Source organism: Anarhichas minor, unplaced genomic scaffold, assembly GCF_050575085.1.
Source record: "Anarhichas minor isolate MPS153535 unplaced genomic scaffold, ASM5057508v1 ptg000073l, whole genome shotgun sequence".
NCBI lineage: Eukaryota > Metazoa > Chordata > Actinopteri > Perciformes > Anarhichadidae > Anarhichas > Anarhichas minor.
Genome location: NW_027466519.1, coordinates 8537532 through 8609620, shown reverse-complemented (window position 1 = coordinate 8609620; position 72089 = coordinate 8537532). Strand labels below are relative to the sequence as shown.

The following is a 72089-nucleotide window of genomic DNA, read 5'->3' as shown; positions in this document are numbered from 1 at the left end:
TACCTTGATGACACTCCCAACTGAGACAAATGCGAAAACAATAATGCGGCTGTGGCTCAGGGATAGAGCGGGTCGTCTTCCAATCAGAAGATCGGCGGTTCAATCCTCTAGTCCGCAATTTGAAGTGTCCTTGGGCAAGACATTGAATCCCAAATTGCTCCTGAAGGCTGTGCCATCGGTGTATGAATGTGAAAGAATGTGAAGTGGTTTAGGTCCTGATGGGCAGGTGAAAATGTCTACATTTTTAGGCATTTAGGTGTTTTCCTTACCTTAGAATGGACATTTCGTCATGTTGCGCCACCCTGTTTCTACAGTAGCCTAGAGCAGACAAACCAAATAGTGGCTCGAGGGAGAGCCGGTCACGTTTTTATGTTCCATGAAGGCCACCGTAGTTCGTTAACAGGCTTGGAAAGGGAGGTCTGAGCGCGGGGTCTGCAAGCTCACCACTAGATGCCACTTCCTGCACACTGCTCCTTTAACTTGATATAAGTGTTAGGATCCCTGTCTGCTCCTAGTGTGTGCTCCTCTGTTTCCCCCCCTGTCTGTTTTGTTATTGTGGGCCATGTGCTTATGTTTTGTTTTTTGTGTCAGCCCACTTTCCACCCCCGTGTTCCGCCCACTTCACGCCTCTCTCCTTAGGCTCAGCTGTGGCTCATTCCAGTGATCGCCGCTGGCTGGTTTAAATACCTCGGTGTTTCAGCGGCGCGTCGTCAGTCCGTCCGGTTACCAGTCTGGTCACGTAAGTCTGAACACGATTCAGTGAAGATCGTTATCCGTTTGTTTTTCTGTTCCGCCAGTATTGAGTGCGGTCGAGTTTCCCTCCCGACTCCGGAGGCTATTATCTGTCCCGGCCTCGGTTGAGCTTCCCTCCCGACTCCGGTGGAGAAAGAGGAGTGACTTTAATTTGCTGGACAGTTAGTCTTTGTTTTTTTGTTTGTTCATTCTTTGACTCCTCCTGCACATTTAAATAAAGTCTTGGCTGGAGTAAACCTGCTGTGTGTGCGTGCGTTTGGGTCCACCAACTACACTACCCCTTAACAATAAGAGGTTCTACCCTAAGAATGACAGTAGGAGGAGGAGGTCCCCCCCCCCCCCCCCCCCCTCACTTCCTTGCCTGCCCTGTAGGTGTCACTGTTGGAGCATTTTAATCAGCAATGCAATAATGGATTTTTTTTTCTAAAGAAGAGAAAAAAATATATCATAAATGACCGTGAGATTTGGTAATGTTCTTTAAAGCTACTTTATAAAATTATTTTGATCTCCCTCTTCCCTTTCACAAATAGAGTGAGCACTGCCTCTATGGACCAGCCTCCTCTATATTGTCACAAGGTGTCCTTTTTTTGAGCTTCCCATCAAATCTAGAGAGTGGACCTGGAGTTAGTTATTTGGTCAAATTACGATTTGGTCAAGAATGAACCTCCACGCACATGTATTTCTAGATTTTGACACAGGGCCCCTCTACAAGACAGGGCCCCAGGTAATTGTGCATTAGTTGATATTGTTCTTTAGCTTTGATCAGTCACACACAGCCTTGATGAGAACACACAGAGAAATGCAAATAGGCTATTAAACTTTGTAATTAAAGTTGTGAAATGTAACAGGTTTACTTTTCTTCTACTCTTCTACTGACTATTGTTTGTTGTGACAAATCACCCAGTAGTCTATCTATAATGTATTTGTATATATTCAGATTCTTAATAAGTAAGAGAATAGGGTATGTAGCCTCATAAGAAATATTTGCTTGGTTGCACATTAAGCAATAATGGGCGATATGTAATCGAGCAAATAAATAAGACACTTTCTTTGTTTTCTGTTTACTCAATGTAAACAGTATGGCATCTGTTAGTGTTGTATGAATGCTAAACCTCTCTTATTTAAGCTAGGAATTCCTTTAGTCCTATTTCCCGCTGATTTGCATTTTTTAAAGTTGTTGAAAGTTTATTTTTGGGAATGTTTTTTTAAATTTTATTTCGTTCATGGCTCTACAGTCAGCCTAAGCACTACAGCTCAACAACTCTAATTCAGCTTTCAAACGAGCCTCGGACCACCCAAACCACCATGGACCATCAAACAGTGAGAAACTAACTAAGCGGATTACGATGGCGGCTACCAGTGTCGCTGAGAAGCCGCAGTACTGTCATATCAGTGAAAGATGCGGGACTGTCGCAGCCGGTCCATTGGTGGAGAGGCTACTGACGTCACGGGAGCCGTCCGGCCAGTGTTTCGGAGGAAGAGTCCAAGTACCGTGTGTGGATGAGACGCTGGAGACCGAACACAGCAGCAAATAGTGCGTTCAATGACTTCAGTTTACGGGCTCTCAGGAGGACAACGCTGTTATTTCTTCATTCTTAACTACTGGATATATCACCACCTGCACCAAAGGAGGGATCCATGAGCCAAGACAGGACCCGAGTTCTCTTATAAATAAGGTGAAAGAAAGAGTTATCACTCTTGAGAAGCTAGCCAGTGTATCTGTATGGTCTGACTACGGACGAGAGGTATTGTCTCACTGTGCATGTTTTCATGTCATCAGTGGATGTAAATCCATCATTGTTTTCTTTAGTAAAGATGAGGACCTGCATGACTGAAGTGTGAAAAACGTTGTTTGTTTTGTTTATGCCATCGTGAGAAACTCTGCAGCTTTTGTCAGCAAGAAACAATGTAATGTTCATTCTGTACACATGACATCTATCACACTTCTGTCCATCCTGATAGGATCCTGCTCTGTTGCTCTCCTTAAGGTTTCTTACTTTGTTTCTCCCCGTTAAAGGTTTCTTGTAGGGGAGTTTTCCTGTAACGATGTGAGGGTCCTGGGACAGGATCACTTAACAATATGAAAGCCCTCTGAGGCAAATTTGTGATTTTGGGCTATACAAATAAATTTAATTAAATTCAATTGAATTGAAATAGAGAGAAGATACATTTATTCAAGTCCTAGAAAGGTGTGAAACGTAGCATCATCCATTTCAGAGGCTATAGCTTCATAACTCTACTCCAGATGTGTGCTTATAGTGCTTTTTGACATCGGCTGTCATATTTAAATGTAACATACATTTAACATTAAAATATATTTGATGTGTCATTTTGAAACTATAGTGAAATATTAGATATAACCCTGATACTATATGGGTTATATTAAATTCGTTTTTTAAAATATTATCATTGTTATATTATTACTGTCAAGCAATGAGCAGCTGGATATGAAACTCTTATTCTAATGTTTGTTACTGTGCTGAGCATAGCAGCTCATAGCTTCATAGCTTTTCCATTGTGACTCATTATCCAGTTGACATAGTCATAGTCAGCAGAAAAGCAGCGGGACTTTGTCTTGTAACAGAGTCTTGACAGTTGTACAACTTTTACTCAAGGCAAGAATTGAAGTAGGCTATCATCACCCACCACCGTTCAAATGCAGTATAATGATCTAAATGATCCACACTGCCAGGAATAACTTAATGTGATTGTACTTTGAGGAAAATCACCACGAGAACAAATAGCATAAATGTGCAATTTTACGAAACACAAATTTAAAACAACTTTTTTATTGTAAAGCAAGCTGAAGCTATGATGCGTGGAAAGTGTCAGTAAGTGCAGCAATCTGACAATGTGTACTTAAGCGTACAACAATTAAAGCCAGCTAAGCTAATTCAATAAATAACTGGGCTTACGGGTGCATGCAAAGCTTTTTCTTCCGCAAATTCTCCTTATATGAGCGTTGAGCAGCTGTGCTCGTGAGTAACGTTCATCGTAAGGGTGACCCGGCGTGGTCAACTATGTGAAGTTGTGATCGAAGGGGCCTGATTCGACTGCCAAGCTCACATTCGAGTTGTCTATCGTAAAGCAGCATTCACAACTAACAGCATGGCTTTTTCTAAATCCAAGGGGGCGTGGCTTATCGCCCTGAAAGCCGTTCAACTGTACGCCATCAACCATGGAAAAAATAACCTCTATTTCTGCTTACTACGTGTTGTGGAAGTCCCAGATATCACGGGAAACTAAACGCCGTCATGTCTGGGTTCATAACATAGTATCGAGCTGTATTCACTGTGTCGAGCAAGCCACACGTCGCTGTTTACTACAGCTGTATGAACACAAAATAAACTGATTTGGCTGTGATTTAACGGCAATAAACCGAAAAAAAGAGACACCGAAATAACTACGTAATGATGCCGATTTGTACTTGTCTTCTCAATGGAGCTCGGATCGATCGGTGCTAGGGTAAGCTAACATTGTAGCAGCTCCACCAACACTCATAATAACGTCATCTAGACGTAAATACGGCAGCGTCTATTCATTGTTTGTACCATATAGTTTACACACACACATTTATACACATAGTTTGGTCCGGTCTCTATTGATATGAGGTATCGTAGAGCTCTGGGTGAACACAGACGGCTACAGTATTTATTTCCTGATTCAACAACGGCAGGACGTCAGTGATGACAGGAGAAACATCTCAACGCTGATAGGCTATTGCGCCACAGCGTCACGCCATTTTTTTGGCGAAGTTGAAAAATTTCAACTCACGCGTTTGGGGTGATTTGGCGTTTGACGCGAATTTGCGTCAATCGCGCCACGCCATCGCAAATTCACGTCACTCCAGTCTCATCGCGTCTGTGCATAGACTTTGTATGTAATCTACTTTTGGTGTGAACGCACCCTTCTGTCTATAGCTTGCTACAACATGAAAAGTGAAATTAGGACCGAACGTTGCATTTACAAAAGTAATAATTATAGTATAGGCTACATTGTTACCACAGAAAAATTCAATTTGTTCCTGAAATCACTTCTTTAAGAAAGACTGTCTGCACTGTTATTTGCCAGATTGGATTTGTGTGTCCAGATATCACCAAACTATTTGGTTTCAGTGGAAACGACGTAGGCGGCAGTAACTACATAGCTACGCGGCGTTCCAATGCTGAATGAAGCATTCGCCCTCAAACCAACATTTGAATACATTGCAATTTTGAGGAGAAGCAGCAGTCTGCAGTGGGGTCTGCTGTTCTCCTCCATGTTGTCTTCCATAGAACTCTGCTACTAACAGCAAGGTATCTGCTGAACAGATCCACACTTTGAAATCCAATTTGAGCGGCCAGAGCATCCGGACTGAGACGCATCTGTAGAAATCCGATTGGAACCGCATTTCAAACCACCTCCAAATGTGATTTGGTTCCAATTAGCAAAAATCGCATTTCATGTTTGTTTTGTATTGCTTTCCAGACTTTCTAAAATCAATCTGGATACAACAAAATACAGATTTGGGTTGGCAGTGTAAACAAGGCCATAGATGTTTGCCACAAACAGTGGTGTGAGAATGACCAGTGCATTGATTTAACCCCCGGACATGGTGTTCCTCAGTGATATTTTGTTCTGTCTCAGCAACAAAAAGCAGTTGTAAGCATTACAGTTGTGATGCTAATTTAATCATGTGATCGTAAAAAGCTTAATATCCTCCAAATATTAGCAACTATAATTGATGAAAGAGAGGGGACTCCTTTTTCTGACAGAATGGTCGAAGATACAATTCTTAAGGGTCGTTTACAAGTTCTTCTGAACTAAACGTGACTTATTGAATGAGACACAAACCAACAACTAGACCAGAGCCTACTGCTTTTGCTTTATGCCATCCATTACTGACTGTTAGCTTTCCAGGCTAAATTGGCTACTCTCTTTCACACAGCATTGAAAATGTAGTTACAGTACATGACATGCAGAGCTGCAAACGATTGACAGGGTCAGATAAAAAAGAGAGAATTGTCCGAAATGTAAATGTCAATTACATTTGCAAAACAACCACACCAAAACTGGATATAGATTGCGGTCAGCTACAATAGTAAGTCCAGGGGTTGCTTTTTGTGTTTACGTTTGATTGAACTCAAATATGAGCAATTGAAGTGATTCACGTTACATTTAATTTAACTGTCAAGGCTTCAGGAGCATCACACTAATTGTTTTGTCGAACCCAGTGTTTCCCAAATGTAGATGGCAAGTGCAAAGTTTGCAATAGATGGCCAGAATGGCCACCATGATGAGAAAGGATTTTCCTAAAGATGTTCATTTGTTAGGACCAGAATGTGACATTTTCTGTGGCATTCAGATTGTTACACTTATGAGCATTCTTTTGGATGTCTACTTTATCACTGTGTGTTTTCCATTTTTATAATTTTGAATTTCTGAGAGTTTCTAAGTACATGCCATTGGAGTCCTTTTGCAATCTTGAACCATGGGTTTTTACCGTGCAATACAAAGCTGTATTTTCGATCCTGCGCATGGATCCTGTGTTGTTTCATTGCATTATATACAGCTTTATAAAATGCACCACCTGTTTCTGTTAAGACTTGTGAGAGTCTCGCTGGATAAAGACATAAAGACTGAACCAATATTGACTTTAATGGGTCTATAATTGCCACCTGCCAAAATCACACACACATTGTAACATTTCTAGACCACCAACTCCAAGGTTGTGAAAATGAAAGTGCCTGAAAATGTGAGTGCATGTCAGATGCAACCATGTTAACTTGTTGCAGGATTAGTTGCTAACTTGCTCATGTTTGGTGTCTTCAGTATTGTGTTGAGAACATGCCAGTGTGAATGGGTGTACTATGGCATGAACCAGTGCTCCCAGTAAATTCAGTTACATATGTTTTTACATTGGCCTATATACTGCTAACCTGTAGCTAATCATTAGCTAATCAGTAAGGCTGTAGTCTTATGTTGTTTTCAAAAGTACATGCACTTGCTTCTGCTGACAATTTGTAGTTGAAAAGCTTAAAATGATAAAAGATGTTGCCTTAATGACTCATTGTTTGGAGCTTTTATAATTTGGTTGTGTGTAAGTACTACCTGAAATTGAACCTCTTAAAATAAATAATGCAGATTTGAAGTTTCACCTGATTTGAAGTACTGAAAGAAGCAGATGTGGTCAAAGACGTTGAAGTGGCCGTTAAGGGTTTGATTGCTGAAATAATCGTCACAGTGACGTTGAGTGCTAAATGAAGTTCGAGTGTCACTTGTAAAATATTTAAGCACTGAAAGGACTCAAAGTGTCAGTTAAAGTAAAAATGCAGAAAGGAGCTGACGTGTCATAAAGGGTGAGCATGATTTGTAACTGCTGGAAGGAGTGACAAGTTAGCTTTCAGTAGGTACAGGTAAGTTCGCCAAACCACATACTTGCTCATTAGCGACTGCACTGTGTGAGACGCACTGGGCTTGAGGTTCTTAACGAAATCCTGTTAATTTGAATAGCGGTTGGAAATTAACCCGTGAAAGTGAGTGAGGGAAAGTCCGCTCACACTGCAAGAGATGCACAGCTGACTGTGTGAGATGAAAGCGAAAACACAGCTTGGCCAACAAAATCTCACAACACACACACACACACATACACACATGTAGCAGCTGTGTTTTCGCAGAGGTTTCAGTTAGCCAACCAGAAGTGATGGTTATTTTTTAGTAAAAAAGATATTTCAATATTTCCTGCTACATCTTCCAGTTCAGACTGTTCTCACAAAATGTGTGCTCACTTATAAATGAGTGTTTCCCACATGTTGAGAGTTTTTTTGTGATTGGTAGCTCTACGGACATTGTTTTTCATTCTGCACCACCACTATTCCAATGTGTCTTTTACAATCTCAGTATGTCAATCATTTTGACACGTCATTGGGTCAGCTCAGTCAGAGTCAACTCTATATGCACAGAGTTGTATACTATAATCAGTCTAAGCTGTACTTCGTCAGGCTTGCTCAACATCCATTAGAGTCAGCTGTAGGCCTACCTCATCAGCTTCAGCTGTTGTTTTGTCAGGCACAACCAAAGAGCTGCAGTGGGAGAGTGCTGCGTTTGCCCACTTCTTCGCTGAAGAGCCCTTCAAACAAACGAACGGATAAATGGCACAGTATGCTGAAAGGGACATTTAAATTTTTTTTTACATATCATCAGTATATCATGGGGATATCATCAGTAGGTGGTATGCTGGTATAGAGATGTACAACTCACTGTGTTTTATCAGCTTTTTTGCATCGCTGCCAACGTCATACATAAAAAAACAGAGGATCCAGTGTTGTTATCCTTTTTTTTTTCTTGACTCTAGTGGTTACAACAACTTAAAATATTGTACGGAGAAGGTGCTCATATTGTTAATGATGTTTATGCGTATCTCTAAGACACAAAACACCGGTAATGCAGGTGATGCTCGTTAACCTGACGTTTGTTACACAGAACCATCTGAGAAGCCATCCTTGGAAACTGTTGGAAAAGGACTGACATTTTCAAAAAATACTTGTCAGGTGATTGGATTTGCAAATCAAACTCGATCTTTTCCATCGATAAAAGCCTTCAGTGTCGTTCTTTGCTCCTCTTTGGAAGAACAAATACTCTCCAGTTCTTAAATAACAGATGCTATCGCAGCAGCTATACGCTAACCTCTGTCGGAGCTGCCATAGTTGCTTTGAACAAACAATCGCCTCATTATATCGCGTCACACATCCATAAACCACTCCGAAGCTGCCAGCAGATTCTCACAGGAAGCTGATTGGTCCGAATCTGGGTGGTTTGGACACAAATGCATTAACTAGATGGATTTTCGTGTAATCTCGTCAGCCCTTAAATCTGGTGTGATCTTGCGATATTACAAGAATCCAGCTGACAACACACCTTACTGACAATATGTTCCTGTTTGCATGGGTTTGAATAGCCACTTCATAGCCATATCAGCCCTGTGAGAGGACAAACAACTCTCTGATCATTGGTAGCTGTGAGAAAATTAGTATAAAGCCAGCAATACACACATCTGTTAGTCTCATTTTAGCTACATTTGGATGCTTCCTGTATTTAAGAAAATCTGCCCTAAAAACTGCCTGGGTCTGCAATTAAATATTGGTCCATGACTTGAGTGCAGCCTTTGTCAGGTTCTGGAAGGACTTCAGACAGCAGGTCTTAGTTCCTTGCAGTCCTTTGTGAGTGGACAGAGAGGCTTCGATACTGTGCCGCCTGGAACAGTGTATCAAAGTTTCGCGGCCCAGTCTAATCCGTTCCATTAGGGGTTGTGAGTCCGGAGCCCTTTCACACACACAGCATGGCCCTTGTTTGTGCAGCAGTGCAGTTGTCTTGGGGTGGGGAGGGTTTTAGCATTGGCTGCTGCAGCTGTGCCCTCTCTTTGCTCAGTGAAACCAGAGAGGACTGGGCCCTGTTGACCCATAAACTGCCTGCACAGACACACTGTCAGCAGCCACTGGAGACATCTTGCAGTCTTACTCGATCGACCAAACATTTTCGAAAGGAAGGAGACCCGCCAGAAGACAGAGGGCTAACCTTGTTGGCCTACAGAAGTTCAGCTCGCTCATCAAGCAGCTGGAGTAATAAAGTCACCAGCTGCTTCTGTACCATTAAGGAAGAAGACCAGACATATTTAATGTGGACACGCTGACAAATCCAGAGATCTAAGTGGTACTTTTATACTTGATACTTTGGATTCGATTTTAACACCTTTTTAGTACACAAGTCTTTCTCACATCATGTTAACAGTGCACATGGAGTTTTGTTCTTTTAATGTATAAAGACACATTGAAGACCATAACATTGGTGTACATAACATATAAAGATTTCTAACCAGATGTCCGTCCACCATGGTCTTTGAGATACAGATATTGAAATCATTGATCGCTGATAAAATGTGAGATATTTTTGCTGTGATGCCAGTCTGTCTTTGTCCTATTTGGCTGCTTGGCAACGTAAAGGCACAAATAGATGCTTATCAAAATCCAAGCGGTGGCTGCGTTGACTGGGTTTTTGCTGAACGGCGGCTAACTTGACCTCAGTGTTTTACGGTGCTGTTGCACTGTGCTGCTCTTTCTTTCTGTCTGTGCGCTGTCAAGCTTTGTTTGTAATTATGCGAAACACCGCGATGGGGACTGCACGAGCTACGAGCAGGTACTGAAGTGGACAGGTACAGTTAATGCTCCATGTGGTGTACGTTGCAGTATTCTCTGAAAGGGCAGAGGGCTTACCAACAAAATATTCAGTGATGAAGCAAGAAGTCAATGAGTGGGGAAAAACCCGAGGTGGCGCAAAGTCATTGTTTTGCAAGTCAGAAGTTTGTCTCAAGTCTTTGCACTCAAGTCCCAAGTCAAGTCCCAAGTCCTAAACTTTGAGTTTTGAGTGCTAAACAAGTCATAATGTGCACATTACTTTACTTAACAGAGTAACTGGCGCACATTAACGTAACGTTTGTTCAATCAGGAGAGACAAGTGAATGATTAGTAGTTAACATTTATTATGACAGATGATACGTTAATGAGTTACACAGAAATTCTTTGGCGCTTGAACTCGATGAGGAGGTTTGAGATCGAGTTGTGATTGCCCTGAGCGGCAACAATATAAATCCCCCCGTGGAGTCCAGACACTGGTGGTGATGGTGGCTGATGAGGCTGATGGAATGATGAGTTGATGAAGATGATGAATCTGCGAAGATTGGCGAGGTGGAGGGTTGCGTAACAGCAGCATGAACGTAGAGAGACAATCATATTTAAGAGAGACAGCAGCACAATGATAGGCTAACGATGTCCTTGTGTTGTTGTGCTATTGGATAGAGAGACCAGCTGATCTAAACAGCTGATATCATGATTGACAGCCCCGAACCATAACAGCAATGTTATGCAATTGGCAGATGTATGGGAAATAAACTACGGGCTTAGGCATGCAAGAGTATAGTCTTCCTGTCTGAACTTACGCTATAGAGCTTAATTTCTCCCTCTTAGTTTTAACCTGCAACTTGATTGGATGCTGTCGGATTGGTTCAAACAAAGCAGATCTGGGTAATTAAGTGTGGACTTCCTGGGAACGGCTTGTGGACCCGCCCCACAGGGATAGTATGGCGAACATAAACCTAGCTCTAATGTTCACTTTTTGCACCGCTACGTTATCAGTTATACATTTATTTTTCACTGCATGAGAAAATGGACATGTGGTGTGAGAGCATGTTAAAAGTAACAATTGCATAAGTCTCTGGCAGTTAACACTGGCTAACATTAGCCATCATTATCTTTATGTGGGGCCCTATATGTTTTCTATGATGAATGTGTTTCTATACCTGGTTGAAACCAAATGTCCTCTGGTGGGATAATAAAGTGTGTATTGATCATAAGGTAATACAGACCAAGGTAAAACTGTAACAGCAAATCTTCTGAGAGTGTTGAATTGAACAATTATTGCCTATGAATTCTTCCTATCTGGCAGAGAAGTGGCATGTCTTCTTCCTTATCTTCTTCTACACAAGCCGTGTTTCCATTAAAATAATGTCATGCACATTTTGAATGATCCCATGAAACCGCCTTACCGGATATTCCCATAAAGCGGTGAATACTTGTCTTCGTCTCCGGTTGCATGGGCCATGGCCAATACTTGCTGACATGAAAGAACAATTAAAACTTCTCTCGTACATGGTTAGATGGTTAGATGGTTAGAAGGTGACTTGTTTTGCTTCTGGTTCACAACCTTTAGTTCTTCTACTCTGTGCACTGGTGGATTACAGCCATTCAAAGCCTATAGCACCAACTTCTGACCAAACTACTCTGAAGCCGAGTTTATTCACTCCAAACCAGGAAATGCGCCTCATTTTTCATTTCTTTTCTGTAACCTTTTAAAAGTTTGCTCAAATTTGCTTGACAATTGAATAGAAACACTTCAATAGTCTTGCATTGCAGTGTCCCAGAAAGCCATTACAGTGAGCCAGCAAGCACCATAGCAGGTCACTTTTAGAAAAGAAAAGAAATGACCATTGCAAATCACAAATACCCTTTCTAAAACCTGATGATGAAATTCCTTGTGTGTGAGGTAATCATCACTGCAGTTTTTGGTTAGTTTACTTCTTTCTTCCTGGGCTTATCATCTGTCTCACAGATGAAGTCGTCCTCACAGGTGGTGTGACAGGACTACTGATGTTCAGGATGTTTTGTAAGGCCGTTCACTGGGCAGACAGAGAGATATGCTCTGCTGAATGGCTGTGAGAAACACATGGGGGCTGGGGTGTAGGACACACACAAAGGGAATGGGTTTTCTGTGTCCTCCTGCTCCCTGAATAGACTAGCTCTGAGATGTTGATCACTCACAGTTAGTTCCACTTACAGCAACACTGTCAGTGATTACAGTTTCAGGGTTTTAGTGATTTTAGACATGACATTAAAAAAAGAGATGAGATCTGATTTGCCTTAGTAGTTGGCCCATTCTTGCACACTTTATGGATATGGGCCTCCCTGGGGCCAGTTGTGCTTTTAGAAGGTCCAGGCAAATTAACCATGAAACCAAGTGCACTCAGTTTAACAGCGTGAGAACAATTTGACACAGATAGTTGATAGCACAGGAGCACATATCTTAAAGAATGATGACTGAACTTGGGCTCAAATATTTTGTGAAAACTTGTGAAAACAAAGTGATCGTCTACGTCACAAAAGAACTATAAAATCAATTAAAATCAGCTAATAAAGTAGGATTCAATTTCGAAGTGTGACATGCTGCAGCATGAAAGAGGAGGGTTCATGTGGTAAATAAGAACCAAAGTTCAGGTACACTTACATCCACCTGTAGGCTCTGAGGCAATGTTCCTCTCCTGTACTGTAGGTAGTATCCTCATTCCCTACTCCCTGCTGTGCTGAGATTGGTGTTTCTTTGTGTGTATGACAAGTTCAGAGCCTCGATACCAAATATCACCGGATGGGCACTCGGAGAGCACAGATCTCTGCCGAGGTCAAATGCCCAATCTCGCAATGTTAATGAAAGTGAAAAATAAGGTGTACTCGCCCCGTGATTCGTAACTTTTCTAAATTGAAGTATGTTCTTCCTTGACCCATGCTACACGCTTCCACTAAATGTCTTGATAATCAAGCCATACATTTTTCTGTAATCCTGCTGACAAACAGACAGACAAAGCATCAAACCCAACCATAAACATGTTTTTGGTTGAAATATTTATCTGGGTAAATGTGTATAAAATGATGCAATGTAAACATGTAGAATATTTCCATCTGATGGAATGCAGCTGTACATTTTTATTATAGTTTTTATATTTTAATTAAAAAATATTTTTTTTTGTGAATTCAGCATTGGCATCATGATTCTTGTTTATTTGTTGTTAAAGTAAATTAACACTGAACACTGTTGAAGCTTTGCTCCTCGGACAGAAACTATCTGGGCCTCATACAGGTCTCACATATCATTATAAAAGCTTTGAAATACCTAAATAATAAACATATAATTGACATATTGTAATGTTTTTTATCAAAATTTGACCACTTTGCAGGCATAATATGTTGCATTTGTTGGTTGCAGTTTGTAAACACACAGAATCTTTGCTCCTCGGACAGAAACCGTCTTTACTTCATATAGGCCTTACTTATTATAAGAAGCTTTGAAATACCTAAATAACACCCGAGCACTGGGGAGCCACCAATTGCTTACTGGCAATCTGTCATTGTGGTAAAGGAAAAACCACAGTTGTGTAAAAGAGAACTGATTATCTTCATATTTGTGGTTCCTCAGCCAGTAAAGATGGCGCTGTGTTGAATACTATTGATTACATGACGCAGATTAGTTTTAATCAAACATTTATGTTGCTAGACTAAAGGCACCACTTTGGAAATTTTAGGTTCCCATTGAAATTGTGTGTGACTGATGTGTTTAGTGGTGAACCAACTGCAAATTGCAGGTCTTCTAGAATTCTCATTCGGACCAGACTGTACAAACAAAAGCAAAAGACAAGACTTCAATGATGAAACATAAAATCATCAAAAAATCCCAAAAGATCAAACATTTTCAGCCTCTGTCAAATTCAAACAGCAGATAAGATAAATCCAACATGCACAGTACATGCATACTCCTACAAATATCCTCACACACATACGTCCACACCAGAGGTGTGACGTAAGATTGACAGAATCAAAAAGACTTGCAACTTGATATTAACTTTAATAGTAATAACCGATGACCACTTGGACTTGACTTAGAACTTCATACATGAGTTTACACAGAATCTTGACGAGGAAACATTTGGATTTGTATACTGTGTTTCTCCTCGCTTCAAACCCATATTCTCCTAAACTGTAGGGGACAGTGTGGCGAAAACTAAAGTATAAATTTTAATTACTTTGCTTAACGACCTTAGTTAAAAGTATAATGTGTTGCATTTGTCGTTGCTGTGTGTAAACACACAGCATTCAAATTTGTCCAAATACACGCACCCACATCTCCGCACAACTTTATGAAGGTGGAGCTTTGCCGGATTTTCAATGAATGCAGCTGAAGGACACATTTCCTCCTGCCTGCTCTGCTCGTATGTGTGCCCTGGTAAACAGACACACAGCCAATCGGACTCTACACAGAGCAGAGAAGAGACGACATGAACCTGCACATTGTTATTGGCTGGGGGTTAAAGCCTCATGTGGGGCCTAAGGCTCTTTGCCAATGCCCCGAAAAACCCCGAACACAGCAAAATAAGAAAATGCAGGCAGAGAGTCTCTGTGGTAGTAATAATAATAATAATAATAATAATAATAATAATGATAATACATTTAACTTGTATAGCGCTTTAAAGGGTTCTCAAAGGCACTTTACATGGTAAAAACAGAAACAATGAAAGTAATTACATAAACATATACATAACTAGCATCACAGGTTAAAAGCAGATTTAAATAGATGAGTTTTGATTGCAGTTTTAAATGTGACAGAGAATGTCTGAGGTGCTGGTGGAGAGAATTCCAGAGGGAGGGGGCAGCAATGGAGAAGGCCCTGTCCACTCATGTCTGATGCTTCGACAGAGTAGGGATCTGTAGCGGATCTGAGGTTGCGGGTGGGAGTGTGACGGTGCAGGAGGTCTGAAAGGTATGAAGGGGCGAGATTATGAAGGGCTTTGTATGTGATGAGAAGAATCTTGAACTGGATTCTTTGCTGTATGGGGAGCCAGTGGAGGTTTTGAAGGACTGGGGTGATATGATCTCTGGTGGAGTGGGAGAGCAGACGGGCAGCTGAGTTCTGAATGTATTGTAGTTTGTTAATGATTTTGGTGGATGAGCCATACAGGATGCTGTTGCAGTCGAGAGGTGATGAAGACGTGGATGAGTGTTTCAGCCACTGACGAGGAGAGGGAGGGGTGGAGACGGGCAATGTTTTTGAGATGAAAGAAGGCTGTGTTTGTGATGTGATTGACGTGGCGTTCAAAGGAGAGGGTTTGATCAAAAATTATATAAAGGTTACGGACATGTGTGGAAGCAGGGACAGTGGAGTCATCGATGCAGAGGGAGAAGTTGTGGTGGTATTTGTTTTGTCATTTGGGGCTGATGATGAGGATTTCAGATTTGCTGCTGTTGAGTTTGAGGAAGTTGGCTTGCATCCAGGTCTTTTATGTCTGTGAGGCAGTTGGTGATGGTGGAGTGGGTGGTGGGGGTGATGGATTTGGTGGAGATGTAGAGCTGGGTGTCGTCAGCATAGCAGTGCAAATGGAGACAATGGTGGTGTAAGATGTTGCCAAGGGGGAGCAGGTAGAGGATGAAGAGGAGAGGACCGAGTACCGAACCTTGGGGGACACCGTGAGAGACTGGGGCTGTGACTTGAATTAATTGATACTAATAAACTGTTTACGGTCGGAGAGGTAGGATTTGAACCAGGAGAGGGCTGTGCCAGTAATATGGAGGGAGGACTCAAGACGGGAGAGAAGGATAGAGGGGTTGATGGTGTCAAAGGCTGCACTGAGGTCAAGTAGTATTAGGATGTTGAGGGAGTTGTATTCTTTTTGTATAAGTTCATACATTGTTTTTTGCAGGGAAATGCATGCATATTATACCTTTTAAATTTCTAACATGTGTCTTTTCCTCACCCTTTCCTATCTGAAGGTGCAGCTCTGACTGAGATGGCCATGTCACTGCGCCACCACAGGACAGTCTTATTGGCTGTGGTGGCCTTCTGTTTCCTGCCTTGCATCACTTCCTCTCTCAACCTGGAGGATCCCAATGTCTGCAGCCACTGGGAGAGGTCAGTCACAATGCTGCAATCATTTCTTTAAAAGCTTTTGACCTCAAGGGCGCGGGTGACACACATTGCTGCTTTGCATACTACACCGTCTTCAGGGAGTGGCGTATGAGTTGCAGGGCCACCTTGGTAGACGGATCTGCCTGTGCATAGAATGAGGGTTACAACATAGTTCTAACCAAAGTTCAAAGTTCAAAGTTCAAAGTTAGCTTTATTGTCAGTTCCACAATATGTACCGAACATACCGAGGAGTTGAAAAAAAACGTTTCTCCCAGTCCAACATATAAACATATAAACATGTAAAGTGAATACAGTGCAAATAGATAAAAAATACATTTAGACAACATATAATTTAGCAGCAGTCGTACATAGAGTCTTAAAGAGAGGAGGGAGAGAGTTCAGCTTCCTAACAGCCTGGTGGACGAAGCTGTTTGAGAGTCTGGTGGTGCGAGCACGGAGGCTCCGGTATCTTCTCCCAGAGGGCAGGAGGCTGAAGAGACTGTGCGAGGGGTGGCTGGAGTCGCGCACAATCATGGTCACTTTGCGGGTGAGGCGAGTGTCATATATGTCCTGCAGGGAGGGGAGTGAGGCACCAATGATCCTTCCAGCTGTGTTCACTATGCGCTGCAGGGCTTTCCTGTTGTAGTCAGTGCAGCTTCCGCCCCACACAGTGATACAGTTTGTCAGGATGCTCTCAATGGTGCCTCGGTAAAAAGTGCACATGATGGGTGGTGGTGTTCTTGCCTTCTTTAGTTTGTGGAGAAAGTAGAGGCGCCTCTGGGCTTTCTTTGCCAGTGATGTTGTGTTGGCTGTCCACGAGAGGTCCTCACTGATGTCCACCCCCAGGAATTTGGTGCTGCTCACTCTCTCTATATCAGCACCATTGATGGTCAGTGGTGGGTGTTTGGTGTGGCCTCTCCGGAAGTCAACAATAATCTCCTTGGTCTTGCTGTTATTTAGAAGGAGGTTGTTGTCTCTGCACCACGTGGTCAGAAGGCTGACCTCCTTCCTATAGTGGTGATGAGACCTACCAGAGTTGTGTCGTCTGTGAATTTGACCATGTGATTGGTGCTGTAGGTTGTGGTGCAGTCGTGTGTCAGCAAGGTGAAGAGCAGTGGACTGAGCACACAGCCTTGAGGGGCCCCTGTGCTCAGTGTGATGCTGCTCGAGGTGTTGTTGCCGACACGTACTGCTTGTGGCCTCTCACTGAGGAAGTCCAGCAGCCAGTTACACAGCGAGGTGTTGAGCCCCAGCTGATCAAGTTTGCAGATGAGTTTTTGTGGGATTATGGTGTTGAATGCTGAACTAAAGTCTATGAACAGCATTCTCACATATGAGTCCTTTGTGTCCAGATGGGTCAGGGCTGGGTGGAGAGCAGAGCAGATTGCATCCTCTGTGGACCGTTTGGCACGGTATGCAAACTGGAAAGAGGAGGCAACCTCAGGTTCTGAAATGTGAAGCCATTGCGGAAGTGTCTTAAATTTGCATTATCTTTCCTGGCCAGCAGGGGGCAACTCTGCTGGGTGCATAAAGAAGTCAGATGGAAGTCTATGAGAAAATGACCCTACTTCTCAGTTGATTTATAACCTCTGTAAACACAGAAGCAGGGGGCCCCAGCCAACCCAGGTAGTACGTAACTGAACTGCAGGGGTCAAAAGACAAGCGGTAGACACCCTGCACACCACATTACCCGGGTCATCAAAGAGCACAGGGACATAAAGGTGTATCATGCCCTAAGGGGAGGGGTCAGGTGCAACACAACCAACACACACCCCACCCGTTTCACCAGTGATATATTGTTCCAGCGAGCACAGATGATGAAAAGGAGCCCAACATGTCCAAGAGAGAACCATATGAACGTACAAAGCATCGACCATGATGCTGCCGAACATATGTCGTCGACACTCACATCACAAACAAGCCCGCCACGCTGTATTGTATGCAGACCACAGTGGGAGGGTCTCTTGCTGCCATCCATGGACTTGGGAGATGAACCCTCAAAGCCATGCTGCCAGGCATTTCTTGGATAGGGCTTTACCTGCCACATTTTTCCTGAAGCACACAAACAGAACTGTGCTACTGGCCATGATGGATTGTACTAGCGTGATTGTCGCGGCCCACTGCTTCCACCAGAGGTGGGATTGTTACGGCCAGTGTGTGTTTGAGTCCTTTGACATTGGGCAGCCATGAAACGTCATATTTGGTTCGAGCCGAATTCAATGAGACGCTATGGGGAACCTGGGAGGTGGACAGGGTATTGTGCTCATTGAGAAATGTAAACTGTTTTAATAAATTTTTCAGATTTTCAACAGTACTGACGATCTCCTTCTCACTGTTGCGTTGTTACGTTTTGCCTCAGCTTTCCTCTGAGGGTGAGTAAGCGGTAGATTACATTTTAGCTGAGATTTTCCCTCCTCCAGACATTTAAAGAGTAGAGGGACAGATTAAATCGATACAAAGAGACAATCGGTGATGACGGGGGGTCCGAGGCGATCATTCCAGTTCTTTCTCTGGAGTGATATGAGTCCCAGTCACACATGGGTAGAGCTCACGGTGGCGAGAGACTTCAGACGGCCCACTGCCGTTGATGCTCCCTGAATCAGATTATTAATTTGGGTGGAAGCGACAGGGCTAGGTCCAACACGCCCCGCTGCAGTGGTCATCACTAGCAGGAAGTCCTGGCAAAGAGATGTTGGCGGTGGGCTTCTGTGGGAGGCTGATGTACCAGACACCGATGAGATATTGTCGTCATTGTCATCTGCAGACAAAACCAGTGTCTCACTCAGCAGGGACAACCGAATGATTGGACGCTGTGGCAGAAGGTTGAAGGCTGGGGCGGGGACTTCAATGGCGTTGATCTCGAGCTCCAGCTCACTCTCATCCCAGCAAATCATCACATCGAATGATCCCACTGCTGCTGGCATTGAATCTTGTACAGCACTCGGCAGGTTGGGCAGGCTGGTGGCTGCAGAACACCACTCTCTGCACGGTCCATGCCAAGGCATTTCACGTTGTGAGGATCCGTCCCGGCGATGAGGTTGGGACATGATGTGCACTCACTGACGAGGTTACTGAAGCGCCAACTCCATCCGAGGAGGGAGGCAGACAGTGGGCAAATTGTTATTTGCCTATTATACTGCCCAAACATATTCATGCAACTCCTGAGTATTCCCCATGGAGTCCAGCAGAGGCTTGAGCCTGTGTGAGTTAGAACTATACGTTTCCTGTGAACACTAAGTTTATTTTGTAAAGACACTATGCATTCAACGCAGTGGTGGGCCGTCAGGGCCAGCTAAGCCTTCTCTGCTGGCCTAAACAGAATCACAAAGTTATAGCTATTTTATAATTTAATAATTTTTCACAAATAAACTACATGTATTATAATTTTTTTCCCATTAACTTATTTTCTCATTGCACAGCTCCTGTCTTCCTCTGTTGCTCTGCTTCCAGCACAGCTTGTTTTATGGAGAGCTTTTATCCAATCAGATTCATCCTCTATGTCTCTATGTAAGGAGAGAGGCTCGATGCCGCTAGATCAGGCATGGGCAAACTAAGGCCCGCGGGCCGGATACGGCTATGCACATACCGGTGCATAGCCAAAACAACTGCTGTCTGCTTTCAACAGGCAGCTAAATGTATTATTTGCTGCTAACGCAAAGCGGTCAGCGCTAGTTCTCTTATATGTATTGAGAGGGAACCCGAGTCATGGTCATAACTTCATAACACAACAATTAACAACCCACAACTAACGCTCTTTAACAGAGAAAAACACCACAGCACACAACAGTCTGTGACACATAAACAATTTGTAACACTAATAATTGTACATTTATAAAATTTCACCGCCGAACTGCATGCTGGGTACAGCTCGCGAGCGAGCCTGCTTGCTAGCACAACAGTCTGCTAACAGCTGGGAGAGGCTCGTCGCTCCACTTACGTTACATTAAATAACAGAACAGAGCGATGCAGGATGAACAAAGACAGACCGGAGATGCACCGATAGAGGCAGACACATATACAACGCCGATTACCGTGTAATATATGTGGTATTTGTTATAAATGTACGTTGGTGCAAAGAGGTGATAAGAAGTTGTACAGGGAGGGGCTTAGGACCCAGGGGAATGTAAGTGAAGGAAACGGGAAGACACTCCACACAAACAGCTGTTCACCACTCTTCATGATCCTGTAGACCAGTGATTCTCAACTGGTGGTTCGTCGCGGACCCGTTTTCAGTGGGTCGCGGGCCTTTGCTTTATGCAGCGGAGTTATTCACGCTCCTTTTCAGCATTTACGGCACTTGTTCAGCGGTGCAGGAAAAACACCGACCAATGCATTGTAAATCACGTCACGTGATGCAGTTTAGCCAATAAAATAAGGGTATTCTGATACGTTTACTGACGCCAGTGAGATGTACCCACACCGTGACACAGGGGGGAGAGACAAGGAAAGACATTACAGAGCAGAGCTCGGATAATGTTAGATGTGACAGTCAAGTATTTGTATGATCCATCAAAGAATCAAACTGCTAAAAGGACCACAGGTATTAACCTTTACACTAAAAACACTGTGTCAAAAATGACTACTTAATAAGTAAGTGCATGATAAAATATGCATTAATGTGATAACAAAATAACTTGTAAGATCCCAGCTAACTGATGAACACCTCAGATCTGTTCTGAGAATTGCCACAACCAAACTGACACCAAACGTTGATGCACTGGTTAAAAAGGGTGACCAACAACACTGTTCCCGCTGAAATTAAATGCAAGTTACTTTTCAGGTCATGGCTTTTACTTGTAATTTATATTAGTTCACACAAACACTCCATTCATCTGCTACTGGCCCGGCCCGTCTGTCAAATATTAAAACTCAATGTGGCCCCCGAGCCAAAAAGTTTGCCCACCCCTGCGCTAGAGAGCCTTTGCAGTTTAAGTAAATGGGGACATATTGTTGATTGTCATAGTCTTCAACCAATCAGATCTTTAGTTTGACATGTTGGGCGTATTCTTTGACGTGCCACTGCTACCCAGGTAGCCTGCTAAGTACGTCTGCATTAACGGTGCGCCTGATTGGTCAGTGGGCCAGCGTGACTTTTGTCAAACAGAAAGCTCTGCCAGCTAGCTTTCTGTTTGACAAAGTATAGTAAGAGTTCAGGTTGAAACATATGTAAGAGAAGTTATGACATTTTTAGCGTTTTGCTTGGTGTAGATTATTTTTTTAACCTAGCTTTGTTTTTTAACACTCAATGGCTGAAGGAGGAGGAGAAACGGATTTCTCAAGACCAGAAAAACTGAACATCTATCAAAGGCTCGGTCAACCCCACAGCTAGCATGGAAAAGGATTTGTACTAATGGTATTTCTGGCTGACAGCGGCGGAGAAGCGTTGCACATTTTATGGCTAAGAATGAAACTTTTGGAGAGACCCGAGTGGATTTACAACTCAACGAACACGTTTGCAGGAGGACCTCTGACTGGAACTGAACTGAACTGATGTTCTGTACAACCACGTCATTAAACTCTTTGTTAACACAGAAAGGAGGATGGACTTTGTCTTTAAGTGAACAGCAGTTTTGGTAAGTGAAGTGCTTTTGTGTTTTTACATCTGCAGTAGCCTTACTACTGTTAGATTTTCTATTGTGTCGTTTTTATGATATGGTGAATATTGTTCCCTCTGATGTGAATAATAGTTGAATGGCTCGTGCTCTTCAGTGTGCGGTGGAATACGTGTGTTAGCGCTGCAGTGTTTGGTTCATGTGAGTTTGTTCTTGTTATTGTGTTAATTACATTGATTCTGACTATGCATTGTCTGTTAATGACGAAGCATCCCGTCATCGCGGGGTTTGCCATGGTTGTATTCCCATTAAGCTAGTATTGTGTAGCCTCAGCTGTGTTTTGTTTTGGTTTTTTTAGTACCGGGTTGAGAGGTCACACAGCCCGTTGTCTGTTACGTGAGCGCAGTCCACCGAAAACATTATATTTCCCACAATTTAAGCTTCTGCATTTTCCAAATGCACTGGTATTATTATCAGAGGGATATTTTATTGACTAAATAATTAATCTATTGAGAAAGAAAATGCTACTCTAGCTTTACTGATACAAGTTTTGAATTGTGTTCAGTTGACAGACTCTCTCAAAACCAGAAACCAGAGAAGTAAGTCTCCCACTTGTGATGTCATTAAGTATAAAGTCTGGAGCTGCTCCATAGACAATGAATGGGAGACTGATTTTGTGTTTTCTTTTTTTATACCCAGATGAGTTTTATGCTGTTGTAGTGTCCTCCGTACCATATACTCAGAACATTCCCGTGGGTGCTCTCAGTGTCATCTGTAACATCGTTGCCAATTCATTGTCAGTAGAGCAGTTCTACACTTTATACTTGATGATCACAAATTTGAGTTTTATCACTCTAGCTTTCAGATTTATGAGAGAGTTTTTCATGTTTACTAATATTTTAGGAGAACATTTTAAGAATATCATGTATGAATTTGGAAATGTGGTGTAGTTCCCCTTTAACTGCAGCCATAAGTGATAGTGTGAAAAATGCATGCCTCCAAAGAGCTTGTGGGGAAACCAATAAGGTCACGAGGCAGTCATAAGGTAGCTTTTGTCAACGCCCCAACAAAGTCGTTGACTGTGAGACATTATAATTCAAGTCGTTATACAATACTCACCAATGGTGTGTCACACCGAGTACAGTGGGTAGGGGTACACAGAGCATGGGGGGGGGGGGGGGGGGGTTAATCCTGCCTTCATACATACAAAACACACACACACAGACGCACACAAAAGCAGCTTAATGACACCCTGATTAAAATGATCAGTGGTCTGAAGAATGTGCACACGGGGTGTCCTGTTGGATAAACATGGGTGGTAGGGTGTTGTGCATGAAACCTCTGCACACACACACACACACACACACACACACACACACACACACTCTGATTCTGCTCCTTATGTCTTGATATCTCTCTCCTTTCTCTTCCTGTGCTTTCAGTTACTCGGTGACAGTGCAGGAGTCATACGCCCATCCCTTTGATCAGATTTATTACACCAGCTGCACCGACATCCTCAACTGGTTTAAGTGCACCAGACACAGGTGAGAACTACTTCGCTGAGGCCGGAATACAGCCCAGAATGTGTGTGAGTGTGGAGAGAGTGGTGGTTTATTAAAAGACCATTGTTTTTGCATGCTTAAGCCCATGTTCAATTTTCTTGTCTACCTTAAGCATGCACCGACATTCTCCCATCTACACACTCATTCATGAGTCACATTCACAAGGTGTCACCTGCTCATCAGGGTGTAAAGTAATGCTCATTCACACTCTCACACATTGGTGGCACAGCCCGACCAGCTTTACCTCCTGAGCCACCGTACAGTTCAGTATACGTCACCTACCTGTCAACCATTTTCCAAACCATACAACAGTGTTTTTACTACATCCAAGCTTGAAAGTTCCAAATCCAGCACCACGAAGACCTTGTCTTCTTTTTATTTTGTGGCATGGTAACGCTGCATCAGTGTGCACTAGCAACTACATGGACCACACAATGAGAACAGTCACAATTAAAAGCAGACTGTTTAGTGTCAACTTCGAATATAGTCGTTTACCAATTTATTTTAATCAAGATTTCTCCTTTTTCTAGAGCTTTCAGGTCACATAATGTGGCTTAAAACACAAAAACTTCCAGCTGCAGTGTGAATGTAATTGATTTAAAACAACAAGCTGTAATGCTTTTTGCAGCATAGTAAGCAATAGTAAAGTAATTTCATAAATAACTAACATCTATTGCTGTGCTTTATCTGTATGTCAGGGAATTAGTTAAACTATAATATCCATCCATGTATGTTTTTATCACTCTGTCTACGATCTGCTCATCTCGAGTTAAAAGGTTCCATACCCTATATAGACAACCCAGACTCCCTTTTCCACTCCACATGTTACACCACACGATCAAATGAGCACAGAATAACCAACGTTGTGCATGTATCTCGCATTTCCTTTTATTGAGTGTCTGATCGTGTATCCGCCTGTGAGCAGGGTGAGCTATCGGACAGCCTATCGAAGGGGAGAGAAGACCATGTACCGGAGAAACTCCCAGTGCTGCCCAGGCTTCTACGAGAATGGAGAGATCTGTGCTCGTGAGTATCTTTATCATCATCATCATCGAGGATCACTCCAAGTCGAGTATGATTGTCCTCCTGTTGGTGGGTTTTGTCATTTGTGGGTCTTCAGGTGGCTGTAGAGGTCGATCCTTGAGTCAAAAGTTCTGTTGCAATAGTGGCATTGGGAGTGGTTGTTATGGTACCGGTGGTTTGTGGAGCCATTATGGTGGTGGGTCTTTCCTTTTTTGGTTGCTTTTTTTCTCTTGCGGTGTGGGGAGGTCCTTTTCTTGCTGTGCTAAGCCTTCATAGACCATCCTGCTCCATAGGTTTCTGTTGAGAGTTGTGGATGATTAATCAGCACTTTCTCAAGTAGGTTTTGATGTTTTCTTTGTACCGCTTTTTCTGTCGCCCTTGGGTGCGTTACCCTTCAGTTGGTCACAGAGCATTTGTTTTGGTTGGCGGTATTTGGGTTGCATATGTCTGCTATAGGTGGTCCAGCAGGGTCAAGCCTGCAGTGTCCAAGGCAGAACTACCTCTTGATAGACGAGAAGTTTGGTCTGGATGTTCCGATCCTCAAACATTCTTTCTCAGCTTTTCTTATTAATGACAGCTCTTGTGGAAAGAAGGTAGGCCAAGGTAGGCAAAGTGATCCATATTCTCCAAGATGTTGTTGTCCACAAAAATTGTCGGGACTTGGGCAGGTTGGTCAGCTGCTGGTTGGTTTAAAATCTGAGTTTTCTTGATGTTAAGACAAAGTCCCAGGAGCTGGCAAGCTCTGGCGAAGGCATTCATGATGCTCTTGAGGTCCTTGTCAGATTGAGCAACAAGGCCTGTCCTTCTGTAAGAGACGCAAGAACTTGAGATATTTGTTTTGGCGTCAGTTCACAGAGCCAAAGGCCGTTGTGAGGTCGATGAATGCCATATACCACGGTAGACGTTGTTTTTGACATTTCTCATGTAGCTCATGGCTGTCAAAATGATGTCGGAGGTTCCGCTGTCAGGACGAAAAAGCTAATTAAAGGCAAAACCTGGATAAATGAGTGAAGTCATATAACGAATGACCAATGAAGAACACTGTATGGTTTGAGTATGAACATGATAAGAATCATATGATTATGAACATATGTGAATCATATGCTACGGCTTTGACAGTCACCACACTGCATGAGAGTTGCCTCTGCAGGCTATGACTGTCTGCCATTAGCCAGAAAAACAGAACCTTTGTCATCTACATGTGTTGTCATTACTGTAACTTCACTTTTCATTGAGGCTACTGTGCACCCCCACCCACCCCTCACCCCTCCCTTTCAGTAGCCAGCAGTCAGTAACAGGTGTGAAGCCACAGCGGCCATTGGCAAAAACAACAACTGTTGTTCAGCAGCAACAGTAAAAAAAATCATTATGCTAACACAGCCTGCTATTGTGCTGGTTGAAGTGGTTGGTGATAGAAGCTGTGTGCTTCAGTGGAGACCACAGTTTGATTCATGCGGGGGCTGTGAAAATGTGCCCCGGGAGTTCAGAGGGGAATTTACTTTAGAGGAAAAAGGCTCTCTTGTATAAGCAACATCACATGTTGCTCTGAGAGTCTCACTGAGGATTTGCCAGATACTCCAGGCAGCATGGCATTTCCAGATGAGAGTCAGATAGCAAAGGAAGTCAAATGGCATATAGGGTTAAATTAGTTAGTACATTTTCTTTGGATGCAGTCTGTGTGCCTGCTACACATTAGAATTTGAAAATGTAATGCAAACCCCAGTCAATGAAAGTAAGATGGTTTAGTGATGACATAGGGGTTTAGCAGCACAATGCCATAAAAGTCTGCTGATGGAGATTCTTCTTCTCTGTCTTCTTCTTCTTCTTCTTCTTCTTCTTCTTCTTCTTCTTCTTCTTCTTCTTCTAATCCTCCTTCTTCTCCTTCATTGGTAAACATAGTGGAGAAATGAGTAGCCCTGGTCTTACTCCCATGGCGTCAAATACAGACAACTGGGGAGTATCCCTTTGCGTCTCGATATCGACGCACAATGCAGTAATATGTCTGTAATACGGCATCTGTATGAGAGCGTCATTATTATGCAATGGAGCGAGAACACCCACTAGAGAGGTGTGGTGGATTTTTATAAACACAGGATTTTTACTTTGTCCTGTGGGAAAGCAAAAATGTATTGATTTTTACAGACGACGTCCGTCCGTAGTTTGGAACACATTACAAACATTTTTGTAACGGTGAATCACTTGTTATTTTTGGTTTTGAATCAAAGGTTCAAGGAAGTCTTTGTCATGTGCATGAAAAATGCCCCCAGTGCATTTCCATACAATAAAATGTTCAACATGTACACTGTATACATTATATGCAGTGTTAAAGTAAAAACAAGTACACATGAATACAATGATTACAAATGTAAATCATTAAAGATGAATAATTATTTGATAAAACATAGTGTTCAAATTAATTAGGGCCTGGATGAGTTTAGTCCCTTATGATGGCTTTTGCAATTTTTTTCGACTCAGCATCATATATCGCATTCAAGTCCGGTTGTTAAATCAGCACCTTGTTGTTGTTTTTAGCCTTTTCTGAGCTGAATTCTAATTTAATCTAGGACATCATTTAAGGTTAACTGTTAAGATTAGTGTCTTCTTGCAACAGAAAACTTAACTTTTGTATGCATGGAGACATAAAACGTGGTTGAAAATCCGTTTAATTCAAACTGCTCTTTTGAAAACCATCTGGGTATTGTCCAGTTAAAATCATTTGGTGCTGAAACCAATGATTATTTACGTCTTGAGTGACATGCGTCAAAACAAAGTGGTCCAATCCTAATTTAGATTAAGTGAAGTCGAATCTTCAGACCTGGAATTCTCAATTAATCCAGGCTTACAACATCTTGATTCTACAGCTTTTGCAGGGAAAGTATAAAAATATCATTCTTTAATTGATGTACCCATACATGACTAATTCTTAAAGCAGATATATTTTTACAAGTCTTTGTGAATGTACTGATCCCTGTCTTCCTGTCTCCTCCATGTCCAGCTCATTGTGCGGCGAGCTGTGTCCACGGCCGTTGTATGGCCCCCAACACCTGCCAGTGCGAGCCCGGCTGGGGGGGCTCCAACTGCTCCAGTGGTAAGTCCTCCAGCTGTTGCTGTCATTTCTTTGTGTGTGTGTGACTCTGGTTTTCTGTGAAAGCACTCTGAACTCACAAGAGGAAAAACAGACTGTGGTATCGTCTTACTGACTGCTGCATTGTATCACAGGAGCTAAACACTCTGTTTGTTCTCATGGCTATATTCTTTAGACATGCAGACATACATTTCCTCAAGTATTGTACTTAAGTACAAATTTGAGATCCAAAATTACAATATATGTTATCATATATATATATATATGCTAATCTATTACAAATGTACTTTACAATATAAAGTAGGTCAAATTAGCTATACCTCAACTATACATACATTATGCCATCAAAACACCCCTGTACTTTAACTTTAACGACTGGTTCAACAGTCAAGTGAGCTCTCTTTCCCCTGTTTCCAGTCTTTATGCTAAGCTAGGCTAACCACATCCTGACTCCAGCTCTGTACTTAACACACAGACATGAGTGTGATATCCATCTGGACATCTCACTCTCAGAAAGAAATGCAATATGTGTATGTCCCAAAATGTTGAACTGTCCCTCAGTTAAGGATTTGAATTATTCTTCCACAACTGTCTGTAAATGAAATGAATTATATGCTATGTGTTGATCTTCATGGTATTAGATGTATTTGTTTATTGTTGCCCCGCTACTGTCGCACTGGGGTCCAAAGGTGCTGTTAGTCAGTCCATCTGTTTGTCCAACGTTTTGTTTCAGCAATATTTTCTACAACTACTCGTCAGATTGCTGTGAAATGTATTATGGAAGTTCATGTTCCCCATAAGATGAAGCCTAATCATTTTAGTGACCACAAGCGGCATTTCCGCTAGTGCCACCATCAGTCAAAGTCACTCTGGTCAGGAAAAACAAACTTAAAACTCTAGGCCAGATTTCTATAAAGCTTCTAGGGCTTTTCATGGTCCCTGAGCATGAATCAATGGTAACCCCCTCACCACCATTAAAACACAATTTCTATGTTAACAAAATACCAACAAAATACCAAAGACAGATTGTCATGAACTCTCTTCCTGGGACGGCCGTGGCTCACTGGGTAGAGAGGGTCGTCCGCAAGGTCGGCGGGTCGATCCTTGACTGCTACATGTCCTGTGCCGAAGTGTCCCTGAGCAAGACACTGAACCCCTAACTGTTCCCCGGGCGCTTCTCAGCAGCCCACTGCTCCCAATAAGCTAGGGTTAAATGCAGAAGTCAAATTTCGTATATGTACCGTATTTTCCGCACTATAAAGCGCACCGGATTATAAGGCGCACCTTCAATGAATGGCCTATTTTAGAACTGTTTTTATATATAGGGCGCACCGGATTATAAGGCGCATAGAATAGAATAGCGTCGTAAGCGTGTCTCTTGAAAGGTGCCATTTTGGGGTCTTTATACACACAAGTGGTGTTGGACTAGGAGTAAGCACAGTACCGGTGTTTACCGCGGTGCGGCTTTGTGTTTACCAGTCGTACTGAAACATTTTGACAGAGCGCCGTGTACAACCAGTATGGATCAACCAATTAACCAATTGATCCATATATAAGGCGCTCCGGATTACAAGGCGCACTGTCGTTTTTTGAGAAAATTAAAGGCTTTTAAGTGCGCCTTATAGTGCGGAAAATACGGTAGATGACAATAAAATCCTAACTTTAACAATAAAATCCTGACTTTAAACTTTTTTAACTTTAACTTTTCACTGTGGTCTGGCCAAGCTCAACAGGCCCTTGATTGAGGCTGCTATCATTTTTCAGTTGAATTAGGCTGCACAGTAGCTAAATAACAGTTCTGCCTTTCATCGAGACATCCACATGATCCATGATACCCACGCACAGTCGCTGTGGCCGTCACCCATCTGCTGCCATGTTTCACTTTTGGCCAGCTGCAAAAAAAGCTCTTTCATTTCCTCAGCAGAATTGCATCACGGGTATAAATGTATTTTCCAAAGATGGGTAGAATTAGTATTTTGTAAGCAGTTAGTCACAGCTAATACAATTGCACAGGGCCACTTCCTCTGAGCATGTCAACACAGCTTGTACATGTTTACCAGCTCAGTGGGTCCGTCAAATGAGCTAAAGTGAGATTGAACAATGGTCAGCTCTTCAGTCTCTGAATGGCGTGTGTGTTTGTGGAAACACTGTTGTATTTACTGGATCTACTCAACCTCATTGAGCCCTCTTTAGCACTCGGGCTAAGTATGTTATGCCCAAGGAATCCTCTGGGGACACTGCGATTTCAATAACCAGAACTTTTCATGTGGCTTTCCTCCAGGAATTTAGCTGCGAAAGTTTTGTCCTGGCCTGTAGCTTGTGTATGGTGGTGTTTTCAAAGGCTGTGGTTACAAGCGACTTTTGTCATTCTGTCATTTAGCCCGTTTTTTCATTCAATCATGCCAGGACGCATTATATATCAACTCTGTACACTCCGAGATCAGATCTTTCTCACATTGGGATCCCATCAGCCAGACCACATGCTTAGGTGTCCTGGCTCGCGTTGAGTTCGGATCTCAGTGAGATGTGGACAGCACATGGGCACAATGCGGACAATTTATCCAACGTATGATTAGCATCATCTCCCCCCCACACAGGAGTACCTTCCAGATAAGAGCAAAAGGAAAGCAGCACAGCTGAGACCGCAGGTGTATTCAATTAAAATTCAACGAGGTCCATTTAGAGAGAATTTTCTCAGGCAAAGGTCCAGAACATCACTGTCTAACTTGTGCTATGATTTAGTGCCATATATATTAAAGTAGCCTAGCAGTTGTATCAATGTCTGTATAGTCAACAACTGACTGTCAAACTAAATAAAGAAAGTTCAATTCAATAATATCTCAACAATATTTATGCTCAGTTTTCAAATTGAACTGGATAAATGATTAAAAATGCATACTCTTATAGTAAATAAATGTTACTCTCTCATTTCAAGTAAAATAAGTGATGCATTTAAAAATATAATACATTGCAGAAAGCTTTTGAACAATGTGCATCTTAAAAGAAAAAATAATTGAATTGTCCTCCAGCTTTAAATATATTTAATTCAGATGTGATGTCAATCACAAAAGCCAAGATATCCATATTATTCTCATCTTCTAAAAAGAGAAAATTGTGTGCAGGGACTTTATGTGTGGTTGTTGAAATAACTTGTTTCAGATCTATTCTTCTCTGGTAACATCATTGTTGGGCAGTGAATTCATGTGTCATATTGGGCTCTTAGGTTTATTTTCTGTGCCTTCATTTTGTATTTGATTGGATACGTTTGCTCAAAAGATTTGGGCTTTGTCTCATAGTGGCGCTTCACATTACCGCTTTTCTTCTTCCGAATGAACAAACGAGTCTGTCCATTCTTGGTTGAAGGTTCTGTTTTTTTGGAGAACACATAGTGAAATATCTTCTCTCACTCAGGTACTTCTCAGACTACTTGGTCTCTCGCCCGTCTCTCCCCTGTGTGAATAACCTTTACCCAGGTCGCTATACTTATCGGAATACACATATTTGATTAGCTGAGTAGTGTCATGTGATATGATTTACATTGCACGCAATTGGTCGGTTTGTTTCCTGGGCCGTTGAACGAGTGCTGTAAAGATGGTTCTCAATGAATTAGCGGAGCTTTGTTAGCGACTATTCTTAAAAATCAAATCCACTAATGCTGCAGGGAGGAAGAGTAAGCAGCAAAAATAACAGGGGACTTTTGCTGTGAAGAATTTATAGGAAATGAAATGTGTTTATCTACCATTTTACAGCCATTCCTTTTCTTGCGGCCCAGCAGCCCTAGAAAACAATTCCATATCGCACGATTGCCAACTTTCCAGCATGGTCACTGGGGCGTCCCATACCGACCCTTGGATAGTAGCCTTTAGTGCCTGTATGAGACGCACCGCGCTTTCGACTAATTCCAATACAAACCCATCATGCACAATTATTAGATGCTCAGAGTAACTGCCTTAGTATAAAGAGTGAGAAAGCCTGCCAAGGGTAAGTGGGAAGGGTGGTGAATAGGTAAAACAAAAACATGTGAAACCAAAATGAAGAAGTTTTGTCACGAGACGTTATGTCACTGAGTCACATGACGTTACGACCATTAGTTAATTTACGTAACAGTGTACATATTCTAATCCAAACCATGATATATGATCTCACCCTTACCAAATGGTGTTGTTGCCTAAACCTAACCTAAGTCTGATAACATTAAGCAGGTGCCAAAATGATTCACAAAAGGCTACTCAACACTGGGGACAAAAAGTATGGATGAGGTCATGTTGACCATGCGGGAAGTAGTGTGTCCTTTATGTCTTGAAGGCAATATAAGGATGAGGAGGTCGGGATGCTGGATGGATTTGTAGCACAACTCACATGCAGAAGACTGAAGCTGAGTTCACAGCTCATCCCAGACTGCAATTATTATTTCCCTAACTTTAACTGTACTGTAGTTTCTATGCACAAATATATCCATTTTTTTTATATAGCCCAATATCACATATTTGCCTCAAGAGGCTTTTCAATCTGTACAGCACACGACACCCTCTGTCCTTTGAAGAAAAGAGAGAGAATTAGAAAAAACGTGGCATCGGAATCGTCCAATATCAACGTTCTTGCCAAGAGATACAATTGCCTTGTACAATTGTGGCTTAGACTCATGAGTGTTCTCATGACTGATTAGTTATAAAATAAACCTGTAGTATCATTTTAATTTTAAGGAGGCTCCTGTGTTCCCATGTTGAGGAATTTACAGTGGGAAAGTACTTCTGGAACAGCAGCTCCTTCCATGCAACTAGAGAAAGGAAGGTGGATTTAATAAAACAGGCATATTGCAGGATTGTTGAATACATTCTGAGGATTCATTTAACTATATGCACATGCATAGCATGAGATCACCACTGGAGATGCAGTTTCCCATGTAGTTCAAGTGGCAGTGTCGTGGAAGCTTTAAAGGGGCACTCCGCAGATTTGACACATGGTAGTTATACTCACTCAGCCTGTAAAAACAGTTGCATTTGGATTTATCTCAACTTTGGCTTGGAGACTTTCAATTTATACCAGAAACTGGAACGTGGGGTGCTTTTAATTATGCTATCATGTCTCCTCGCTGAAAGGAAGAGACCCAAGGACGGAGGAGCCGAACCTGTCAAATGAGAAGTCCTTGGTTCCGTAGCCTCTATGGATGTAAAGGTGTGCCACATAGAGATGCAGCATTCATACATCATGGGGAGCCATGACGGAGTGGGAACAATTTCCAGGTCACAGGAGGAGAGAGTATGCGAGGAAACATAAGTTAGTGTAATGAAAAGCACTGAGTTTGAATGATGTGGGCGTTTACCAAGGAGGAAATTTAGGATCCAGTGTTGTTGCAGTGTGACTTGTAGGGGCTGCAAATCAACACATAGTGTCTGCTTGCCCCGGTCCAGACCTTTGTATATGCCCACTCCATCGAGTGGTATCTGTCTGATATCAGGCAAAGCCTCTGCTGCTGCTTTGATGTTGAACATTTGCTTTTCTTCATGGAAGTGCAATACTAAACTCTGGAGAATTCCTATCAGCCATTTCCTCAGTGGAGAAGATATTCTCACGGTGATCAAGTTAGCACTGGAAGCTTGCAGACAGTGTCCATTTAGTGTGTGTGTGAGGTTATTTTTGCTTTTGCTTATGAGCCTGTGAATGTGTCTCCGTGCAGGCCTCTATAGCGATATGCATGAGGAGCCCACAGGGTGTGCCCCTGCTGTCTTCAGTTTCAGCTTGTAATAAAGGGGCTTATTGTTGTGTCTGGGCCCTGGGGTTCCCTTGGGCCCCACTAGGCCCGGACTGTCTGTCTGCCCTCACACACAGTGTAAAAATGTTTCTCTTGTTCATAGGGACTCAATGAAAGTCTGACTTTGTAAATTTGATGCTTTATCACAGAAATAAGAGATGTGATTTTGGAACCACGAGGTCATGCTGCTGCATTCCGTCTTAGTTTTTTCTTGTCCTTTGTCGTGTTTCAACCACCAGTGAAATATACCAGGACAATATTTTCCATATTGTCCATATGCTCTGTACCTAATGTCCTTTTTGGCCTGATTAACTTGGGTTAACTCTGGGTTATTCTAATGTGTTATGTCCACATGCAGTTTCCCAAAACCATGTCCCCCCCAAATTTCACAGGTCTACAGTTGAAGTTTGATTGCAACAATTTCTCTCAACAGCGTTGTGTGACATAATCCAGATACTTTCTGTCTCTCTCAGCTCCAAACCCAACCTCATAATAAAGACGTAAATCTTAAAAAAGGACTCTCAAATGAAGTTTTTTCTTAATGCCTCTGCGGCTGTCAGAGCCGTGGCCGGAGGCATTGTGTTTTCAGGTCGTCAGTCCGCCCGATCCATTCTCGTGAATATGATATCTAAGGAACGCCTGTAGGGAATTCCTTCAAGTTTGACGAAAACGTCCACCTGTGCTCAGGCATGAACTGGTTAGATTTTGGTGGTCAAAGGTGAAGGTCATGTGACCTCCTGTCCGGGCCATTCTCATGAACGTGACATCTCTGGATGTTAGCATTTACATTGATTGTCAGTTTGGCTCTGTACATGGAACCTGTTGAACCATATATTCCCTCCCCTGTCATCAGTGTATGAATGGGTGTGAATGGGTGAATGATGACATGTAGTGTTAAAGTACTTTAAGTGGTCAGAATACTTGAAAAGAGAAATACAAGTACAGTCCATTTACCATTACCTCTAAGGTCTCATTAAGGTGAATATGTTGAGCCTCTTCAAACTTTCCCATTGGGCCTAAATACAGTGTTATTCTAACTCAACCAGGTTATCATATGTTGACCCTTTGGTTACTAAGTAACCAAGTTTAAACATGAGGTATTCTGAATCTACATCAAAACAGATAGAGAGAAGGCAGCATCCTTTATGTTGACTAATACATGCTTCCTGGGCCTTTTTCTTCTTAATCTTAATCTCTTCCTTCCCAGTAACCACTAGTATGTGTCTCTGGAGTATGAGTCCAGAGATCAATAGCAGGCTGGAGTCCAGACAGCCCTTAGCTGTGCTCTGTCACGGTCAGTGTGTGATACACGGCTGAGAAGCTGCTGATTCTCCCACTGCCTGATGTGTTGTTCAGGTCCTGAGGGGGATGTTCTCAGTCAGTCAAGAGAGAACAGGTTCAATGGCACTGAACTTGTAAATACTCAGTATTTTTAATGTATACAATGTGTTGTGTCTTTAGGAGGAAACATATATCAATATACACAGCAACATAGCATTGCTTTGATCCATATGTTTTTACTTGAAATGTTGGATTAAGGGGAAAACTGTGTCTGTGTGTTTCTTTGAAAAGCAGCGAATGTAGTTCTATCGGGTCAGTCTCTTCATTCAGCCTTTGTTCATTCACCATCCCCTTCAGTAACATGTTTTAATTTCCTCAAGAGCCACAAAAAAGACTTGGATGCATTGACTGTGTTTCACAGGTCAGTAGGCCCCAACAATATGTCTGAGGATCAATTTGAGGGCCAAGAACAGGAAATAGGGGAAGGCTGTGTTCAAGGAGAAGCAGGAATAATAGGAGGAGAAAATTGTGTGGTAGGAAATGACCTGAGGCGCTGGAGCTTGTGATTTAGTACACATGATAACAACACAAGCTGCTCAGGAGGCCTAAAGTTCAGCTCTGAGAATATAGCAAAGAAGAAAACAACACGTACTGTATATCTTATAGAGTCTCTGTTTAAGATGTGTTTTACCCAATAGACCCACAGTTCTTCATTTTGTCATGCTTTTGTGACCTGATAACAGTCTTCACATCACAGTTTGTATGTGACTTTATTCAACATGAGTCCATCAAAGTTACACAAGTTGAACAAATCTTCTCCAATATACCATTCTTTATTTCCTTTATAAAGATTTCAGCTCTTTGGTCTTCATCAAGATGGTCTTATTCTGAGCCCCAGAAACTGCGGGATACTGTAAACCGCAAAAATGTTCCAAAAAATATTCATAAATGTAAAATGATTAGTGAAATGTTTCAAAAAGAAGAAAATAAATTGTAAAATGTCCAAAACAAAATAGAAAAATCTGAAAAATATTTGTAAAATGTCAGAAAATAATTAGCAAACTGTGCAAAAAATTCTTAAAGAAATTGTAAAATGTCAGAATAACAAAATAGAAAATGTCTGAAAAATATTTGAAAAATGCTACAAAAAAATAGTTGTTCCCAAACTTTTGTAAAATGTCCGAAAAACGTATTTACATACGAGAATAATGTCCGATAAATGTTTTGGAGAGTAAAAACAAATCGATAAATCTATTCCCCTTTTATCAATTTTAATTTTCAACTTCTTAGTTTTCCTATTTTTCCTATGATCATGTGAACTTTAATCCCTCAAACTTCTCTTTCTGAGTCATTCTGGCCTTCTCAGTTATTTTCTTTCAACACCTATTCTCCTGTCCCTGATCACTGTTCAGTCTAGCAGTGTTTAAATGATTTTAACAGATCTTGTGTAAATATTTTACACTCTATTGTAGATTTAAAATGCAATGCTTTTCTACATTATTGTGACTCAACGAAACCAAAAAAAGTGCAGGACGGCAAAGCACAGATGGAAAAAAAATAAAGAAGTTGTGTTTCTTTTTACAGGTATACAAGTAGTTTGTCTGTGATATTCACACATTTATCATTTTTTAAGTTCCCTCCGCTTCTGATTCTCATCCTTGTTATTAATGACCAACAGCTTTACATTACATTCTGTTCTTTTAGCTTTTGTCCAAGTAATAAGTTCATTATGATTTTATACCAAATAAACCACAGAATGAGGCCTGTTTCTGGCAATTTTTTATTATAGCACCTTTTTTCTTAAATATGAATTGTTGTGAGGTAAATAAATGCATAATTATAAATAAATATACAGTAGTAAGTCTTCTAGTACTCAGTGTCACATGTGTTTGTTTGTTTTTAATAAACACGTTACACGTGTCAAACTTTTACTTTATTTTGTATTTTAGAAGTTGAGTAATTTCTTCAGCCAGATGAGTTTTGAAATTGTTACTCAAATGAATATAGTATGACAGAGATTCATTTTTTCACACTTTTAAAGAACACAAAATCCCATGTCTTTTTAAAACACTTTTCTCTTATGAATTTGTAGTTTTAGAGCCCAAGCTGACACCACTATGACATCATTCCGGTTATTTTCAGAGTTAACAAAGCTCCTACAGAGCCACAGAAGGCATCATATAACTGTTGTCTGACCATGACAAGCAAACTGATCTTGATGTGTAAAACTAGTGGAGTTCCCCTTTTAGCTACATAATAAGTAGTAATAAGGACATTTTTCTCTTTTGAGTGCCTCTGGGAACTATAACAAAATCAAGGAGTGCATCTTAAAGAGGACATTTACAGTAAAAGCACGGTTTCCTCATGGAGACACTGCTTAATGAGATAGTTTATAGTGACAATAAAAATCCGGAGGAGGACACACATTTCCCTTCAGCTGAAAACTGGAGGAATACTACAGATGTTTTTTCTCACTGGGAATCCACCGTATCAGTGTGAAAGGCGTTTTCTGTTCCCATGAGTGCACCATGCCATGTAGACTGGGTAATCACCAAATAGAGGGAAAAACATCCCGGCCCCAATCCCTCCCCAGTGTGGACAGTCAGAGCCGAGCCAACTCTCAACAACTGGCAGCTCAAGTTACAGGCTCAGACCCTTTCCCCCCTGAGATCTCCCTCGGTGTGACCAAGCTTTTTATTTTCATTTTTAGGACTTGTTGTGTCTGCATGGATACGAAAAAAGAATTATGTATGCAGAAGTTTCACTGTCTTTCTAGTTCTTATTCTTTGCAGTGGATAATGACACAGCCTTGTGACCAAACCCTGGCACAGTGCAGTCTTTTTTGTTCGCTCATCTTGAATAGGCCGATGAAAGAGAACAGTCTGTTCTTCGGCAAGCAGATGAGGAGCCTTGAGCTCCTGGAGTTTGGCCCTTCTTCAATCTAGGTCAGGTTTCACAAAGGTACCAGGATGGCAGATTTGAATGCGGGAGGGGTTTTACGTGTGCATCTTATTATCTCTATTCTCCTCCTCCTCTTTGTCCCCGAAACCTCCCCCTCGGTACTCGCCACTGTTTGTCACACAGGGCCAGACCGCCTGAGGAAAAGGAAGTACTGCAGGCTTTTTTTAATCAGGTCAGAGTGAAGCAGGCTAATGCGGGAGGAATAAAAGGAGCCTGTTAATCACTTGAACAACTTTGGAATTGTGGAATGGCTGGAGATGGTTGTGTTACTCAGCAGGCTGGGCACATAAACACCAGGCTGTGTTCATGGAGTAGAGGACATTGAGCTCAAAAGAAATATATTGTTGTTTAAACAAAAATATATATTTATGGCACTGTTTGGTTGAACAATTGTGGCCTCTGACAACAATGTAAGAGAGCAAAACCTATGATGAATAAGATTAACTGTAAACTAGCAGAGACAATTTATTTTAGAAGCATTTTTTGTTATATTTGATGAGAACTTCTTTGCATTCCGACAGCAATCAATAAATCAGATGTGGTTTTGGATGGAGGCCTAAAAGGAGGGGCTAGGATTTTTTTGCATTAATACTTTCAAAATCTAGCTCAGCGGGCCCCAGCCACCAGTCCAAAAAGCATTTGCTACCAGGCCGCAAACAAAATGATGACAAACCTGAACAATAAACATACAACATCATAGGTTGTTTGTGCGTTGATTGCATTGTACTTTGCATGGTCTGACTGCCCTCCTCTCCCAAGTCACGCCCACAACACACGCATACGACACAAGGTCATCAGTGTCATCATCAGCCACCACGTCACAAACTAGATCTGACTGAGCCACTAGTGCTGTACCAAGTGGATTTTTGATATTCAAATCTTCTATTAAGGTTTTGGAATGAAGCTTGGGATGTCAGTGACATACAGGTGTGTCTCCCTTTGTGTGCAGCGGAAGAGACGTTTTGTGGCCGAAGTGAAAATATTGTTTTTGAAGCAGAATATTTTGTTAGATAAAAACATGTTGTGAATGATGAAAAATGATTGTATTTTTTTCAATACATTGTGACTTTTCCCTTGAAGACTTTATTAGATGCTCAGAGCGTCCTCACAAAAACGTCTAATTTTTAATTTAGTTGTGGTCTTTACTTGCCTTTAATTTTAGTAATAGTCCTATCATGTGGTATTCACTTCACTTTACGTTTTCTACCTCTGCTGCTGTTGCTCAGGAAATTACAGTGAATCTGTTCTCTTCACACATCCAGAAAGAAAGTCACATCAGTCCACAAACACACGTCACTGCAATCACTTCCTTTTACCACAGCTGCTATTTCTGACTATTCTAGTCAGAGCAGTGAAACCACAATCAGTTGCAGAGGTCAGGCACTGCCTGCAGGATCCCATACAACATTTATTTAGGAGACGCATGGTACTATTAGGATCAGAGATGAAGCTCTGGAGAGCTAAAGTCAGCTGTTGATTATGGATTGAGATGAAGGTAAAGATAAAAGTTTTTGGAATGAGGGTTGACAAAAACGTCTCGGCAACAGGTTCACATCTTGGAGACAAATGAAAATGATATTTCTCAGATTATCTATTGTGTAACACCAAAATGATCCCAGCATACATGAGAAGTTTGTTGAGAGTGAACCGTGTTCTTGACCTTGGAATAAAAGTAGTCTAATAAGAAACAAAAATCTTAACTCAAGCGCCACTTGCTTTTTCCGGTGCTTTCAAACCTCTCACTGTCTTCATCAGCGGATGAAGTTTGCTCAGAAGTTTGTTGGTCAACTGAAATAAAAAAGAATCCTTTGAATTGACTTTTCCTATTCTTGAGCTCAGGCCCAAGTTAGGTACTGAGATTTGTTAACGCAGCGACACCACTACAAGTCTGATGGATCAGAAACATGAGCAGTCACACAATGGTTGTAAACAAGACCGCAGGTCTGTTATAAACACCCATCACTGTTTACAGACCCACTACTGACCTTCTGTACTTACTATAGTTCAGTGAGCCAACTCCAACATGATCAAAACGGTGTGTTGGACATAGATGTGTATGCCATGTACAGTAGAGTCTCGGTTATACTCCCAAAGAGACACGTACACTGACAGCTGCAGAAAACACGGACACGTTCTGTTTATTGTTACATTTTACAACTTTTAGGACTAAATGATTTAAATGAGGGCTATTTTTAAGTGTCCATAGTAGGAAGTTGATTCACTTAAAAATATATATAATAATATCCCCAGATCTACAGACATCTCTTTCCCAATGTAAGTCTGTGGGGAAAGGACTTTATTGGCCCAATGACATCATGTGACAGACCCAGAAGTTGTAATTTAACAGTTTGGGCTTGAACCGGACAGGTCTGCACAGTTTGAACATATTGGCGGTATGCTCACATGGACAATTGCGTACTCGCGGACAGTACAACTTTGGCTTAAGGGTAATAATATACTCTAGTTGACTGCCTGCACTAGCTTGGAGGCTTAGTTTCAATGTTCTTGTACGAGCACTAGTTACTTAAACACAAAATGTGTCTTTAATTTTCTCTTTGAACAGATGGGTGTCTTTTGTTTCACTTTCCCATGTACATCTTTTGACCATTTTTAAAGCGTCTTTGTAGTTTGTAGTACAAAGCATAGATCTAGCATTGGAGCCGAAATATGACTGATGTCTGAGGTTGGTGAGTTTGTGCATTGATTGGTGCCTTGAAATGAGTCAATCAGATACTTTGGGGTGTGCAATGTTATCATAACCAATACAAATGTTCGCCAAAACTATTAAAAGAGACAGTTAAAAAAGAACTGAAATGATCCTTTAGTGGCTAATGACCTGTTAAACTGCTAGCTGACAACTGTGCTATAATAAAATACACTGTGTACGTTATAAAGTCCTTATCTAAACCTTCAATTTCTGTCTTTCTCACTTTCCCCTGAACTTAATATAGACTTCCAATGACGCAGAGTCCCATAATGAAAGGTCTGGCAATCGCTGTAAACCTTCCTGGCTCTCTCCTATTTAGCCCCCAGTCATAGCCAGGCCCTGAGTGGTGAGATATGACGTGACATAATGAAAGACATCTAGAACTAAACAACACATTCTCAGATTTACCAGTTTACTGTGGTTACACATGGTGAAGCTACCATTTGCGAGCGGTGATGGGAAGGCCAGACACATGGCAGCGCTTGCTCATGTATATAAGGTGTGGTCTGATTAAGGCTGAAATCCAACAGCCGAAGGTTAATGAGGTGGGTTCAGGTCGTAGCCCGCCTGGCCATACAATAATTGAAAGTCATTGAGTCTACTTGTAGAATCAGATGGTTTTCATGTTGGTGATGAGGGGCCAGCTTCGGTCTCAGCCTCAAGAGCTTGATGGTTGATAATGTGGTGGCACACGGCTCAGAGGCGAATCTTAAATTTGGTTCAGGCTGCGCTGTTGCTCATAATGGATGTAAACAATGTCACTTGGAGCTTGACCAAGTGAAGCCTTGAAAGTTATCAGGAAAATGTTGAGCCAAAGGGAGCCAACACAAAGAGGCAAGGTGATTTCCTAGAGTTTGTTAAAATCCCAACACCAACATTTTGGATGAGCTGGCAGCGAGCAACTACCTCATGAGAGTTGCAGTAGTCCAAGTGAGAAGACAATAAAAGCATTGATTACTTTACCAACATCAGTTTTTTTGCTTTTAGCTATTGTCTTCAGTTCAAAGAGCATGATTGCACCACCCTGGATATTTGGTCAAATGAATGTGAGCAGTCTTAGAATAAAATAACTTTGATTTTGTTGCAGGAAATAGCTTTGTGTTATCCAGCTTCTGGAGACTGACTACATTAGCATTGTCTTTTAACAGACAGGTGGAATAGGGAAGTCCGAAAGTTTTGAGACAAGAACGAACAAATTGTTGGTTGGGGCCTTTTCATGGGTTCATAATAAGGAAAATAATAAGAACCTCTAATCTAGATAAACAACTATTGTCCCTATAAAGTATACTGTGTATAACACCAGCCGCATCCTTCAAGCAGTATACACAGTTGGATTCCTCTGGAATCAGATCCAACACCAGTTGTAAAAGGTTGTCCCGGACCCACTTTAAGATCATTGTTGCACTTGCATCATGAGTTAAAAGTGAAAAAGAATCACTACAAGAGGTTCTTAGAAGGCTAAATAAACTTAGAAGGTCTTTATGTTATGTTTTCTTTGTCTAGTGGTAGATCAGGTCGTTTGTCATACACTGTTTGTAGCTATACCTACAGAAAGTAATGCATTATTATTTGTAAGCAGTATGTATGTAATTGACGTAATCATGAGCCAGGACAGGTTACGTAGTATAAAGAGTGACAAAGTCCCCGTAGAGAGGAGGTCTGGGTGGACGGGTGGGTTTAAAAACACAGGACCCAGGAGACCGCTATTCATGTCCTGTGTGAAACCAGAAGTCATTGTTGACTTATTTGTCACGCTACATACTTTAGCAACACCACTTTCATAGTCATTTTTACCCAAACCAAGATCTTTTCCTAAGCATAAGCAAGTACTTTTGTTAACAAAACTTAACCAAGTATTTCAAACATATTTATTATAACTAGGGATATAAAAAATAATAATAATAATAATACATTTTATTTATATAGTGCTTTTCATAATACTCAAAGACACTTTACATTAAAATCATCATATATAAAAGCAATACACTAAAAACATAAAATACACAATAATAAATGTACATAGATAGATAGATATTTACATAGATATAAATGTATAATGTATATAAATGACCGGGTGTCACCGATACAGATATCCAATATCAGTATCTGTTCATCTATCAGTTTAACTAGTAGTTGTTTTTTTAAAAACACTGCAGCTGGACATTCATAGGAAAAGGCAAGGATAACAAAGTAAGCTATCATAAGAACAGCTCTCCCCTCTTGAAGCTCGGCAACAATCAGAACTAACTTGTGCCATGAGACATGTAAAACAAAACTAAATCTTGATTATTTTCTTTCATCTTCCCCTCAGCTTGTGACAGTAACCACTGGGGTCCCCACTGCAGTAGCAGATGTCAGTGCCAGAACTCTGCACTGTGTAACCCCATCACCGGAGCCTGTATCTGCACTCCTGGGTACCGAGGCTGGCGCTGCGAGGCCCAGTGTGAAGTGGGCACCTACGGAAACGGATGCCAGCAGAAATGCCAGTGCCAGAACGGAGCTGCCTGTCACCATGTTACCGGAGAATGCAAGTGCTCACCAGGATACACTGGAGCTTTGTAAGTCAGAGAACAGAATGTGTGAGAATCTGATTCCGATAATGTCATTATAGTAAAAGCTCATTGAGAAACAGCTGCTATGCTCGGGTAGCAGTCCGTGTTGTCCCTGGATATGATAAGATGCATGAAAAATGTCTTTCCAAAGCCAGTTTCTCCACTGCCTTCAGTATGAGCTCACCTTTTTCTATGAACCAGCAAAACATTAATACATTATTTCAATTATTATTTTTTGTTGTACTAGAATACATTTTATCACCACACAGAGGCTAAATGCAGTCCAGGTAAAACAGCAGAACTTTGCTGCTGTTTAGTTATTGTGAAGTGACACAAAACGTTTGGGTGGAACCTGAAGATCCAAATAACTTCTGTATGAGGAATTTATCATTTTCGCATAGTCATAAATGAGGACAAATAATATTAGGCTGATGGGTCCAGTAGTGTGTTAGATTAGCCAGTAGAGAGATTAGATTAGACAGTCTCTCACACACACACATACAGCTGAATACATAATCTCATGGCATAGATAATACTAAATTATGGTTAACGGCAGGTCTATTTCCCATGTAATTGCAATTTGGAACCAAAAATATAAGTGATGTGACACTCACTTAACCACACCTCGAGCAAGTTTTACGATTGTTATATGAACAAAACTTCCATATGTGACCTTTAAAAGTGGCAAATAATAACGGTGTGGATAATGGTGTTTTGGTTTCTTTCATAGCTGTGAAGACCTGTGTCCTCCAGGTAAACACGGGCAGCAGTGTGAGGAGAGATGTCCGTGTCAGAATGGAGGAGTGTGTCACCATGTGACTGGAGAGTGCTCCTGTCCTGCAGGATGGATGGTAGGCCCACGCACCCCCAAACCTTTGGTTGAGCTCATTAGAAGAATGAGCTTGTTGTCCGTCGTATACTCCCCGTGATAATTTTTGAGAGTGTGCAATATTGTTAATATACTACGCGGCAGAAGTCAGAAGTGGGCCTCAAAGAATTTAGCAGCAGAGTGAGCATGAAATAATGGAGGAGTACAAGACCTGGGAAATCCTCAAACACACTAGTATGTGAGCTGAACCGGAGGAACGAGGTGAGTCAACTCCTTTAAAATATTTGATACATTAAAAGGGCCAGTGAGTAGCGTTTCAGGGGATCTATCAGCAGAAAAGGAATATATTTGTATCAGTGCATAATCACTTGAAACTAAGAATTGTTGTGTTTTCATCATCTTAGAATTAACCCTTTATATTTACTTAAAGGAGCGGGTTCTCTTCACGGAGTCCGCCGTGTCGCACCGCCATGTTTTTACAGTAGCCAAGAAATGACAAACCAAACACTGGCTCTAGAGAGAGCCTTACGCATTTTAACGTTACCTGAACACCGTAGTTCTTCGACACATTTGTGAATTGGTGATATGAGCCGCAGAGTGCATAATTGTGGTTCCACCAGCTGCCGTCTGACTTCCATTGCTCCTAAAGTATAATATTATGGTATGGATGTCCTCTGAATGAGGCGAATGGCGTTACCGGTTTTGCACTCGGCAGCTCACGTTACCGCAGTCTTGAAAAGGGTGAGTGAGCGAAGGGGTTTGTTGCAATCTGTAACCACCCTGCAAGATACCACCAAATCCTACACACTGCCCCTTTAAATGTCTCACAGAGATTCTACAACGGCTTTATTAAGAAAGGCAACATACATGCGTATCAGTCTCCTGATTCAATATCTTGAGGTCATAATGTGAAAGGAGCTCTAAACAGTTTGGTTTTGAAGTTATCGACTATAATACAGAATACAGGAGCTGTATTAATGAATAGGAAAAATGAATTCATCTATTTTCAACATATCCAATCGCAATCCACAATCACACAAATCAGCAGTCCTAGAAAACATAGAGACATGTATTTGAAGATTTGAAGGTGTTAAGGCTCACATGATCAACAGTTGTGTATTTTCCTGTTGTCTTTGCTGTGTGCAGGGTACAGTGTGTGGCCAGCCATGTCCAAAGGGGAGATTTGGACAAAACTGTTCCCAAGAATGTCAGTGTCATAACAACGGCTTCTGTGTGTTGTCCACTGGACAGTGTCTCTGCAGTCCTGGGTACACAGGAGAACGGTAAGAGCAACCTTTACAATGTTACAGTATGCAGCAGTTTGTAGTGATATAGCTTAATTTCAAGGCACTCAATAAATGTCAGTATTTTACACACATATGTCCCACCTCAAGTTCATAGATGCTTTTGAAAAGCTTCATACGCATATAAATGTCCCAAAATATTTGTGAAGATTTTTTTGCGAATATTTACAGATTGTGAAACGTGGGGATTGGGTTAATTTGTGTGTGGACTATTTTCACGGTTGCTGACACACTAATGACGCATACGTAGGTGCTGGTGGAAAACACGGACACCAGGCTTTTCAGCGCATTCTTGCATATTTCAAAGTCGCAAAGGCATTTTCCCCATTTGATTAGATGTTATTTAATGAAGCATTTTCATATTTTGCCTTCAACTTTTACTTCGCTGCGCTGACTGTGCTGACTGCGCTGTCTTTGTCATGTCAAAGATTCAAAGGGGGGGGGCTATGGAGATTGACTTGTTTTTGGAGCCGGCTTCATGTGGCCATTTAGAAGAACTGCAGTTTTTGGCACTTATTCATTCCTTGTGTATTTGTGAAGACCATATATGACTCACAAATCATCAAAATCATTGTTTGTATATTATGAAACATGCATTGTCACCAACATTGAGACAAAATTTCTCTCCATACACAAGCGGCTGAGCAATATTTAGCAGCTTATTTTAATGGCACCGACACAACAACCAGTGAAAGGTCCTAGGTGTTGTGCACACATACGTACCGTGTGGGCGTCTCCATGCTGTGTGAATGCTTTACAGTGAAGAATGACAACGGTGGATCAACAAAATGAGAAAGCTTCTTTGAGAAATCATACTTCTGTCTGAATGGTGCAGAGCGACACAATGTGAATAAACAGCACCATAAATCTACATCCAGAGGCAGATGGTGTGGGCTGTTCACTGGGACAAAGATGAACGAAATCAAAAACAGAAACTATCATAATTCTAATGTATCTCACAGCACAGCATTTGAATGCTCTTGGAGAATAAAACAATGAATGCCACTTCTGCTTTTGGAAAGCAAGTGAGCAATTACACACAGGAATAATTTGTCCCTGTAATTCAACATAGTTTTCCACCATCACTTATATGCCAATTCAAAATACAGAGAGCCACAGCAGCAGCCATTCATTGTCTGAATGCTCCTTCAAAGTAAAGGGTGCCCTGTAAGGATGGGCTAAGGGTGTCTCAAGATTTGTCCCTTTAATCTTTCTAGTGGGTGTTTTTAATGATGTTTCACCACAGTGAAGAAATGAGCTGACATTTAGATTAACACAATTTTATAGTGTGTTTTTAAACCCTAACCCTAACCCAAACATCAGAACAGAAAAAAACAAATCACCACCGTAAAAACGATGTTAAATATGCAGCTATGCTACCGCGGAGCTTGGTGACATTATAGCTCATGGGCGCTGATTGTCATAATAATGCAACACACTTTCCAACACTTGAGATAGACAGCTGTCAGTATGTCTTCTTCGTCTGTGCCACAGAGTTCCATTGTTGTCCAAAGACTACTAGCAACACATCAATGAGCCCCACATGTTCCTTCATTAGCATGAATACACAAACTGTAGTTTATTTTGACTCAGTCACACATACACCATCCTGCTGTTAGAAATACTTAAGCACTATACGCATGGATTTATCCGCCACTCAAAGTAGTCTCAGCAACAATGCTCCATTAAAACAAGATAATTGAAGATTTTATTTTGCCCACCCAATCAGCAAAATAAAGTACAAAAGTATGTGCATAGATAAATAACTTTTAAAAAACTGCATATTATATGCAAAAATACAGTCATTGCACTTGTAAGAGGAAAGTTGGCTTAGAGGGGATCAAACCCAGGACCAGTTACTCAGACTTTTGTTCAGTGGTGGAAAGTAACTAAGTATGTTTACTCAAGTACTGTAGGTTACTTGGGTTCAAGTTGGAGCTACTTCTAATTTACTTAAGTATTCACACTTTGTCTTACTCGATAGTCCTACTAATACTCCTCTACATTTCAGAGGCAATTATTGTACCTCTTACTTCATTGCATTTATCTTACAGCTTTAGTTACTAGTTACTTTAAAGTTTAAGATGCTAAGTGCAAAACCTACTATCAGTTTATTGCCCTTACAGAAGACGGTAAAACTTGTGTTGACCTCATTATGACATGCTGAAGAGTCAAGCAAACACACACAAAAATCGAAATCAGATCATGTGTGTCTGCTTAACTCTTCCACATCCTCCAGAGAGCTGAGAGAAAAACCAAACCAGGAAGCCCAGTCGGTGTTTACACTGACAGATCTCAGCAGAGCGCCACGCAGGGCTTCAGGCCCATATAATTAGCAATATCAGAGAGCACACCATATACTTAAGCAGACCAGGGACGAGACAGGAATAGCCCCTCCATAAGTAAATGAGGGTTTCAGGGAAGCTGAACGTCACAGTATGGCGCTGCTGAGGAGTGGGTTAACCGTGCCACACCCGAACCCAATGGAACTTGGGGGGGGGGGGGGACAACACCACTACATTTTGGCAGTGCTTTGCAAGAATGTGATAAAATGGGGCGTTAAGATAAAAGAAAATACAAATACAGAATACAAAGCTAATTGCAAAGTGAAGGTTCAGAAAAAATCTTGAACTACTTAAAACACAATTGAGTTGATGTCTTTTTCTTCTTCTTGCCTGCTCTAAATGACGGGACCAGAGCAGGGCATTTCATTTTTCAAACCCAGCTTGATTTGGTGGTTGGACTGATTTGTTTGCACTGTGTAGCCATGGATGAGATAATGAGGACCCGCTGCATTCATTTCCACACTGTTTGTTTTGCTTAGCTGCAGCCACATTAGCTGAAGCTCTCTGTTCCAGCAATGACTGTGATTAAGAGAGAGCTGTGGGACCACCACACAGCCTTCTACTGCAGTCAGCAGTGTGTGGTGTTTTACTTCACTCACTGTCGGACAGAGGAGGGTGATGTATTTTATTTAGTTGGTACGTGCAGCAAAGTTCTATATCTTATATATCTAGAATGAATATTGATGTTCTTGATGATAGTTGATGCTGTCTATATATCGATATCTGCATTGTCATTAGTTGGATATTCATGGACCCCAGAGGTTAATTCCTAATGTTTGGTTCCTAGTACGGAGTTCAGGGGGTGGATGAGCATGCTTGACTCTGACACTTTGACCCACTCATGTCTTTGTCTAATCTTTGCCACATGCTGTTGCTGCCTTCACAATAAAAATGATACAATTTTTCATTGAATTGATTACCAGTGTCAGGAAAATAGCATACTCTGACATGCATACTCTGCATGAGTATCCAGCCAATCTCAGTGCAAATAAATGTTTTTTTTATTGCTGACATGTGAAGAGGCGTTTGTATTTACAGGTTTTATTTTACAGTTAGTTCCAATCAATTCTCATTGCTGAATTTACACAGTCAGCAGTTATAAACTAAATGCATCCAATGACCATCATCTTTCAAAATTCAAGTGTTTTCTCACAGAAACTCAATCATAAGTCATAACTTGAACAACTGGAATTATTTTAGTTTCATTGTGTATTTTTGGAATGACTCTATACCATAATGGCAAAAAAGAGGTGATCTTCTTTTTTTGTAATGGAATCTCTTAAAAATAATACATAAATAAATAATATATACTCCAGTGACAAGAGCAATACACATATCTGAAATCATCATCATGAAAAGGTATTGGTGTTTGCGTGTGCGTGTGCGTGTGAAGCGGATGAGGATATGTCTGAATACAAAAAAGACATGCAGAGATGTATAACTTGGGCTGGAACTAGGGACTGTGCGTGGGCTGTGACTCAGTTGTTTGCAGTCTATTAAACACAGCACATGTAGTATTTAGTATGTTGTTTACTATTTTTCTGGCACAAGTTATGAGTCATGTATGACTATGACATATTGTATTACATTGCTTAAAACAAAACATTTGAGGCAAATCAAGTTTATTTGTATAGCACATTTCAACAACAAGGCAATTCAAAGTGCTTTGACAGAATTCTTTCATTTCAATCAGAATGCCCGATGCACGATGTGGGAGTCTGGCTTTAGCACTGTTTGCACAGTTTATTTAACCGTGTGCAGGGTTCCTTTGTTTGTTGTAATTCATTTGTGTGCACATATTGCTAAACCGAGAGAGTCATGCTTAACATCCCTTTTTTTCCCATCTTAAAAAATCATTGTCAAGAAAAGAAATGTGTCAACTTAATATGCGGGGCAATACACCAAAAGCATATTCATCTCATATGAACAAAACATGTTCCATTACATAATTAATAAAGAAATGGTTGCAATAAGAGTAACAACATAGAGAGGTGTTTCATTCGCTTGGGTGAATAAGTTGTTGATCACCTCCACCGTTGTGTCTCTCGCTGTGAACAGGTGCCAGGACGAGTGTCCGGTTGGTACTTACGGTGCTGGCTGTGCAAAGACGTGTCGTTGTGAGAACAACAGCAAGTGCTACCACACCAACGGGATGTGTCTGTGTGAGCCAGGATACACAGGGGAGACGTGCGACGCCCGACTGTGTCCTGAAGGACGCTACGGCCTCCGGTGTGACAGGAAGTGTCCGTGCTACGCCCAGAACACACGCAGGTATGCAAGTATATAGTCTTCAAACTTTAACCTGCATATAATAGGTGGGATCAATTTATTGTTCTCTAATTTGAACATCTTGAAAAACAGAGTTTGCTTGTAATATTCCAAAAAATGACACTCAGTGTTCCAATCTGTATGTTGTCAGGAAGAAGTATTCATGTGTTGTCTGTATATGTTTGTCACTCTGATGGTTGACCCTGGAGATAGCTGACCATTGTGGGCCAGTAGTCAGTGATCGGTTGGGCTGGCACAGCTGGGGGCTGCATGTGTCTGCAGAGAACAGCTGTCCTGCTGCTCCTCAATGGGAGTGCTGTGTCAGGTGGGCCAGCTGTCAGTCAAACACAATCACTGACAAGCACAGGCCGGCTCCACCTGTGTTACTGCAGATAATCTCCACCCTGCTGGCATGGAGACTTTCAGAGTCCTTCAGAATCAGAGTCAGTTACACCTGCGCAGTTTTTTTGCTCCAGTTTTTTACGGAACAATAGAGCCTCTCTTAGAGTTCTGCTTCCCAGAACGACCTTCACGAGTCTCGACAAAATATTGTGGTTCGGTTTAGATTCCGGACATTTCGACTTATAAAGTGGTGAGCTCAGGTTTAGTGTCTTCCTTTTTGTTTATGTCATGTGTAGCTATATCGTGTGTCAAGCAGGCGGCAACCTCCGGTTCTGTCAATGAAGCCGATGCAGAAGTGTTTTAAAATGTGCATTCTCTCTAGTTACCAGCAGGGGGCGACTCCTCTGGTTGTATAGAAGTCTATGAGAAAATGACTCTACTTCTCTCTTGATTTATTACCTCAGTAAACATTGTAAACATGAGTTTATGGTCTCAATCTCTAGTTTCAAGTCTTCTTCAATACAGCATGATGTTCATTTAGTAAATTATGGTCCATTTAGAGTCAAACAGACCATAAAAGTATGCTTTAGGGCGGGGTTTACTGTGGTTGACAGGTTGCTGACGCTACCAGAGACGTATACGCCGTCTCTTTGTCACTCCAAATATGGTAACTTCCATTCATTGGTTGCCAAAAAAACAACATGGCGAAGGCCGTAATCCAAGATGGCGACGGCAAAATTGCCGAATTTAAGGCTTCAAAACATCAGTCAACAAACCAATGGGTGACGTCACGATGACTACGTCCACTACTTATCTATGGTGCATGACGGTGAGTATCTATGGTGTCAAGTAGATACTTACCGTCATGCTGCTTTACATCTCTTTGTTGTGATTTTAACTCTCTTTGTAGTCATTGAGTGTCTCTTTGCAGTCGTTTCATGTTTCTTTGTCGTCACTTTGACTCTTTAACTTGTTGGTCATTGTCTCGTTTAATGACATTTTGTAGGCGAAGGCCAGGGGGCCTCACTTTGGGCCCCCTGGACCTGAGCCTGATAGGCATGTTCGGTGCCTATGATCTGAACAACATCACCATCCTTCAGGTCTCAGTATGTTTCAAACAGAGTGCTTGTCAGTCCAACAGCATCTGACAAGCACTTCACCCAGTGATCTACTTCATTACCTTTTATTTTGAAAAACTAAGTGAAACCCCACATGTGTCTTCAGGCACAGTTCCATTTGGTCGTGCTGGCGGCAGCAAGGGCTGGAAAACCCAGTAAAATGCAGTGTAGGCGGCATATGAGGCACCAGGTCAGACATTGTGAGCTGTGAGCATCTCATGAGCTGATTATCAGGTGGTAGAGACACTATGCTGAACTTAAATTTCATTTATTTCTCACTGATTTAAAGTGGCTGCCAAGATACTACAGTTTAATTTAGCTGTTACAAGCGGGGTGAAATCTGTTTGTATGAGTCTGTATTGTTTACAATGCTGTTGGAATGCAGGATATTTAGTTTACCTGTCGCAGAGATCTGTTGATTCAGGATGGCATAAGACAGCACGTGTTGTTTTGTGTGCCGACAAGTACAAACACATTTGTTTCAAGCACAATCAACCCTTTAGACCCTGATAAAGATTCAGGTACTGGAAGTTAGGAATCTGACAGGCAATGATAGGCCTACAGTATGAGCAATAACTAAACAAGAATGAAGTACAATGTAACTATATGTTCCTCTCTTTTCACCAGCTGCCACCCGATGTCAGGGGAGTGTACGTGTCAGCCTGGCTGGTCAGGCCTGTACTGCAACGAGACGTGCACCCCGGGATTTTATGGAGAGTCCTGCCAGCAGGTGTGCCAGTGCCAGAACGGTGCCGACTGCCACAGTGTGGCCGGAGAGTGCATCTGCGCTCCCGGCTTCACGGTAAAACCCCATTTCTGTCATGTCACAATGTGCTTTAGGTCACCTATCATGTTAATTCATGAGGCTTATACAGTACATGTGTGATGAGGCGTGTGGTTGTGAGCACATCGCCTGGCTCAAAGCCCTTGAGGCAAGTCTTTGTCAGCAACCCAAGACCAGAAGACACTAATAGCCTACTTTAGGAACTGAAAATCTTCACTAACACTGAACATGTCAGTTGTGCAGTGCATGGCTCCATGTGCTCACCCAGTACACCTCAAAGGTGCTATCAGTGAGAATGCAGCTCTTTAGTGACGTCGAGTGGCAGCAGGAAGAACTATCGCAAGATCAGCAAACGCTGTTGTTAGAAAAGTAGTTATTTTTTCTTTGTAGTTATGGAATAAATAAACCAGATACAATGTATCAGTCAGTGAGCTTTAGAGGTGTTGGTGTGTTAACTTTGGGCAGAGCTTCCAGTCTTAATGCTAAGTTGAAACACAGATAGATGGAAGGAGAGCAAATACGCCTATTTCTCAAAACTATTTAACTATTATTTGAACTATTAGGTCATTTCATTTGATTGAAACAATCTCATCGAACCTCATGTTCAGATGTACACACCACACACAACCACAACCATTTCCAAGTGTGTTGTTCTGAACTCAGGCCTAGCAGACAAGTCCTCATTGTTTTACTGTATCTGCTTAAAGCACTTTTATAGCCATCACAGTAGTGCTTGTCGTGGAGACATTACTGCCGGGGAAAACCAGCATATTTCTCATATCAGAAGTCTTCAACATGAATTGTGACAAAAACAGATGTCTCATCCTGGCTGCTTGATGCATGCTCTTGATATTGCTTTTAATTTCTACCAACACAATGAGGTTCAACGGTTAATTGATATGAGCAAGCACACAGTACCTCACTGTCCAGCTCTGCTGCACATATAGAAGCTCTGCAGATGTATCACACATCTGCTAAACACATCTGATGTCCGCTGGAGAACTGGTTGTCACAAAAGGTGTCCAATTATGTGACGACTAGACAAGAAAAAGAAATGTGGAACGCACCGCTTTGAGGCACTTGTTGGTGTAACTTAGTCAAATACAGCAGATTAACTGATCATGTTTCTTCAGTGCTACGGAGCTGTGCGTTTAGAGGATGTGTGATATAACTGACAGTTCTAACTATTCATCTTCTGTGTCGACTCTCTCAGGGTCCCAACTGTACAGTCCCCTGCCCAGCAGGGACACATGGAGTATACTGCTCCTCCAGCTGCAACTGTAAGAACAGAGCTCAGTGTTCACCTGTGGACGGATCCTGCTCCTGTAAACCAGGTGAGCTGAGGAGGAAGAGAGGGGAGCATATAAAAAACATATTGAAATGTAATTGTGCAATGTATTTGTATTTAATTATGTCAATAATATGAAAAGATATTTCATGCTGCGTGATTTTTTTTAAACTAAAATTGTTATTCTTAAAAGTCTGTTATTGATTCACAACAAATGAGAATGATCTACTATTACAGCCTTTAGGATACCACACCACTCTGTGGATTCTCTCTGTTTTCCTGAATGACTTGCTCGTAAAAGGCTTAGTGGAATGACTTCATGATGAAACACAATGACTCTTTTCAAACCAACCTTTTGGTTGCAGTCTACTTGTTTAAATCAGAGCTTGATGACTTTAGCTTTCGGCGTTCTTTCAGGGAAAATGTTTTCTGTGTATTCTAATCCTCATGGTACACTGAATGGTTGTGATGCTTGCTACTGTTACTGTTACCGAAGTTAAGGGTGTGTTTAAATCTCACTGAGATTGTTTAATCAGGGTGGCATGGAGTGGACTGCTCCATCAACTGCCCCAGTGGTACCTGGGGTCTGGGCTGTAACCTCACCTGTATGTGTGGGAACGGAGGAGCGTGCAACGCCCTGGACGGTCATTGTACCTGTGCTCCAGGCTGGAGAGGAGAGAGGTGTGAACTCCACTGCCAGGTGAGAGGACATGGATGCTACCATATATTTTGAATGTGATCAATATTAATAAGTGTCAGCAGGGGAAAGAGGAAATCTCAGCTCTAGTCCACTGAAATTCACTTTTCTACTGGTATCCTTTTTGTCTGTTTCAACACTACAAATTACAGCTATTGATAGTATTGATATTTTCAAAAGCCTTATCAACATTAAGATTAACATCAAGTTTAATTATTACTCTTCATAAAAAATAAAGTTTTACTTTCTTCTCCCATAATCAAGGACATTGTAATTATAAAGGAGAGCACTTAGTGCAGCTGCCAACAGTTGTGAAACAGGGCATTTGGCATGTAGAGGGGACTGCACTTTTCTCAAACATTCTCTTGTTCTTACTTTTCTCTAGTGTGCCATTGTTTAAGCTATATGACTCTCTCTATCCACTCTTGCAGCCTGTACAAATCCTAAATACAGTCCCATACAAGCATCAAACATTTTAGTGCATTACACTTTTTTCAGGGTGAGAGTCACCTTGTGGTTATTCTGAGGCTATAGACACTGGTACTGGTATATTTGATCTCATACTGTACACTTTTAAGAATATTAACTGCCCTGTACAGTAAGAACACAGGATGCTGTGGAAGTAAAATAGGATTTAAAAGCATTGAGTTTCTCTCTAAAGTCTAAACGTGAATGGACCTGTGATGGTTATTGTTCTTCCACCTCAGGATGGCACCTATGGTCTGGACTGTAAGGAACGTTGTGACTGCAGTCATGCTGATGGATGTCACCACTCTACTGGTCACTGCCGTTGTCTGGCCGGATGGACTGGTAAGGCCTAATACAGTATCAATGTTCTCATAGTCTGTTTAAATATTTTAAGTTTACAGTACACCAAAAATATTACCTACTTCCTGCACTCTATGGTGCTGATCTTTGGTGATAAAGTGTGTGTATGTGTTTGTGTATTCTTGTACTTACTACATAGTGAGGACCGTACAATTTTTCAACCAACAAAGTGCAGACATTTTTGGAAAGCGATTACATCCTCATTTCTTCAAAGGCCTTTTTGAGGGTTCAGACTGTGTTTATTTTAGGTTACGGTTAGGGTTGGGGTCAGTACTCAGTTTACACTTTTGCATGCATTCTGTACACAATACACTGAAAGGTATTTGCATTTGTGTGCGAGTAGGTATCCACTGTGACAGTGTGTGCGCACAGGGCCGCTGGGGCCCAAACTGCTCCCTACCCTGTAACTGCAAGAACGGAGCCTCCTGCTCTCCAGATGAAGGGACCTGTGAGTGCGCTCCAGGATACAGAGGCACCACCTGTCAAAGGAGTAAGTCCTACCACTTGAACTGCAAGATCATCACACAGCTGATGCTTGACTTAAAGGATAATGGAGTTAATTTCATATTCTGTCTTTTTTTCATAGTTTTGTCCATCAATCCGAGTAGAAATAATAACATTGTACTCTACAAGTTAAAAGCCCAGATCTGGGCTAAAAATAAATCAGAAATATGAGTAGGATGATCAGACAGTTTGGTCAAAAGAGTTTGGAAGAGAAGTTGAAGCGTAAAAGGACTACCCAAACACCCATCACAGTTTAAAGACCCACTTCCTGTTTCAACTTTGACGTAAAGCACTGTACTTGTTGTAGTTCAATGAGGGATTGTTAGTGATATTTCACTCTCACTTTGACCTACAAATAAAGTGCTTTAGATAATCTTGTCCTCTGAATGCTCGTGTTTCTGACCCATTTGATTTCATTGTAGTGATGTCTCCGTGTTCCAGTCTTTGACTCAGTCTCTCCTCTCCAAGACTTAAAGCAATAAATCCACTATTAATTTTGCAAAATCTCCAAAACTTGGCAAAGAACAGGATCTTCAAATCTTCACCAGATAACTGACAAGTTTGCGACTCTTGAATGGTCTCCCGTTAGTATTACTATATAAAAAACATGCGTGCGTTTCTGCACCAGTCCAGGCGTGGGATAGCTATTGCACGGTAGTCTGGATGGGTGTGGGGGTTTTGACACGCGTCATATTCAGAAAATAAATGTTGCCCTTTACTTTGGTGACTTTGGTCAAACTCTTTTAAAGTTCATGCTTTTTTGAAAAAGAAGAAGTAACACAACCCTCACATGCAAAACATTTTCACAACTTAAAACTCCTTTCGAGTCCCACTTTCTAGCTTTTTTCTGAAGCTTTCAGTTGTATCACACAGTCATCATTAGTGATGGAGATGGAGCTTTGGTTTGTTTATATGAGTATTGCTATGATTTATTCCATAGAACTTTTAGGACGTCTCATCTACGTTCATGCTTGACAACAACCAACTGGCACTGGTCATGACAGTGTACCTGTCATATGAATAGCAGGTCTTGTGTCATCAGTTAACTGATCCTCTGTCTTCTACACATTTAAGGAAGGAGGTGGGATATGATAAGTGCTGCTAATTGTCTAGTCCTATGGATTCAAGTAAAGGTTCAAGTAAAGTGTGAATGCAGTTTGTAGACGGCAAAAGCGCCACAAGCTGTTAAAACACTAACATTGATATACATGTATGTAGAAATGTTGATATGAAATGTAATTCTGATTCATTATTCTATGTTATGCAGAAATCTTCATTGCCAACGTTTTCATAATTAGATGTTACTTTAGAAAACTAGAAAGCTGCACTCATTAGATCCCCGCCAGGTGTGTCTGCAACAACAATGCTGTATTGTGTGATTGAATTAATACAACCACCAATTGGCTAATTGTGGGTCTAGACACCAAGTAAGGCTGTAAGGTGTCATAATACACACTTCATTCAAACTCAAAAACAAGCAGCGATGTATGCAAGCAATTGGCCCAAAGTTGTATATTACACTTCATACAACCTTGTCAACCTTGTTGCTGGAAGGTACAGCAGAGTGTGTGGTTGTGGGAGATTCGGGGTGCACTCAGCTGTTTTATCACTAGTGGCCCCTTCCGGCTGGGGGCTGGTTGAGAGTAGTGAGGGAGGAGTCATCAGGCAGTCAACAGGCATTAAAAGTCCTTTTAGTGAGTCATGAGAGGTCCTTGAGCATGCAGCCATAGCTGGGCACCGATAATATTATGCAGTTTGCTGCAGCAGAATGCGAGACTAGCCGAGGACAAACACAGAGGTGCACACTCAGTCAGGGATGCACACACCTGACCGATCGCATGATCCTTCTTTCAGAGATAACGATTCGGTCGAAACTGTATGCAGATTAAATGAACTCATCTTCGTGTTTCCCCTGGTTTGCCCACAGTCTGCTCTCCAGGTTACTTTGGTCACCGCTGCAGTCAGACCTGTCCACAGTGTGCCCACAGCAACGGACCGTGTCACCATGTCTCAGGACAGTGTGACTGTCTGCCAGGATTCAAAGGGGCGCTGTGCAACGAGGGTGAGTCCACCCTGCAGCACACTATTACAAAGCTACCGTGTTACAAAAGCGCGGAGTGGATAGCAGGGCTGTCCTTCAATCAGAGGATCGGCGGTTCGATCCCCGGCTCAGGCTCCACTAGTCGCATGTCAATGTGTCCCTGAGCAAGACACTTAACCCCAAAATTGCTCCTGTAGCTGTGCCTATGGTGTAGAATTGTGATAGAATCTGAATTGTAAGTCGCTTTGGATAAAAGCGTCTGCTAAATGACTGTAATGTAATGACCCATATGCTAATTATATTTCACAGCAGGGGGCGACTCCTCTGGTTGCCAATAGAATTCAGGTTGTATAGAAGTCTATGAGAAAATGACTCTACTTCTCACTTGATTTATTATCTCAGTAAACATTGTAAACATGAGTTTATGGTATCAATCATTCATATGGTCTCAAGTATTATAATGATTCCTATTTAGAGTCAAATAGACGATAAAGCAGGGTATGCTTTAGGGTGTGTTTTCAGTTCATGAACGTTAATTAGTTAAAAAGTTAACGTTTTGGTCGCCTAAAAATGTGTTGTTCACCACTCGGTTGTACAAAGCTCCACTCTCTCGTATCACTTCTGGTTGCAAAAAAAAACCAAGATGGCAAAACGGTAGTCACAAAACATTTGGTGACATCACATTGACTACGTCCATTTGTTATACACAGTCTATGATTATACACTGTAAATGTTTGAACCATGTTTGATGTCTGTCAGTGATAAGAATAGATGCCATGTCATTACCAAATCTTAGGGCATATTTTCATGCAGCTCAAATTAGACCAGTAATTTATTGGTGTACCAATGATTATGAAGCTAAATGGAAAAACCTAGAACGATATATAGAAGGAAGGGAAATTCAAAGCCTTATCGGAGACAGAAATATAGCAAAGGATTTTCTTGAGCAGATGGATGTTGTCACCCGATTTACATTAGAGATGTGGTTTAAACTGATAAGAAAATACAGATTAGAAGAAGAGCTCAGGCTTCTACGATGGATAGCCTATGATAGACATTTTATCCCGGGTACTCTCGATCTGAGGTTCAAACAATGGATTTCACATGGAATAACAGCAATATGCACAGTCATTAAAGATGGGAGTGTTGTGAGTTTCCAGGAGCTGAAAGACAAATACTCACTAAATAACCAGGATCACTTCAGATATCTGCAATTAAGGGACTTTTTCGACAGATAAATAAAGCACAAAATGAACTTGGATAAAAATGGAATAATTAGAACCATAATAGGAGTGTACAACTCAAAGAAGTATAGAATCATATCGACTATATATCAACATCTGATGGAAAAATTAGAAAATACAACTTTTTATGTAAAACTGAAATGGGAACAAGAACTTGGTGTGAATATTACAGAGGATGAATGGTTGAATATCTGGAGGACACAACAGTCTTCAACATCCTCACGTATTTGGAGAGAATATTGTTGGAAGAATGTAATCAGATTCTTTATTACTCCCCAAATTACAAATAAATTTCTGTCTATTGTCCAGCCATGTTGGAGGAAATGTGGGGCAGTAAATGTAAACCACTCCCATGTATTTTGGCTATGTCCGGAAATTGTACAGTTTTGGGGAAATGTCCATATGGTTATAGTCCAAATTCTGGGCTATGATATACCAAAGTCATGTATGTTTCTCTACTTAGGTAATCTGACAGCAGACACTGTGTTAAGAGAAGACAGGTATTTACTGAAGATCTTGCTAGCAGTTTGCAAGAAGGCTATCATGAAGAGATGGCACAAGGCAGAACCACCATCACAAGATGGATGGCTGAAAATTGTGACTGAAATGTATGATATGGAACTATTAACTCATAGAATAAGAGGTCAAGTAGAGCGATGTCGTGAGAAGTGGGAGAAATGGACGATGTTTACATGTGAACGATAACACAACCTGAATATTTCACAGGAGTTATGTTTTTGAAGAGACAGAGCAATCCAGATCCCTTTTTTTTATTTTTTTATTTATCTTTTTGTGTATGTGCTGTCTGTCTGTCTGTCTGGTGAAGAGCCGAAAAAATAAAGTGTGAAAAAAGAAAGATGCCAAGTAAAATCCAGTAACACCACAGATAATATCTGAGATGTACGGCAGTGATACTTAAAAAGTAATCACATGAATAATTAACACTTGTCTTGTGTTTAGTGTGTCCGAGTGGTCGCTTTGGGAAGAACTGTGCCTGGAGCTGCAGCTGCACCAACAACGGCACCTGTAACCCCATCGATGGCTCCTGTCAGTGTTATCCAGGATGGATCGGCAGCGACTGCTCCCAGCGTGCGTTTACTCAATAAAATGATCATTTAGACACATGGTGGTCATGATGTGTTTCAAAATGTTGTGATCCTGTAAAGTAATAAAGAAAGTTTCTTCTTGAAATTGTAGTCTGAGGTAAAAAGAAGTAATTTAGAAAGGATATTTAGATGGTATGAATAAAGATTATATGCATTTACATTTTGCTGTCACTGTGCTGCAGCCTGTCCTCCTGGTCAGTGGGGACCCAACTGCATCCACACATGTAACTGTCACAACGGAGCCTACTGCAGCGCTTATGATGGAGAATGCAAGTGCACCCCAGGATGGACCGGCCTCTACTGCACACAACGTCAGTAACGGATACACACACACACACACAAGTGTGACATTTATCACATATAGTAAATAACTTCTGTATGATCAAACTAAACATTATTATTATTATTGTTTAGAAAAAGTCCCTTTTGAGACATTTATGTCACTTAGCATTTGCTATTCATTTCGGAAATAGAGCATTTTAAGGTCTATCATGTGATGTATGATTGCGCCCTTACAGGTTGTCCATTAGGTTTCTATGGGAAGGACTGTTCTCTGACCTGCCAGTGTAGGAATGGAGCTGACTGTGAACACATCTCTGGACAGTGCACCTGTCGCACCGGCTTCATGGGACGACACTGTGAACAAAGTATGTCACACTGTCTTAGTCCTGTCTGTGTTTCTTTTTTTCAGCTCCTCTTAGTGCTTATATATATATATATATATATATATATATATATATATATATATATATATATATATATATATATATATATATATATATATATATATATATATATATATATATATATATATATATATATATATATATATATATATATATATATATATATATATATATATATATATATATATATATATATATATATATATATATATATATATATATATATATATATATATATATATATATATATATATATATATATATATATATATATATATATATATATATATATAATAATAACATATGATAATAGTTTACTAAAGTTGAACTAAATTATTACTTTTTTTTCCTATTTCCAGGATGTCCTCCTGGTTCATATGGTTATGGCTGCCGTCAGGTGTGTGACTGTCTAAATAACTCCACATGTGATCACATGACTGGTACATGTTACTGCAGCCCAGGCTGGAAGGGAGCTCGCTGTGACCAAGGTGTGTTCCATCCTGTTGTCTGTAGTCAGTTCTCAGACCTGTTTTGGGGAATGGTTATTCTAATCAAATCACCTCGGTTGTCTAATTATTGAGAGTCGCCGCCTTTTGATTGAAGAACTACTTTGTCAAGTTTTATTTTTTTTAAATGGACTAATGTTCATTTCGAACAGACTAACTCTGGTTCTACATTTGCTCATCCTCCTGTCTGCAGCTGGTGTAGTGGTGGGCAGCCTCAACAGTTTGACCAGCGCAGCCATGCACGTGGACACCTACCAGATCGGAGCCATCGCAGGAATCATTGTCCTGGTGCTACTGGTGCTTTTCCTCCTCCTCCTTTTCATCATCTACAGGAAGAAGCAAAAGGGAAAAGAGCCTACCATGCCAGCTGTGACCTACACTCCTGCTATGAGGGTCACTGCTGATTACACCATTGCAGGTACATTAAAGGTTGACTGGCTTCAAACTGCAAGGCATGTTAGGTTGGTCTTTCCAGGTATCAGTTGTTTCTTGAAAAAATATTTTTTTTTCCTTGAATGTATTGCTTCTATAACAGCACTTAACCGGGGCTGCTAATCGCTTCCCACGGTGCTGGAAAGAGTAATTCATTGATTTTACAGGAAAAAGGGGATTTAATGTTCCTCAAATGTAAAGGTTGTGTCCTTGCCATGGACAGACAATTTGTGAACTGAAGACAAGATCTTTTTTTTCTCTTGACCACTCAAAAACATTTCTCTCTTCCCTTACCTACGAGAAGTGCCAAAATAAGATAACATTGTTGAATCTCAGAAATCAAAGGCTACTAACTAAATAAGAACAAATCATGGATGCAAATAAAAGTAAGAGTAAATTAGTTTTTATATCACTTCCTGCATGAGGCCCAATGTTGTTGAAAGTAAATATAAGAAGGTAAATCTAGTGCACTTGTACACACACATGAGGATGTGCAGGGATGAAGAGGACTGCTATTAAGCAAACCCAATGAACACTTGATTGTTGAGATTGAGTTGCTTATAATATTGGGTTTCATGCTCTGAAAGCACTGACGAACTTTCTGGTTTCTTGTCACTATCTCATTTTTCAGATGCTCACCCACCAGCATGCGAGGCCCACCCCAGCAGCTATTTTACCAACCCCAGCTACCATACTCTGACTCAGTGCACCAGCTCTCCACATGTTAACAATGGTCCATTTGGAAAGGTATGGAAGTGTACTTTGAGTCTATATAGAGGGTCAAATAGATGGCAAAGTAAGAATGCCATGAGAAATGTTTCTATTTATTAATTTTTATAATTATATATATTCCAACTGATGTTTGTCCTTTTCACTTTCATTTTTCAGGCCAAGAGCAGCCAGCTGTTTGTGAACTTGAAGAATGTAGATCAGAGAAAAAGGGCTCCCCTAGCTGAGCACAACAGCACACTGCCTGCAGACTGGAAACAAGAAGACTGCTTAAATGAACTGGGTGAGACATAGAATACATTAAAGTGTAGTTAATGGAATTATTATACGTTGGTAACGTGGTGGAGAGGTTTATATGCTCCAGTGATCCTGGGAGCTGTGTTGTCCGGGCAATAGCTCCTGGTAGGGTCTTCCAAGGCAAAGTGGTCTCAGGGGATAGGCCAAACCAAGAGAGATTCACTGACCTTATATGACTTCGTCACAGAGAGTTGTCGCAGTTCGCCCTGAAAAGGGAAAGCAGGGGGTTGTGTGCAATGTGAGCCGGGCGGCAGGCAAAGGTTGGGACAGACTGTCTCTAGGACATAGAATGTCACCTGTCTGGTGGGGAAGGAACCGGAGCTGGTGTGGGAGCGGTACCAACTATAGATAGATTTGAGAGCACCTCCATGCATAACACTGGTTCTGGAACCAAACACCTGGAGAGGGACCGGACTCTATCCTTTTCCTGAGTTGTCAGGGTGAGCGATGCCGGGCAGGTGTGGGAATACTCACAAACCCCGACCGAGCGCCGCTGTGTTGGAGCTTTCCATGTGCAATGAGAGGGTCACCTCTATGGAAGTGCTAGTTGTTGTGAGGATGTCTCTGACTGTTGTTCGTGCTTTTGCAACAAACAGCAGTTCAGAGTACCCGGCCTTCTTGGAATCTGTGGTTGGCATTCTGGAAATGAGGACTGGGGACTCTATTGTTCTTTCAGGGGGCTTCAGCACTCTCGTGGGTAACAATGAATGGTGATTGGGAGGAACGGCCTGCCTGAACCAAAGTGATGCTTTGATGTTGGACTTTTGCCCTAATCCTGGATTGGTCCTAACAAACACCATGTGCAAGCATAGGACGGTGTACTTGGTACCAGAACACCCTAGGCCAAAGATTTATGATCGACTTTATGGTCGTATTATCAGATCTGCAGCTGCATGTCTTGAACTCTTATGTGGAGAGAGGAACAGAGCTGTCAACTGATCACCACCTGGTGGTGACAGACTTGGTACACCCAGGCATGTAGCAAAGATGGACGGAGAATGTCTGGCTGAGGCCCCTGTCTTCAACTCCCACCTCCAGAAGTCCATACTGGGGGAGACTGGGGACATGGAATCCGAGTGAGCTATGTTCATATTCGCCATTGTGGAAACAGCTGGTAGGAGCTGTGGTCGGAAGGTCATTAGTGCTTATCGTGGCAGCAACGTAAGAACTCGCTGGTGGACACCAGTGATGAAGGAGGCCGTCAAGCTGAAGGGGGATCCAGGAGGAGCAATGTGGATTCTGTCCTGGTAGTTGAACAGTGGACCAGCTCTTTGCCGTTGCAGGTCAGTTTGCCAATCCAGTCTACAGTCTACATTGTGGACTTGGAGAAGGCTTATGACCGTGACCGGAGTCTTGTGTGGGTACTGCGGGAGCACAGTTTACCAGGGTCGGAGCTACGAGCCATTCGGTCCTTCTATGACCAAAGTGAGAGCTTTGTCCCTATACCCAACATAAAGTCCATCACGTTTCTAGCACGTGTTGTCCTCCATCAGGGTTTTAACACTGCAAGCAATGATGTATGTGATTTCATGGACAGGATTTCGTCTCTGCTCTTTGCAGATGATGTGGTTCGTGATTTTCGGCAGACACTGGGGCGGTTTGCAGCCGAGTGCACTTATATTTCTGTTTAAACAGATGACCCATTTCTCTGGAGGCTCTTTTTCCTGTCTTATGTATCAGTATATATACTGTATATATTGTATGAGTATCTAAATATTCGGGTTTAAAATAAATAACAAAGAGATAAAGAAACAATTTTAACAAATTCATGTTTATCCGAGAAACATCAAAGGTCAAACATTGAAATGCTGATACATTTCTTTATCACAAGCCGATTAGATTATTGCAATAAAAGACTGTTACCTGATTTTGAGAGGTTTTATAAACTTTTTATGTGACCGAGGTATCTGTTCCACTTCAGACTATATCTATCCACCTGATCGTTAATCCTAAAAGACAAATTTTCATAAGCCACTACCATTGTGGATGGGGATGTTTAGTTATGTTCTTAATCGAGAACATACAGTTCTTAATCGATCTGAGGAAAACGTTCTTTAGCCTAATCTTGCCATAATAGTCTTTCACATAACTTTTGCTTCCACCATTCACTGACCTTTCTAATTTCTATTTTTCCTCATTCCAGGAGCCTACGGAGTTGACAGGAGATACATGGGGAAATCTTTACGAGGTAGGTCCTGTAAATACACATTACATACATATGAACTACTACAAATAAATGAACTGCTGGAATTCACATCTCACTGGCTCCTCTGTCTATGTCATCCAGATCTGAAGGGCACACACTATCATGCCAGCTCCTGCTCCCTCAACAGCTCTGAAAACCCATATGCTACGATAAAGGACCCTCCCCCGCTGACAGCCAAAAACACGGAGTGTGGTTACGTAGAAATGAAGTCACCGGCCAGACGGGATTCACCATACGCTGAGATCAGCAACAACAGCCCCACCAACAACCGCAATGTCTATGAAGTTGGTGAGTAGCTTATGTTTACATTTGTTGTTGTCATTGTCAGTGCTTTATAGAGTATGCTTCAATTGCATTAACTACATCAGAATCAGAATCAGAACCGTTTATTTTGCCAGAGTATGTTGCACATACAAGGAATTTTTCATGGTGGATGTGCATAACATTACATAGTAGTCAAGTCAACATAATTTATTTAGTTCAATGCCTTGAATCACAAATTTGCCTCAAGGGGCTTCACAATCTGTATAGCCTCCAACACCCTCTGTCCTAAGATTCTCGAATCAGATAAGGAAGAACTCCTGAAACCTCTTGGTTTTAGTCTGTCTCATTTTAATTAATTTCCAGATTGCAAAATCTGAATCCTACCACTGTGTTCACCATGGATGTATAAAGAGAACTGGATACAGCGTTGAAGGCGGGTTCCCGTTCATTCCTATGAAAACTTCTCAGCGTATGAAGCAAAAAAAGTTCAACAAAAAAATTACCGGGATCTTTCAGCAATCTTCCACATCCATGGGCCCACTAGCGCTTCCTTTTAGCCCCGCCTCCAACTTCGGTCTCGGGCTCATTAACATGAAGGAAGGAAAATAATTCTGGATTCAGCTATTAGTGCATTTTGGGACCTATATTTAAATAAGGGTTATTGAAGTGTTCGTACTTGTAAGTTGATTCACCTCAACTTAAACTCCGAGTTCAGTGCTACAAAATCTTTCAAAATGTCGGTCTGTTCCTTTAAGTTTACAGCGTTGTACTTTATTCTTCCTGCGACTGTCAACTTGCCTGTCTTTGATTTCAGAGCCTGTAAGTACCATCCAGCTGACTGGAGACAGCAATGGCGATGTACAGTTTGGTCAAGATCCATACGATCTACCAAAAAACAGTCACATCCCCTGTCACTACGACCTCCTGCCAGCCAGAGAGAGTCCATCCCCAGAGCACAAGGAGCTGGACAGTAAATGATGCCACAGAGACTCAGTACAGAGACCAGGTCTCACCTAAAGTCTACAGCTTCGGCACTGGCTGTTCCACTTTATACCCACAACATGCTTTCACTTGTTTTCTTGCTGTTATACTTTGACACTATCGTTGTAATTATGTATCATGGCTTCATTCTGAACAAAGTGGGTATTTAGAGTTCTGAGGTTAGTTTTGAGGTATAGCTGTTATTTTTTACAGCCATTTGTGTACTGCGATGAAGTCTTCGTAGGTCATTCCACATGCCTGGGGGGTACAGTCTGTAAGTATACTTTGAACGAAGCTGTTCATATGAAGTGTGACCACTGCTCACGGCAAAACCTACCTGTTCCAAATGAGCACACATAAAGGCAGACTAAAAAAGCCTGCTGTCACAGCCTCCTTCTGACTGCCTCACCGATCTATCTCCAAGAACTCAGTGTCTTTTGAGTGTCTTGTAGTCTCAATGCGACATATCATACAAATGGCGATACCACATTCAAATGGCGGCGAAGCATTTGTGGTGTTGTGCTTGGTTACACCCTTAAAAAGTGACCTTTATATACCTCTGCACACCTGGTTACACCTTCCTTCTTAAAATAGGGCGTGATTGTTGAATTATTCCACAAGGTGGTTTCAGATATGTTTCAAGTATACTGAAGCCTATATTGTTTGCATATAACATTCAATACCAATCAAATATCTATTTTTATAACAACAGTATTAGCAATTATATTAGCAATATTAGCAATTATATCAAAAGATTGGATGTATGTTAATGAGTTTTTTTCATGAAGAAGAATAGTTGTCAAGCTGCTGACAATGTTTTTTAAGTTGGAATAGTCAATGTTGGATTAGCTAACCAAAGGTACAAGTTCTATTTAAATGCTATTTTAATCAGCGTAGTTCAAAGCTCTCTAATTGTTTCATCCAAGAGATTCCGAGCTGAGCATCTTCTCATTGTAACAGTACTTGACTTTAGGTAATTTCCCACTAATTACAGATTTTTGTAGTTAATCAACACACCATACAGGATAATATAGTAGATAGAAGACAGTTATTTCATTTAATCTTAAACAAAACAAAAACAATAATTCATGGATACTATAATTTATGAATATCATATTAGTCGTACATAATGCTCAGTGACCATTATCACCACTCAGTCCATATTACACATATTAATTATTTGTCCTGTTGATTGATTTATCCGTCTTGCTAAGCCATTGCAGTTAATTTAAAATAACCATCAACGGTGTGGGTAGTATTACATCAGGACAGCGGAACCAAGGCTGGATTTGAATCTGAGCAACTCTCCTTAGGCCTCACGTTCAGTGAGATCCTTACCCCCTTTCCACCTTGCATTAAAATGTCTCGTATCCAGATTGTACCTAGATATGATGTGATCTGATTACATTTACACCTGGTATTAATGTGTCTCCAGTGTCAACATTGAGATCCTAATCTGTCCATCTCAAACAACCGAACGTCACATCCTCCGATCACTCGCATTGCAGTCACGACCAGTTGTAGCTATTCTCCAACATTTGCTTAGCCATTGCTTCATACATGGCTTGATTGTGATATGAATTGCCAAGTTTTGCTTTTATTCTTTCGTTGGACCAAATTGAAAGCAGACACTTGGTCTCATCTTGACTCAATCCACAAATGTCTTGAATATCCATTTTGACAAGTAGTAGTTCAGGTCGCCAACTGGCCAATGGCTGCAATTAAGTCGCGTGCAATTAAGTTTTTCTATTCACATTTTTGTATGTGGATTGAAAAAACAATTGCATTTACACTTGTGGTCACAATGCGTCCCTGACCACCACCAATGGTGGTTTGGCCGATCGGATCACGATCTGTCCTCAATATGTTTTGGGTGCCTTTACACCTGTACTTTTATGAGGTCAAGCACTATCCAAACAGAATCTAATCACTCAAAAAGCATTTTAATTCAAGGTGTAAGGGGGTCCTTGTGTTAACATGTGATCGGTGTTTGGATATCTTATCTGTATCAGGTCAAATATATTGATGCAGGTGAAATTGCAAGCACATCGCAATCTGATTGGTTTTGAATTGGCCAGACCACACCTGGAGGTCATCTGACTTACACATTGATCAAATCTCCTGCACCAGCTGTAGGAGACTTTTGGGGGACCACTATAATGAGCAATGTGTGAATCCTGTGACCAACTTTCTTCCAGTATAAGTAATGTTAGCCTAGTTTAAAAAAAGCCTGCAGTAGCCTTCATCTGTCTCTCTCTGTCCCGTTATCCTTGCCTTGCATGTAGCTGTCCTGCATAGAGTATTCATCATTGCTTCAATCAAGGGTGCCTACCTAATTTGGATTTCAACATCCAATCACAATGTTGGCCGAATCGAGATAGAATCAAAATAACAAAAACATCCATAAGAGTCCCAAATGTTCAAGCACGGTATTTACAGCATCTACTTTAAGAATTTTCTCAAAATAAATGCTTCAAATTGGTATTTGTAAAATGTGTCTGACAGAATATAGGCTACGGTCTCTGCCACTGAATGAATTGGTTATTTGTACCACATATACTGTAAAATGCTCATCACAATTTCCTATATTCTGTTATTTATCCCGTTTAATTTGATAATATTGAAAATAATGCATTACGTTTTGTTTGTTTGCTCATGGTGTTGATGTACTGAATAATCTTATTTTATGCATGAATGGAGTGTTATTACCTAGCCACTAGATTTCACTAGATGGCAGCAAATGTAGGATTACAACCAATGAGTTGATCAGCCCAGTGTTGTTCAGGAAGCATTTGAAGCCCTTTCCCACTGCAGGGACCCATAACCCGGGCTCTGTATTGACTAACCTGAACGTTTAAGAACCTTGTGAGCTTTGGTACACAGTTGTTCCTTTTGTCTCCACTGCATTTTACAAACTGCAATGTTTTGGTTAGAAAGCATCAAAAATGCAAAAGTGAGACCCACTTCATCATTATTGTGTGACAGCTTCAATATCGACTTTCTCTCTTGTTTATATGAAGATGAAGAATCCATGGCACTGCTAGGGCCCACACAAGCTGGTCCAAAATAGGGTCCAGTGTATTGAAGTACTTTGTCTTTTTTTGTTTGCTCTCCTGTGCACATTTGATCCTGTTTTATTATTTAGATGTTTCCCTGCACTGTTTGGCTGTGTATGTCTGGACATCATTTTGTTTTCAACTGCTGACTCTTTCTCCTTCTAAATTCCCCCCTTTTGCCAAATACTATTGAGGGCCTGGGCCTGTTGGTTTGGTACTTTTTTTTTTGGTTGTCCAACTCCATACAGTAAAACCATGGTGGTTATGACACATGGGCTTGATAACACCTGGAAGTTCCTGAACCTTGCATTTAGTGTCCTCTCCTGAGCAATGCCTACATTTAGTTCCACAACCAACCAACAAAACCTTTGACAGTGGCTACACTTAAAGTAGTGTTACTTTATGTTTTTTGTGTTAACACATGTTAACTACCTTACATCACTGACTGAAAGTACCTGGAACTTTGTATCACCTGAGCAGAGCCCAAATTTACTTCCAAGGACTAGTCCCCAAATCATTCCATCTTCATCTTGTCTCATCGTACCACTTCAGTAAACATCTTCATACCACCAAATGAACCCAGTCAACTGAACAATAAGACTAAACACAGTTGCTGATCTCAATTACTGTGTAATTTAAAGGGCTTATGAAACGCTCTAATGAAATGCAAGCTTAAGCTGGACTTTGGCTTTTTGAAAGGATAATAGCAACAGGACCAGTTATTTTTATTAATCTATAATGAGCATTGACATATATTGCAGGAAATGGTTTCTTTTGAATGATTGTTTCTTTCTCTGTGTTTCCTATATTTTGAATTGCCTAAATAGCAAACAGTCTTAAGCTGTTCTGAGTTGATTTGAAATGTTTGTAATATATTGTACATAGTTTGATCAGTTCTGTAAAAATATTCACATCACCCAGCGATGTCCGAAATAAAAACTGGAACAAATGTGGCTTTTGGTTTAGCACTGACTCTTATCCTCTACAGATACTGCATTTCTTTTGAAATACTTCCTTGTGTAGAGATTATTGTGTATTAAAATCACCACTAAAGTGATTGCTCTGAAAGGAATGCTTGAGATTTACCCAAGATTAACAAATACATCAAATTGATTTGTTTCTCTTTAATCGTCAAACTCTAGAAGAAGAAGAAACAACGGGAAATATGCACACTTGTTCCCCAACAAGGTGACAAGGATTTAGCCACAACCACAATGGATTCTGTTTTGTTATGTTTTTGGGGATTTTTATTTTTCATTATAGTGCTATTTGTGCAAATGCTTTAGAATAAATTGACATAATATGATGAAATTATTTGGCGTCTTGTGGAATTTGTGAGCACTTTATTTTGACATTTGGAGTTTTGATACTGTTGTTAATAATGTATAAAGCCCTGAGAGGCCTCCCCCCAACTTATCTATCAGATCTCTTCTGCCCCATCCCTGGTGGTGAAAGAGCCTTTGCAGTCAGTGCTCCTATGTGGAATGATGTACCTGAGGAGATCAGGACTTCAAACTCTGTCTCATCTGTCAAATCACTTTTAAAAAGAGAGGGACTAGATTAGATGCACACAGGGAACGCTTCAGTACGCTTTAGTATTAGATTTAACCGTAGTTTCAAGGAATTTAGAAGTGAGATGTGAGCGGTAGGTGTCAGATCATTAGTGAACATTTTCCAGTGTCATGTGGGCTATTACTGCAAAGAAAAAAGAAACAACGGGAAATATTGGGGCGGTGGCTATTTAGCAAAACCAAACATTTTTACATAAATATGTGCAACAGGAATATATAAAATACACCTAAATGAAGATTGAGGAGATTGATTTAAAAATGAATACCACATTACTTGAAGCGGCTAACCAGTCCATTTCTAAAGGAAGAATGAAAGCGAAAAGCGGTCAGGTGAGTGTGGTAAAGTAGTGAAAGAAAGGAATAAATCTCTCAGGATATTATGAAGAAGTCCTACATTCCGCAATTCAATTAAATATAATCAAACACAAGCTAAGGATAGGAAAATCATACAAAATTGAAAACAGCAAAGCTGGCAGACCTTTTTGTGGTTCAATTGGTGGATCAACAGCTGTGGGAGATGCTTGGAAATTGATTAAGAACATTAGAGGAATCAGAGGGGAATGGCAGTATCCAGTTCTGAAGATTGGGGAGGAAGCAGCAGTGTCTGACGAAGAGAAGTCAGAGATGATAGCAAATGCAATTACTCAAATCCATAGTCCTGATCACTTGACTGAGTTGATGAGGTGTTCCTGAACCCAGCAGACTCTCCTCACAGTATGAGAAACCATCAGAGGAGAAGATGCACCAGGATGACCTCTGACCTGAGAGCTCCTTCAGTGTCTGACACAACTTGAGTCTACAAGAAACCCTTTACTGATGGATCACATGATCTGGACAGTTTACACACAAGTTATGGCTTTGCTACTTTTTGCATTATGTATACCCTATGTTTCAATGTCAGTCTATGAATAAAGAGCTTTATAATCAGCAGGGTTTTTGTCATTTTTATATTTACAATGAATGATCTTGTGGTATAAGACAAATATAACGTGTTATTTCACAAAGGTTTTATGTCGTTACTCTGTTTAAACAGGTGATATGTATAATATATATAAATAACTATATTTTATGTAAAAATATGTATATGTGTGTGTGTGTGTGTGTGTGTGTGTGTGTGTGTGTGTGTGTGTGTGTGGGTGCGTGCGTGCGTGTGTGTGTGTTTTATTAGTTGTATGTATTATTTAATTATTACATACATTTTTGGTTCATTTCTTTATTTGTTTGTTCATTGACTGACTGACTTATTGAACAAACGTGAAATGTGTCTATCACGTTCATCGGAACATCGCTTTTATTTTGAAGTCAGCTCTCTCACGCTCTCACAGTAACTCCAAACAACGCGGGGGCGGGGCCACTCTGAGCGTATTCTGTCGGAGTGGGAGCTCGAGGCTGCACACAGTAGTGCTCATTGGCTGTCATCGCGCTACTGTGGAATTGCATAATGAGTGGGCCACCAGTTTGACCGCAGATTTCTCTAAAGTGTCGGAGCGGTGTTGTGTGGACGCGGGCTGTGGTGTTTTCCCGTTACGATGATCATGGTGGTGTTGAGCAGCGTCTTCGCAGGACTGCTGGCTCTCGTTCTCTACCAGAGGAGGACTTATCCCTTCTTCTGGGTGGATTTGATTTATTACTTGAAACTTCGGAGCTACGGCAAGACGCTGCGGGCTCGTATGCAGCAAGGGATCGTCACGTACCTCGACTGTTTCCTCCACCAGGTGAAGAAGAACCCGAACAAACCCTTCATCGTCTTCGAAAACCAGACCCTGACGTACCGGGATGTGGACAGGAGAAGTAACCGGTTTGCGAACGCGTTCAGGACGGAGGGCTCTCTGAAACAAGGGGACATTGTTGCTCTGCTGATGTTCAACGAACCGGACTTTATTTGCGTGTGGTTGGGGCTGTGCAAACTGGGCTGCGAAGTGGCCTTTCTCAACGTCAATATTAAAGCCAAGTCTCTGCTTCACTGCTTCCACAGTTGCGGGGCCAGGACGCTTGTTGTCGGCGCAGGTATTGTGCGTTTCCCCCTCACGTAAACGATCAACCCTGCTCACTGGGCTGTGATTAAGAAGCTCGAGTCCGACTACATCATGTCTCATTATGGGGGGTTAAAATAATCACGGACACAGTTTTCTGTAGCCACTCCCCACATAAATGGAAATAGTTTGCACACACACACACAC

At 41.3% G+C, this 72089-nt stretch overlaps 2 protein-coding genes across 4 annotated transcripts in view; both read left to right on the top strand.

Moving 5' to 3' along the window:
* Nucleotides 1-15889: 15889 nt before the first annotated feature.
* On the top strand, nucleotides 15890-65348 carry megf10 (multiple EGF-like-domains 10). 3 transcript variants are annotated; one of them, XM_076079691.1, is made up of 24 exons: nucleotides 15890-16011; nucleotides 23003-23104; nucleotides 24048-24148; nucleotides 27141-27233; nucleotides 42243-42489; nucleotides 43214-43334; nucleotides 44459-44595; nucleotides 49020-49232; nucleotides 51317-51491; nucleotides 52687-52807; nucleotides 53298-53461; nucleotides 54166-54268; nucleotides 54630-54776; nucleotides 56718-56852; nucleotides 59036-59164; nucleotides 59364-59492; nucleotides 59700-59828; nucleotides 60227-60355; nucleotides 60567-60791; nucleotides 61437-61552; nucleotides 61694-61817; nucleotides 63975-64019; nucleotides 64119-64325; nucleotides 65116-65348. In XM_076079691.1, exons 1-24 carry the CDS (start codon nucleotides 15890-15892, stop codon nucleotides 65277-65279), a joined length of 3378 nt encoding a protein of 1125 aa, XP_075935806.1. In that variant the 3' UTR covers nucleotides 65280-65348. The 3 variants fall into 3 exon arrangements, with proteins under 3 accessions (XP_075935806.1, XP_075935807.1, XP_075935808.1); XM_076079692.1 differs by lacking the exons at nucleotides 15890-16011; nucleotides 23003-23104 and having other exon boundaries at nucleotides 61437-61560; nucleotides 61702-61817; XM_076079693.1 differs by lacking the exons at nucleotides 15890-16011; nucleotides 23003-23104; nucleotides 63975-64019 and adding an exon at nucleotides 62389-62391 and having other exon boundaries at nucleotides 60567-60834; nucleotides 61471-61552.
* A 5945-nt stretch (nucleotides 65349-71293) lies between these two features.
* Nucleotides 71294-72089, top strand: part of LOC142935497 (long-chain fatty acid transport protein 6) — a 10498-nt gene continuing 9702 nt past the window's right edge. The window contains exon 1 of the mRNA XM_076079890.1: nucleotides 71294-71916. Within this exon, the coding sequence (XP_075936005.1) occupies nucleotides 71439-71916 (478 nt within the window). The 5' untranslated portion in view covers nucleotides 71294-71438. The remainder of the gene's footprint in view (nucleotides 71917-72089) is intronic.

Coding starts and splice junctions, on each gene's coding strand:
- megf10 (XM_076079691.1), top strand. CDS start 15,890: ATGGCCATGTCACTGCGCCACCACAGGACAGTCTTATTGGCTGTGGTG. Junction 59,829..60,226: donor GGGACGACACTGTGAACAAA/GTATGTCACACT, acceptor TCCTATTTCCAG/GATGTCCTCCTGGTTCATAT. Junction 64,326..65,115: donor CCGCAATGTCTATGAAGTTG/GTGAGTAGCTTA, acceptor CTTTGATTTCAG/AGCCTGTAAGTACCATCCAG.